At 36.3% G+C, this 72,089-nt stretch overlaps 1 protein-coding gene across 1 annotated transcript; it reads left to right on the plus strand.

Annotated features, from left to right (window-relative positions):
- Positions 1 to 1,040: 1,040 nt before the first annotated feature.
- On the plus strand, positions 1,041 to 49,857 carry LOC128989535 (brefeldin A-inhibited guanine nucleotide-exchange protein 3-like). Its single transcript, XM_054411432.1, has 47 exons — positions 1,041 to 1,182; positions 1,303 to 1,396; positions 2,261 to 2,394; positions 2,832 to 2,966; positions 3,629 to 3,794; positions 4,719 to 4,845; positions 5,008 to 5,191; positions 5,427 to 5,524; positions 7,757 to 7,889; positions 8,825 to 8,922; positions 15,827 to 16,011; positions 16,648 to 16,817; positions 17,391 to 17,501; positions 18,344 to 18,491; positions 19,389 to 19,534; positions 22,066 to 22,222; positions 23,124 to 23,231; positions 23,841 to 24,062; positions 24,169 to 24,394; positions 24,704 to 24,886; positions 26,553 to 26,714; positions 27,794 to 28,094; positions 28,792 to 28,971; positions 30,010 to 30,226; positions 30,458 to 30,611; positions 31,499 to 31,794; positions 31,832 to 31,969; positions 32,030 to 32,146; positions 32,207 to 32,323; positions 32,384 to 32,500; positions 32,561 to 32,677; positions 32,738 to 32,854; positions 32,915 to 33,031; positions 33,092 to 33,208; positions 33,269 to 33,385; positions 33,446 to 33,562; positions 33,623 to 33,739; positions 33,800 to 33,916; positions 33,977 to 34,093; positions 34,154 to 34,270; positions 34,331 to 34,447; positions 35,451 to 35,621; positions 36,399 to 36,513; positions 44,556 to 44,784; positions 45,404 to 45,630; positions 45,988 to 47,089; positions 49,102 to 49,857. The coding sequence occupies exons 2-47, from the start codon at positions 1,309 to 1,311 to the stop codon at positions 49,315 to 49,317; spliced, it is 7,965 nt and encodes a 2,654-aa protein (XP_054267407.1). The 5' UTR covers positions 1,041 to 1,182; positions 1,303 to 1,308; the 3' UTR covers positions 49,318 to 49,857.
- The last annotated feature ends 22,232 nt before the right edge of the window (positions 49,858 to 72,089 follow it).

Consider the following 72,089-nt stretch of genomic DNA (forward strand, 5'->3'; position numbering starts at 1 on the left):
GCTCATTCTTGGGTAAGTATAGTAATTGTGAAACGTGTCAGGGTTATTTCTAAATTTTAAGGTCTTGGTAGTGAATTAAAAAAGTCTCTCTGGTACTTATATCTCATAAAAACGGATGAACAAAAAACATACGTTTTTTTCTTATGTTTTCACAATTTAAAAAAAAATATATACGCTAAGCACCTGCCTCTTCGACGTCCAACTGTGAGCTTTGTGGCTGCAGCTGCACTGGTGGCTGAGCTGGTGGTCCATGCACATTTTGACCGGCCACCAGTGTCGCCACCGGTGTCGCCACCATGGTGGCCCAGTGTGAAGAGGCCTAGTCAATGGCAAAAAACTTCCTCCAGGCCACAAAAGTGGCAACGCTGCAGACCCGGTATACTGAAACAGTTGTTGCAGTAATTTATGTTGGAGCGTATATACGAAATGTTTATGTGTACAAGTTTGTTACTCCTGCATTACTATGATGGCAATAGGCATGTTAACGATACCACACACCAAAGCCATGGCTTTGTTTTAAAGGAGGCTATGATATGATATTTAAGGCATAGCGGAGAGGCCTGTAGTGGCATGTATCAGCTAAAGATAATTTTCTGTTTAAATGTGTGTGCTGCTAAAATAATTTAAAAAATGTTGTCAACAAAGCGGATAAAAAGTGTAATTGTCGGTGGTCACAATGCTACATGCTACCTCAATGGTGTGGTCCTCCCCGCAGATGAAGGTGGGAGTGGCGTTGGCGTAGCAGCGGCAGCGGCGGACCGTTTTTCGTTTACCATCCAGTTGTGATCCAGTTAGACACCATGGATAAAACATACAATACACATCGATGCAAATGTATCGATAATAAGTGTATAATATTAGCTAATCATTCTGTGTCTAGAATGATAATACTTTATTTTGATATAGTATTGAGTTTTTTACAAGTGTTCAAAGTGCATACCTCTATGGCATGGTGATGGCATTATTTTTTTGCAACCTCAAATGTTGTCTGCTGGAAAATTATAAACGAACAACGATCTGTCAAAACACTCAAAACCGAGTATGTGTAGAACCAAGTAATTGATCCATGTTTGTTGAACTGTGTTCCTCGATTAAAATCCAATTTGTCAGTTGGTAATTATGTCCTACATAATCAAATAAATTACCGGGATCTACTTCAGTATCAGACATTAAGTGAACTGGGTGAGTTTGTGTAATATATAACTTAAAGTAGGGCCTAGGACTTTCTAAACAAACACAATGCTTGTCTATATTGACGTTTTATTTACTATATTATATTTTCACCCTTAAATATTTGAATAGTTTCAGATGATGGAAGACTTACTTTTACAAATCGCTAATGAAGCAAGTGGCCAAAAGTTTACCGACTTGAAGAAAGCATCACAGGATGCATATGGTAAGGACACATCTAAAACAAAATTATGATGGTTCAATGATTTAGCCTAATATTTAAGGAGGAGTTGAGCCTTACTTAAGCTTTGATATGTTTGTAATGGATCATGATTAATCCGAGCTTATCTGATTGTCAATGGTTAATTAATTTGTACCATTTATTCATTTTACACTAGCCTAAGTTAAATAAATAACATTCTTGATTTCACTCTAACACAGCTTTTTGGATTGGCTAGGCTTACTTGACATATCTCTCAATCAGATTCTGATTGCATAACCATTTGACCAGATAAATTGACAATGTTGGCAATTCTCAAGAAGGCTACAGTTAGGGTTTACTGCTTTAGAAGCCGCAGAGAAGGACAATACCAAGAATATAGTGAGTGATAAAATGGTTTTATGCACAGCTGAAGTTGTGCGTGTACAGATTTGTTCTCAATACCAAAATCCACAATTGAAGGAATAAAAATAATATACTATACCTACTACCATTAGGCCTACATTGTTTTCACCTATAAGGGTACTTACCTAACCTCTAATCAGGCCTGCTTTTATAAACGGGCAGACTGGGCATATACCCAGGGGCGCCTGGTGGGCGCCGTACAACAACTGCCCGTCAGCACTAGGAAAAAAGGGGGGCGCTGATTTTGATTTTGCCCAGGGCTCCACTGACTCTTAACGCGGCCCTGCCTTTAATTGGCGGAATTCCATTCAGATCCATTCACCTTGCTAACGTTGCTGCCATTGAAACTCAATGGTGACAAACAATTATTCATACCTTCAGGAAATGATTTAATAGGCTAAGTAAGTTAAAAAACCAATGTTAAAATGTGATACCCTAAGTAAATGATATCAAAAACCGTTCCAGACTTTTTGGAATCCCAACAAGGACTAATTAGAGACCCAGCACATGAATTACGAGCAAAATGTCTTCATGCTTTCAAACTGGCTTTGGAAACCAAACGAAGCAAGTTTGTTGCATTTGGACTCACCGGTCTTCACGTAAGTCAAATTTCATAACTATGTACGGATGAAATTTTATTTGTAAACCAGAAGTTCTGCTGTAGGGCCTAAGTTAAATAGGCCTACTTTAGAAGAAACCATCATTTACTTGAGACTAATGATTTCAGCAGTTTTAATTAACTTAGTGAACTTCAGAAAGTTAAATTTGTTGGATAGGATAAAGTTTCCTCACTACTGTATAGTAAGTTAACCCCTTATTTTTTCCAAACATGTTTGTACCGTTACCTATAGGCCTAAGCTGTAGTCTAACTGATAAAACCCTTTGATCTTTTGATCTTTTATTTTCATATTGGCCAAGCAAACAAAAATATTTTAACTTTAAATAAGTTGACACAATAAACTTCAATCAGGCCTATTTTATTGCTGCAAAGTTATAGGTAAGCCTAGTTTGAGTGATCAAATATATATTTTTTCAGAGGTTACTACGAGATGACCGTTTCCAATCCAACTTTGAACCCGAAGATGATTCATTGTGGCTGCCATCACAACTACTTCATGCGATATCATCCTTTCCCTCCCAGTCAGATGACACCCAAGTAGATATGTTGAAGGTAATTTGCAACGTTTAATGATTTATAACAAATTTCTAGGTCTGTAGTTGTACGTTTTCCTCCAGTTTTGATGGATGAAAATTCCTCCAGGTTTTTTGGACGTGCAATAACTTGGATGGTTTCAAAGTGTAGATTAGTCGTCCGCACTTAATTTGCTCGATGTCAGTCTCTATTCTGTAGATATGTTGTCCAATTGATTTTAATTGGTGAAGCCTCCTAAAAATATAATTGTGATGCCTATAGAAGAAAAACGTAATTCAATCTAGGCCTACTATGTTGTGATTAGCAAATTACTGGTGTGTTACTATAGTGTTAGCAAAACGGGAGTGCCGATAGAGACGAGGTCAAGTTCCTTCAAACCCACGCACCCCCACAGGTCTCCATTGGCACTCCTGTTTTGCTAACACTATAGACAGGTAGCCTAAGGTTTGGTTGTGATAGGCAGGCCTACATAGGTTCGTACACAGCTATAGAATTTTACATTTTGCTTAGAACAAGAAAAAAAAAATAGTTTTAAACCATAAGGTGATACATTTTTGCTGGGATTCTGATAATATAAATTACTAATAGGCTTTGTAAATTAAAAAAAGATTTCTTCTTACTTTCAATCGGTGACTTACTGTAAGTATACATTAAAAACCATATAAAATAATTTTGTGTAGGTCCTACTCAATGTGGCTTGTTCGTCATATTGGACCATGAACGGAAGAATTATCATCCAGATATTAACCTTGTGCAGTGAAGCCTACGAGTCCGGCAACCAAGCCATCAGAACAGCGGCTCAGGCAGCCACCAGCCAGACTTTGCGCTCCTTCTGTAACATGCTGGGTTTGTAGATTAAATATTGCTCTGTAACGTGCTATAACAAGGTTTGTACATTTTACATGATCCTATAACCATCAGGATTGTCTGTAAATTAAGGTCTCCTTCTGTCGTAGCCAAGCGAGCTAGATCAAATCTGAAACCATTGTCATGTTCTTTACTTTATCCACTACTGTTCTAGCCGACTCCCACCCTCTAGGGGGATATTAGTATCACCATAATATGAAAACACAGTGAATAAAACTAACACTTCTGCCAAGTATGAATCACGTTTTGTGATTTTGCCGAACACAAAAAATAGGCTGTAATAAAGGGAAGTTTAGATCCGTGAAGTTAGCCCCCCCCCATAAAAGCACTAACAATAAAACTAGTATTAATGGTTAGTGCTTCGTTAGTGCTGGTTAGTGCTTCAACTCCCATCGTTAGTGCTCTTACGGTTCAGGAGCTATAACCAAAAAACTGTGGGTGGGGCCAACTTCACGGAAGTTAGCCCCCCCCAGTAGTAATATGTGAGCACTAACTTTCTAAACTGTACCAACGGTTAGTGCTTCGTTAGTGCTGGTTAGTGCTTCAACTCCCATCGTTAGTGCTCTTACGGTTCAGGAGCTATGACCAAAAAAAAAAAAAAACACCAAACGAGCCTACAAAATTGGAGGAAATGTCCGCTTCCTCTCTGACTACTACATCTACTGTACAAGCATTGTGCGTATACTGTATGGCCGTCATTCATCTTTACGATTAAAGTGAAGTAGCCTAGATATATGAGTCACCCGTTCAAGACGGGCTAACACCTTCTGGATTGAAAACCATTAGCCAAACGCCACTGGGCCCTTGGAAGTAAATAGTAAATTCCAACTCCCACTAAGGCAGGCAGTTAAAACAATTTATTCTCAATAGTAGTCGTCTAGTCTTATTGATTATACTTTGCAGATGAAGAATCCCAAGAAACCATTCAAAGCTCGCAGCTCAGGGAGGTTGGAAGTGGAGGCATTGACTGCTTCAATGAAGTGATTCCTATCTTACAATTCATCTGCAGCAAACTCGACGAAGCCCAGAGGTAAATAAAGTATAGGCCTACTCAAAGTCATAGTTTACATTTTTGTCTCATTGAGCCCACCAGTTCAGCTTGTTTGCTGTCTCATGGTACAGCATTGGTTGTTGTCGCACATCCTATTTCATGCTACACGGTCATTGGTTTTATGATTTGTTGTGTTGGCAGCACTGACCGCAGCAGCCACAGTGTTGTGTTCCTACTAGAATGTCTACACACGTTGGTGTCCAGTCTACCTCAGAGTATCCACTCAAATCGTCACTTCACTGCGTTTCTCTGGCAGAAGCTATGTCCAGCCTTGATAGCGTTCCTGGGATCCCCTCGTGTCGACAAGAAGATAGTCTCACGCCAAGTAAGTAGAAGTTGTTAAAATGTGAGGGTTTGATTTACAGCTAAATTCAAATACTAGATCTTATTTATTGTTTCCTTGTTTGAAAATTAAATGGGTTAAATAAATCCTGGAGCAAAATAGCTGGAAGGTGGAAGATAAAATTAGTTTTTGTTTTTAGATCTCAATAAAAATAAAATGGTTATATTTAGTATGCTGTACATCCGATGAAATAATGAGACAATGTATCTGTGTGCAGGACCGGCCAGCCGGAGGGGAAGCTGAAGTAGGCAGAGGCTCTGGTGGTCTCCCGTCTGCTCCTAGTTTTGACACTTACCAAGCCAAGACAGTCTATAGGTAAGTTATGGGCCTACTACAACAAAGTCCTCATCTAATAAAAGTTGAAAATCATTGATGTTTCCTTACCTCATGTTTTTTCATTGTTTGTAAATACACTGTTTTTAAAAATTGATTCATATCCTTTTACAAACTTTAGAACCAAAATTATGTTTTGTGAAACCAACCATAATTTAATTTACCATTAGACGTCAATTAATAAGTCTTTTCTTATTGCCATAATACAAAGAGTACAGTAAGCCCCCCCCCCCTGCCCCCAAATAACTGACTAACATTAGATATCAAATCTAATTGTAGTTTCTTGATCCTAAGTTCCACACTAATTTTGTCAGTAGTATCCTTCAGGCCTACTGTTTCATAAAAAGGTTTGATTGCCAAAATGCTCTTAAGGGTTTTTTTTTCAGAAACTTGTTTTTACATGTACATTTAAATTTTATTGCCACAGAATTATTTACTGGTACACAGTCTGCAGCTTACAATAATGGTTTTGGTTTTGTTGGATACTTCAAAGTAATAATTTTGGACTGAAAATTCTGAGGGTAATAATTACCCTCAGAATTTTCATATTATTAATTATTTATAATATCTAACTTTAGTGTTGTGGTCAATATTCTACATTGTTCATCTCATCTATAGGTCGGCCGGTTAGAAAGCGACCTCCTCGTAGCATTGGTGCGAGAGAGAGATAATGAGCTGTGGGAGTGAGACAGACTATGGCTCTTCCCCCACTCCGCTGCCGCCCCGCCCCTTAAATATTAACAGCAATTAAATGATACAGCTGATCAAAATGTAATCAATTACATTCTTCATAACGTGAGAAAAATAGGTCCTACAAAAAATATTGTATAGCCTAAATCAAATCAAATCAAATCAAATATGCTTTATTCATAAAGTACAGTTTTGTACATTGAATGGCGTCAACTCAATCCATCTTAAATTAATAATTTACAAATTTGCATATCTTGGATCATTATGTACATTAAAAACCAAGAACCAGGAAATGAAAATAATCAAAACTGAATTAATTACTAACGCTAAGAGGGGAGGTGGAAAAATACTCTTCCAGGGAATCGAACGCTTTCTCTACTAAATAAAGTTTTTGTTTTCTCATGAAATTCTTCCTGCTTTGTTCATTTCTGATTTCATTAGGAAGATGCTTAAAAAATTTTAATCCTATATAGGATGGTTTTTTTCATAGAATTTTAATTTGTGTTTACTTGAAATAAGGAATTTTTTATGCCGAGTGTTGTATCGGTGACAATTTGTCTCAGAGGTGCTCAAGCAGTTTTTTGCTGGAATAATTGTGTCGTAAATAAATTGGCCATATACCGTTACCATTTTCAGTTCTTTGAATTTGTTTTTGGTTGTTTCGTTGTGTTTTAATTTTAAAATTATACTTATTGCTATTTTTTGAAGTTTAAGTATCCTATCCAAATTTGCTATTGTAGTTGAACCATGAAAGTACTAACCATAGGATAAATGCGAATGGACATTAGCATAATATATATTTTTTAATGTTTAATGGTTACAAAAATAAGACATTCTAGAGAGTGATTATAGTCCTGAACATAATTTTGAAAGGAGTTTGAGTTTATCAACATGTTCATCCCAGTTTAAATTTTGGTCCACAATTAGACCTAGAAACTGTGTACTATGTTTATGTTCAATTTCTTCTACATTATACATGATATTTGGTTTAATTAATTTTTTGTTTTTATTTGTTTTAAAAGTTAAAAAAATAGTTTTTTTGGGATTAAGCTTCAATTTATTTTGCTCTAGAAAGTTTCCAATGTTTGCCAATTCAACAAAACTTAAAATTTCAACTTGTTGCACTGACTCAGTCGAAACTTTTGAGATTTGTATCATCTGCATAAAAACAAAGATTGTTCTGAGGCAAACATGAGAGTGCACCGCAAAATCGCATCAATATTTGAGCATCATGAAATGTTATCATATCATTGTGTAAGCAGTTCCATTTGGTAACACAGGATTCCAACTCCCACGACACCGGGTGTCGGTGTCGTTTCATGCAGTGTGAAAACGGCCATTCCATTGGCGGAGAGGGGGAACATTCCCTTCCCTCGCCGTTGCCTCCCCTACATGCGCTAAAAATTTCACGCAGGTCGTTTTCTAAACGGCCGACCTATAGAATATCTTTTGCCTTAGGACAAGTTGTTGTTGCTAAACGACTCTTTTGACTGTCCAAGATAAATGATTGATATTTTCCCCCAGTATTGGCAGTCAGTTGGTGAGACTGGTAGGATGCGTAGGATCTCTGCGACCAGTTCTGGAGTCAGTCTACTACCGTATGCTGCTCTACCCTCCTCCTCAACATAGGCTAGAGGCACTCAAAGCCTTAAGAGAAGTGAGTGAGATTAGATTTTGTGTGTACTTGGTTCCAAGTAGTTTTAAATTCTTTTACATTTTGAAACACTGTAGTTTTTTGCACCTACACTTAATGGATTCAATATTCTCAGGGATTTTCTTCCACTCATCCCAGAGGTTTTCTTGAGTAGAAACCTTCAACAAGTTGGTAGATGATTCATGACATAACTTCATCACAGCAATAGTAATAGTTTGACTAAAAACCCAAAAATTTGTAAAGATCGGTACATCATTGTTTGCTTGCTAAAATTCATCCTTAACCTGAAAAATAATTGATTCCTAAGACCTATATAAAAATAATTTCAACGGTAAATTACCCGTTATATTTGATTTTATTCTTCTTAGTATATTCTTGTCGAGGCAGTAGGCTTTCTGCATTGGAATACTCCGTCAATGCACAAGAAACACAAAAATACCATAGGCCTACACAATAACTCTAGAGCAATAATTTCCTGTCGTTCAAGTGTGACTTGGGCAACAGAAAATAGAAAAGCATTCTATTATTGTGTTTGTGTAATGTTTTTTGGGTTTATTTTGCCACAATGTACTATCCCATAAAAAAAAAAAAAAAAAAAAACAAATTCAAGGGGTAATTCACATAATTGAGAGTGTGTTTGGGTAACAAAACAAACAAATCAGGCCATGACTCACCATCTACTGGCAAACTCCACCCACATGTATGCAATCAGTAATTAGTACCTATTACTTGACTAACATTTTTGCAAAAACATGTTTATTCTTCCTCGTGGTAAAATGTGATTTTGACACATCACTTAAATTAAGAGGATTATTCATAGCCTGGAGTTCAGTTTAAGAATGAATCAAAACCATTGGCGGTCATCACAGTCATGATCCAGGTATTTTAAGTTTTTATTATTTAAACAATAATTAATTGTTTGTTGTTTTGGCTGTCAGCTTCTCCGCAGCCCTAGCAGGATGGTGGACTTTGCTGGACCAATCTTGGTGGAGGATGAGAAGGGCTGTCAACAGAGTGATATGGCATTGACTAGACTGTGAGTAAGACTACCTGTAGTAGCTTATAGGCAGGGCCGTCCAAAGGGGGGGGGCAACCGGGGCAAGCTGCCCCGGGCGCCTTGGCTAAGGGGGCGCCGCGTAGCGGCTATTTGTATTAATATAGTATTAAAATATGCGAATGCGACTATTACTGCTTGGGGTGGGAGGGGGGGCAGGGGGCGCCACAACCACGTTTGCTCTGGGCGCCGCCAACCCTAGGGACGGCCCTGCTTATAGGTTCAGAAGGGGAATGTAGCACCTTAAAATTTGATAATAGAACAAAAGCTTATAGACACTTAAATGTGTGTAACAAAATGCTTGTGTATTGGTTGCAAATTGTAAAGTTTTACCTTCCAAAAACCTTAAATATCCACTGGCTTAATATTTTGAAAACATTCCTTTCAACTTTGATTAGACGTAGTAGAAAACCCCCTTGGAATGTTTGGGTGTTTGTTAATATGGTGATACTTAATGCTCCAACTTCTGTACACAATACTTGATTACCTCGTTGTACAGGTTCGAACTTGTGTAATTTATTAAGGAAGAATAAACTTTCTGTGCCCTACTCACCTTATTTTTGTTATTGTTTCATATTATTCCGTTCAAGTTAAAGAAAACTCCTTCATTCTTTATTTAACACGCTCGCTACCACAATATTATTACATTTTTCATTCATGTTGTCCAGGAAGGCATATATGCGATGTCCGGTTTCTACCTATAGACACATTATAGACTGACGTCGCATATTTGCATCGGTGTCCTATGTTATTAAAAAGCTTTAAGCTTATATCTTCGAAACAGTCTACTTGAAGGGGTCCTGAATTCTCTGCAGCGGTCTTCAGAGATGTCTGTCGCATATGTGCGTCAATTGGTCTGTGGATTTGATGATTAGTGACGTTTTATGATAGTTGGCAAAACAGATTTTTACTTTTCTGCATCACTGGCCTGTGGTCTACGTGTGCTGTGAACCAAGGGACACCCGGTCTAGATGTGTAATATTAAAATGCATACCTCGGTCCATGGCAATGACCATAGCGTCGCATATATGTGGCGATCGGTAGCGAACATGCTAAAAGTTAACTTTATGTTTGTAAGTGTTAAGGTTATTCAAGCACCACATCTCCAACATAAAAACCTAAAAATTGGAATTTAATTTCCATCATATGTAAAATTTAAGAAGTTTTTAATTTAAATAGAGTTCAAGCTAAAATGTAATAATTGCCTAGTAAATTATTGATTAGGCCTATATGGAATTACTAAACATAAAGCAATAAATTTTCCTTATGTAAAATTTTTTAAATGTAGGCTAATTTAAACTAAATAATTTAATGGAAAAATTGAAAATCAGATTAAAAAAAAAGTTTTTAACTGTATCGTCTATCCGTCTATAGTTTCACTCTCACATTCTGAATATCTAAATAGCAATGGTGGAATGCTCGCTTAACATTTCATTGGGTTTGAAAAGAGATCAAAATTTACTAAAGTCTGCTGAATCCGTCCTTTTCAATTAGCTGATTATGAGTCATTGGTGTTTTGTTTGGGATAACAATTGAAAATGCACAACAGTATTTTCAATCCGGCCGGTGTTTTTTGTTTATCTGCAGTGACCAATCCCGAATAATCTTTCTGTGGCCGGTCATTTGTTTAGAGAACTACAGTAGTGATAATGATTCCATTGTAGAATATTTCTTTTGTTACGTTTCAACTCTTTACACTTTAAGCCATGTAGGCTAGTAAAAAAATCTAAAAAATAATTTATTATATAAAAAATTTTGAACTAATTTTAAAAACAAGTATTTTAAAATTATGCATCCTAGTTATAGCCCAGGCAAATTAGATCAAATATATGGCGTGCTCCCCAAAAAATCGTCTAAAGCTGGAAAGTGTTTTAATACCTTTTGGGGGTCCCAAATAAGACTCCTGTGAGTTTGCGACGGATTCTGACGTCTGCTTAAGTTTTGGGAGTCGAAAAACTAAGAAAATTTTGCACTTTTTACAGTATTTCGCTTATAACTCCTAAATAACGAATCCTAAGGAAAATGTTGTTCAAAGGTGTCTTTTAGGGCATTTAATTTCGCGTCGATTGGTGTTAAATACGTCAAAATCGGCCGAGCCGTTTAGCCGCTGTAGCTTTTCAAATTTGGGATATTTTCATCACCATGGCCAAAAGGTTGATTATTGACCAGTTTTCGGCTTACAACTCCTAAACGACGTATGCTATACAAAAATGCACCTGTAGTTAGTTTGGAAAACACAAAATTCTGCGTATAATGTTTTTTTATTAATCAATATTGGTAATTGATTGTTACCTACTTTGTATGGTTGCCATTTCATTAAAAAAATCGTTAAAGTTAAAGTTGGGAAATTTTACTAAAATTGGTTACAACGTAGATCCTATCCTTAAATGGATTATGAATTATTAGATAGTGGTTTATTCCAGAGGTTTATCTAATAAGGTGTGAAGAGAGTAAGACCCCCTATGTTATTTTAAGTCTAATATTGATCTATCCCTGTGTTTTCATTTTTCAGTTTTTGGCTTACATCTTCTAATGCATGCTATAGGAAAAATGTACCTGTAGTTAGTTTGAAGAGCATAAACGTCTGCGTAGAATTTTTTCCAATTCATTAAGATCGGCTTCACCGTTTAACCGCTATTGATTGTTAACACTAGATCGGATGCTTGTCAAGTTTCCGAAGCTTAAAATCTTACCTTTGAAGTCTGGCAAACAACCAGCCTAATTACCAAAAACATAGGGGATATGGCAGTGAATCTATCAATGAATCTATCCACTAGTGTGACGTCATGGATCCTGCAGCATGACCTATTTTTCTAGTGGGGCCTTGTCTGAACACGTCCTTAACTAATTGCATTGACTATTGGATTCAGAAGAAGACATCCCATCTATATGGATCAGCTGTTGCCAATTTTTTACTAAAAACTAATGTAGTTGTGTGAGCCAATCACAGATTGCTCTAGTGTCTAAAACTCTATTTTGTACCTTGTTTTATTGTTTCTGACATAGTTACTGGGTCACAACAGTTGCTATAGCTCATAATAAGTCATTCCATCAGTTTGACTTGGTAAAAACCAACGTGTAATCGGCAGAAATCAGTAATTTATATCAGAGCAATCTGTATGTGGCTCACATCAACTAAGACAAATTTGATTAAAAACCTGACGACAACTTTAACATAGGGATGGAATGTCTAAAAACCACAATCACAAAATAAATGTACTATTCATTTTTATTTTTAGAGCAACACAGGTTTAAATATCAAGTCATAAAACTAAAATTTTGACAATAGTAAACAATGAAATTTATCATCTTACTGTGGAGAGCTTTTCCGAGATAGAGGAATCAATGATGGGGATCTAGCCCGGTGGTTCGCTGGCAGGCCCATCGCAGTGAATGCTACCATGCTACCCATCAAACTAAGGGATATTGTGGGATCACCTCTTCAACATATTATCAGCAAGTTGACAATATAAACTCCAGGGATACGGTGAGATCAATAAGAAATTCATAAAATGGTTCCAGTGTCACGACCCATTTACCGAAAATAGTTCACTCATGTCAATCAGCTCAGGAGTTATCCCATATGATAGCATCAACGCGAGATATATAATGATAGCATCAACGCGAGATATATAAAACATAATGAAAAGGCACAGCTTGCAAGAAAATCGTAAATAGGCAAGCCTATGATGACCATAAACTATGCAGAATAAAAGGAAGTGGTGGCCTCAATTACGAGCTGTGATGGCAACAGCAAAGATTAAAGAAAAATCTGCCCCCTCAGTCAGCACATGATATATTCCACATTAAAGCCAAGCCTCAATTTGAATCATACTTTGGATTAAAAATAGGTCCGTACCCACTAGCGCAGTTTGATGACGAAAGCGTGATGTAGAAGAGTCTAAAATCTAACTATTCATGTAGTCTAAAACTACTCATGCTGTTTACTCCAATCAATTTGGATCTCACTGCGTTCTGACTGGTTGCAACATTTGGCGAAGTTGCAGAAGCAGGTTTTGACCCTGTACAAAGCATTATGGTGGGAGCTGTAGGGTGGGAGCAGAAAATATCCAAATCAAGTGAGGGTTGGTCTCTTCTAGAGAACACTTTCAAAATCTAATTTTGACTTTAATTCTATCAAAAGGGGCTGCTCATCCACAAAATCCTTTAGAGCTTATTTAAAAGTGTACTTAATTCAGAGAGATATGTATAGAAAATTAACGCCAATGGATTAACTCCCATCACTACGGCTAATCCAGCGTTTCGACCAAAATTGCTCAACTCCGTCTACCTATCTCGAATATCGTGTACATGTAAAAAAAGGTTTACATTATCATGCTACTTTTGAAATGCAGGGATATAATGCACTACTGTCTGAAAGACTTGCAGAGGCACGATTATCTCAATTCGAAATGTGACGAAAAAGATGGTAGCGTATACCATATGTCACCATTTGTGGCAAGACAAAAGAGCAAGGAATGAATCCTTATTCTTAAGATTCCAATGATGAGAAGAAGAGAAGTTATATGGTGAAATCTACGAAAACTCCCGATCGGTTTTTTTTATAGGCTAAATACGTAATAAGACTATGTAAATATGTCCCATTATCATCTTTCGTTTATTAAGCTAAAAAATAACATTTTTCTACATTTAATAAAATCTTTCTGGTTGTAATATCTTTTTATATATTAGAATCGCTTAACATAATTTTGGAGTGTCCAGAGATGGGTTCGTATAAATGGTAGCTAAGGACGAATCCTGGAATTGTTTTAACCTCAGATAGCAATATTAGATTTTTAAATTACATAGGGGTCTTGCTACTCTTCCCTTCACACATTCTTGGATAAACCTCTGGATGATGATAACCATGAAATAAACTATCTAGTAATTCATAATCATAATTCTAAGCCGAATTTTGTGTTTTCCAAACTAACTACAGGTGCATTTTTGTACAGCATGCGTCGTTCAGGAGTTGTAAGCCGAAAACTGGTCAAATAATCAACCTTTTGGCCATGGTGATGAAAATATACCAAATTTGAAAAGCTACAGCGGCTAAACGGCTCGGCCGATTTTGACGTATTTAACACCAATCGGCGCGAAATTAAATGCCCTAAAAGACACATTTGAACAACATTTTCCTTAGGATTCGTTATTTAGGAGTTATAAGCGAAAAACTGTAAAAAGTGCAAAATTTTCATAGTTTTTCGACTCCCAAAACTTAAGCAGACGTCAGAATCCGTCGCAAACTCACAGGAGTCTTATTTGGGATCCCCAAAAGGTATTAAAACACTTTCCAGCTTTAGACGATTTTTTGGTGAGCATATGTCTAATTTGCCTGGGCTATTAATTAGGCTATTTCATTTGTTAGTGAAATGGACAAACTAAACGTTAATTATAGTAAAATAAAATGTTTCTCCTAAATATGGGACATAGCGCATTTAAGCTATATTTAACTTTTAAATTGACTACGTGTACAATAATTGATGCATTTTATTTTTATCATTAATTAATTAAGTGTTTCTTTCTTCTTTCTCTAAAATTTGAACCTCCAGACTGTTTGATTATAGTGTCCAGCAGATCCAGTGGTCAAAAATGAGGTTTAGATTATCACATAAACACTAGTGTAGTCCCTTATAGTCACTCATATCCCCCCCCCACCCACCCCCCTCCCCAAATATGACGGCCTACATCATACAACAGCTTTTTTATGTTCCCTGTCCCGCTCTAATGGTGTCATGGAAGAGACATCTTAACTCTTAAGTAATTAAAATTACAAAGATAATATGTTGAATTTCAAATTTTAGCACGTTTACTGCGGTTGTGTGATGGCTGGCCGGGTTCGGGAATAGCTAATGTGCTGTGTGAATGAATGAAAATGTGAATGTGTCCAAAAATGTTTAAATTTAGTTTCATCCAATAGGATAGGCATAATTATACAACACACTACCCTGGTTGTGGACACAGTTTTACAAGAAGAAGCCACTAAACAAAAGTGCTAACGGGGCCTCAGTACTGCCAAATGGAATGAAAAAAGGTGTTTAGTACAATTTTGAGGTTAGGTTCTTTCACAATACTACACTACACTGCAAACTACAATCATTTTTGTTATTCTCTGCAATGTCACTAAATATAAGCCAAAATCACACACTACACTGTTCAAAAAAGCACTGCACAGTAAGGTACAATAAAGGTCAATCTGAAAACAATTAGCACCTAAATGACGTACGAAACCAGCACTAAACACAGTGACAGTACAACATTTACCGCAGAATCCAGAAAAACAATTGAAAAAAAAGATAATTGTAGTGGATGAAATTGAGGCAATGTTAGTGAGGGAAGCGCATCGCTACATTTATACTTTATAGTAGGGCGCAATGCGCATGCCGTGCTAGTGCTCAGGTGCTACAACTATAGTAGCCCGCAGCAAACGTGTCAAGTAGCCTTATGTAATTTTCAAGACCTAGGTTTGATGGATCTCAGACTTGTTACTTCTTTAATCTTTTTACCAAGACTGACTTTTCTCATTCAGGTATGCCTGATGAAAATCCACAAACTAACCTCAGTAAGGTTTGGTAAATATTGTATCCAATTTTTTTTTCAAGTTGCTCCAAGATTTTCCTCTCTCCTTTTTATGGCTTATCTTACATCAGTGATAGATTATTATTACTATTTTCATAACTTACTGAGCTTCGTTAGATTATTTTATTTTAGCCGGTTTATTCTTAAGTTCATCAACCTTTACTCGTTTTCTCAGTTTATGGATTCATAATTCTGTTTCACCTTCCAAAACAATGTTATTATATAAGTTTATTTTTTACTTTACCATGCATCAAGAGTTAACACCATGTAGAGACAATTGAACATCAACATTGACACAATGTTGCAGAGTGATGGACTCCATAGAGGAGTGTAGCCAGTGCAGTGACCCGGCCATGGTGCACACCAGCGCCTCCTGTATAGTTGCTATGTTAGCTACACTGCAGGAGCTGTCCACTGGCAAGGGAGTCACCACCAAGTACATGGACAAGATCAACGCATTGTACCCAACACTCAGACATTGCGACTACAGAGGTTTGGCCAGACATTAGTCAGAGTGATGATATTGAATGATTGATGAGTGATGATGAGAATGATTGATATTGATAGAAAATATTCATATTGTAGATTTCCAAGAGTAATTGTTATGATGTTAATAATCAACAAAGTTAAGCTTGAAGAAGTCTGTAAAATCTGAGCTGATCTTATTTTAATTCAGCCTTACCATCTTTTAAGTGGAGCTCTCCAATTTTGACTTCTTACGAACATTAATCACATAATTAATTAATCTAACGAAATTCAAATATTTTTATGGTTTACTAAGATCATTTGGCCTAATTTAGAACAACAGTGGTCAAGTAAACGATCTTTAAGTTGTAATATTGCTAGTAACATTGGAGCTTGAAGATACAACTGAGAATTTGAGTGTTCTCTTAGACATTATGAATGCACTATGGTTTGAGTGTTGACAGCAAAAAATGATTGCAATTGTTAGACAAATTGCGATAACAACCCTCAATTGATTTGCTTAAATATCAGCTGAATTTTCAACAGTGTTTTCCATCAACGACACACATTATGTAACTATAATACTATATGAGATATTTCTATGACCGCAACATCTTCCAAAGATGTCACCTAGTGACACTACACCGCTAACCTTGGTTACAGGTGCCCTGACGTATGAGAGCATGGCCAGACTGCCCCACCTGTACCTGGAGAAGGAGATGAACAAAGACAACACAGCTGATGAGCAGAGTGACAGAGAGAGCAGTAGTAGCAGTGGACACTCGTCTGGGCCTACCGAGGGGCCGGAGGAAGACTATCAGATAGACTCTGATGTAATATGATTGTATAACTTTTAATTCAGGGATTTTAATTGTTTTCACCTTTTAAATTGATGGACCTGAACATTAATTTGGGTTTTATATTTCTGAACACAGCGTCACAGCATTATAGCTTAGGTAAAGGCCATAGAGGATTGACTGATAGTTGAACCTGACCCTCCAGAGCCAGAGCGGCCAGAGTCTAGGACTGCAACCTTTCAATTATATGCTTATATTGATCTTGTAGTTGGAATATTTTTTTATTTACCATCCTAATCAATCTAATTGTAAGTAGGCATTTATCTTAAGTTTTAAGTACGAGGGCTATCCAGAAAGTGACAGATGTTTTGGCTTGGCGAAGCAGTAGGCAGGGCTAATAACAGACCAGAGATTATTTTTTGAGCGACCTTCAAATAGGGGTTTGTGGAATCAGCTTGATTAATCCATGGTAATCGGTACATATTGGATTTATTATTTACCTTTCAGCATTCCACTTCATTCACAAGTTTGTGTACAAAGCTATTCAACATTGAACATTGGGGTTTCTATCAGCACTCAGTGGTCCTGTAGTTGTAGTGGATGTTTCAGATGGATGAGCTGGAAGCTGAGGCAGAGAGGAGAAGAGAGGAAAGAGAAGCGCAGAGGTTGGAGAAGCTACAAGAGGCAAAGACAATGCAAGATGAGGACACTCAGTTTTTGGTGAGCTGCTACTCTCAACAACACTGTGAAACTCGTTTCCCGTCCTAGAGTATGTTTGGATGTTTGGTAATATTAATAATGCTTTTGTAGTAAGTTAAAAAAAAAAATACAATAGGGAAATGGGTCATTCACTTTCAGGGATTAAATCTATTTACCTTGTTGTGTAGGACTCTCACTAAAAAATACCTATCAGTCAATAGAAGCTCTCTCGGAAACACTGTAACGGTACTTCAGGAGTATAGGCGACAGATTTTCATGATGGTCCATCGGTTTAGCTCTGCTGCACCACAGCTATTCAGTTCTATGTTTCATTTTCGTATGTGACATTAAATTTTACAAATAGTACTCACTAGTTTATTATAACATAAGAAACCATAGCCCGGTCAATTATTCTATCTGGTCGTAAACCTTCTACCTGTAAAGTTGGTTAGATAACTAAACATAATTAGTCAACATCAGCCCATTCCAATTGTTACCCGACATGAAACATCCGATAAATTGTGCTCAGTCAGTATTATAAATCTACAAAAATATATGATTACCTTGTGTAAGGACTTGGTCACTACATCTTAAGGAATTGTTCTAAAGATCTTGGATTCGAGTATTTTGGATATACAATTTGAAAACTTGACAAGGTTTAAATTACCGATTCAACCTTTTTTTTCAAACAATGGTTACATTTTATTTTAGTGTTTAGTCCTAATTACTGTAGCAAACTGTAGTACTATTCCAACTCAACTTTTAACAATTTCTCAGGTACTCCTAAAGAAGTAATTACTTAAAGAAAACAAAAATACACTTTTCATAATAGCAAGTGTTTTCTGAATTCACTTTTTATGTAGATGCCAGCAGAGTCAATGGATGGGGAGCGCCACAACGCCAGATACTTCATGAGTACCCTGGTCAACCTGGTTCCTTCCTTACTGCCTCTGAGGTCATCCATCCAGGTGGACGAAGCACTTCAGGAGTTTGCTTCTAAATATTGTCAAGGTTTGTTTTCAAGCTTGTGATACGTAACTGAGCTCTTAGGTTGATTGCATCACCTATTCACCCCTAACACTGTCAGGATTAGTAGTAATATTCAGGAATGAATCCAATTTGAAAATATTTTCCGTATGCTTTTTTCATATTTAAATGTAACTAATCTTGCAATCATCGAATCACCTGAGCGGTGTTTGTTAGTAATGTATGCAGTTGTACTAATTGTACTCTAAAGAATTTTGACAGATCTAATAAACATAAGAAATATCTTACCAAAAGTTCCTGTCCAGGATTTGTGAGAAGAACTGCCCAGGATATTTTTGTTAAGGTAATTTCAGTTCAACATGTCCCATGGAGAATCTGAACCTTAAACCTCATTATCTTACCTTGATGTGATCTTTTAAATTTACTTTTCCCAAGAGCAAAAGGTTTTGTCTGCCAATACTGCTTAGTGCTCTCTAAATGATTTGTTTTTGATTGTGATTCTTTGGTTGATATAATATTTTCTCTCGTGTCATTACGTTAATAAAAAGTCCAAAGGAAATGTGTGTTAAAATTACAACAAAATCATGTGTTCTGTTCTAGATGGAAAACGAGAACCTTACAAGGATAATATATGTTTTCTACTAAATGGATTGAACCTGTTTGGATTCATAGCTTTTTTAACCATCAATCAGTCTAGGTGTACCATTTTCTTAGCATTCACAACTACACCTAGCTGCTATGAAGGTGCTATGTTGTTTACTACTGGGCAATGACAGTTTTAACTTTTAAACTGGCGTGGCAGAAAAGAGATGTGATGAGCTTTACTTCAAAAAATTGAATAACTAACCGCAACACTTGACATCAACCATCTTACAGTGTCAGTTTTCAGCTACATAAGTGGTTTACGTCTAAATTTTTCAGAACAATACGCAAGAAAAGACTTTAATGGTACCATCATGAACGCTGATGGCATCTACCTCGCAACCTACGCCGCTCTTCTGCTTAACTTGAAGTTAATACAACAAGGATACTACGACAATGACACAAAGAACATTCCCTTGAATGAGGTGAGTCATTTAGAGTTCTATACTTTTGTTCACTGATTACATTTTTAAATCTATAGTAAGGACTAAGATGATTGCTATGAAAATATTCTGAATTAGCTGTTGTATCAACAACTCACTATTTACTAACACAATACTTCACACTATATAGAAGAACACTTACAATCTTTGACTATTGGTAGAACCAGACATTACATCCCCATGTATAAGTTATTGCCAGTTTTTTAGTTCAAAATTGTCCAACAGATTGCGCTGATGTAAATTGCCGATTTCTGTTGATTCTTTTAACAAAGTCAAACTAATAGGGTGACTTTTTGAAAGCTATAGCATTCTCTATATTGCCTAAACTATATCAGTTATAAAAAATAAGGTAGAAAATAGAATTTTAGACAGCAGCACAACCTGTGACTGGTTCATTCAAATTGATTAAATTAGACAAATTGGCAACATCTGCTACATATAGATTGAATGACTATTTCAGGATTCCAAAAGTCAATGCATACTGACTATTGGATAAATAGTCAAATATACAACATGAACAATTATGAAATTAGTAAATAAACCAATACTAAAACAGCTGTAATTTTTCTTTAAATTAATTCAATAACAACAAACTTTACACTCATACACTTAACACAAACACACAAGAACATATTATTATTTTTCAAGCAAGAAAATTACCTGTGAAAATCTTAACCCACGACATAGTAACAATATCATACAATGGATCATACAATCTACCCACTTTGTGCTTACTGCAAAGGACCCATACACGATGTCGTCGTAAACGCATTAGGGCAAACTTATCATGAGCATCACTTTTTGTGTGCTGAATGTGCAAATCCAATCAAAGGAGGAACATTTAAATTGCACAATAATCAACCATTCTGCATTGAAGACTATGATAAACTCTTTGCTAAAAGATGCACTGCCTGCCAGGGAATCATCAAAGATTTTGTTTTGACCGCCAATAATAAATCATACCACAGAAACTGTTTTGTTTGCACAAATTGCAAGATATCGCTTCATAAAGGGTTTTATGAAAAGGACGACAACCCTTACTGCCAAGATTGTGCAGTTTCTATGTTTAGTAATCACTGTAAGTTCTGCAACCTGCCTATTCAGGGATTGGCCTTGAACGTCATGGGGGGAAAATTCCACCCAAGTTGTTTCAGATGCCACAAATGTGAAGAGCCTATCAAAGGAGACACTTTCAAGTTGGAAAATGGCCAGCCTGTTTGTGTTGGCTGTTCTTCTTGATTATTAGACAGAAGCAAAAACAAATTTAACAGAAGAACATGGCAATAGTATGTAAATTTTAAAATTACAAATATTTCTATTATAAAACTGTTGTGCTTATTTGGAAGTAGCAGATCTATTTGCAGATTTATATGATTTTTCACATTTTGAATAGATTATAAATATATCAAAATATAACAAATGGCGTGTATATATTGAAGCCGTTCTGAGTAGCTTATAAAATATATTAAACTATTTTTATTTTAAAAATATTGTAACTTAGTGATTGTCACAGTTTCCAATGAACCATTTCTCAGATAGGTAAGCTATATTCAAAAATACATTAACGGGTTTTCTCATATTTACCTCCTCTACAAAGAAGTAAGATGAAGAGGAAACATGCTTATAGATCAACCGTGCCCTTTTAGCTCTGGAATGGTGGGGTGGAAATATACTAGTACCGAGCAAGGAAGAGCCCAACAGCTATTGTTTACAACAGCATTTGTAGCGCACAGGCTCTTCCTACAGCGTGAGAACTGTAGTACGTGATGGCGTGGGGGAAGAGAACGGAAGGGAATATGCACTAGACACGAGGGACTGTGTACCATTGAATGTATCCTCTGTATCTTAATTCTATGTGCCTTCTCACATTATAATGCTTAAGCTAATGCACAGTGGAATAACTTACCCTTTGCCATTGTAAGCTGGGGATGGATGTAGCCCAGGTGGTGGTTGGTGAGGCCTCTAACCTTACCTAATAAGGGATGGAGCTCCCTCTCCCACCCTCCTAAACAATCTTCTGCATGCCTACACCTTGGAAAGGATTAAATAGGATCCTTGTTTTTACCGTTTCCTCGTGGAGTGTCTCCGAAAGCTTAACAATGTTGTTGTTGAGTATTTTTGAGTTGTAACCTGACTTTGGTTCAAAGTTTCTTTTTCTAGCATTTCGGTTTAGTTTAAGTTTAACTGATAACTCGCTTAACAAAAACAAGAATCTATAATTTTGTAATTGTTTACCGATCAGACACAAAAAAGAGACAAAAGCCTGTTTTGTGTTGAATTGTGAGTTGTTGAAGTTAGCGCCAATTTTAGTGCAAACCTTGTTTGACATTAACATCAAGTTAATCATAACCCAACCTAACCTAACCTAACCTAACCAGCCTAAGGGAGAGAGAGTTGATGAAATTCAGTACACCACTACTAATTAAAGTTTTTAGTGTGTATAACAATTTTAAAAACTAACATAAGTAAAGCCTGACCTGAGTTAACCAACCTAATCGCATGTGCCTTGCTAGATGGAGTTTGTACAAGAAGTCCATGACAGCGGAGTGTTGGTCTACCTTAGTGCTACATGGCTGTCAGAGTTGTATCAGCTGGTACTCACTGTCTCTCCTCTACAGAACTACAGTCCAGAGAGTTCCGACACTCCGGCGCTTATAAACTTGTTAACAGGTTGATCCTACAGTCTGGTTGTCACTTTCTGTTCCGCTTATCCATATTGTTTTGCTTTTGTCATCCACAACATCTTCACTTTGTTTTTGGTTTGCTTTTGTTATCTGTAAAGACTCCACTTGTTTTGTTTTGCTTCTATCATCTGCAAAATCTCTCCACTTTTGTTTTTGTTTTGCTTCTGTCATCCTCAAAGCCTCTGCACATTGTTTTAGTTTTGCTTTTGTTGTTCCCAAAAATTTCCTCTTTTGTTTTAATTTAATTCAGATCCCACACTATACTCACTTATTCACTGGTAAGAATTTGTATCCCTCCACAGGTGATTTTGATTTTAAAACTTGAGATGATTCGTAGTATATGAGTGACTCATTTCTTGATAAGGAATACTTAGGCAACAAGTGTATGTATAAATGTATATATATACATACAGTGTAGATTAATGAGGTAAATATACCTGAAACAGTTACTAGCCTAAAAAAAGTACACAAAATAATAACAGAAAACAAAACACAGATCTGAACTCTAGCGGAATTTAGCGGCGCAAGAGGTCATACACAGTTTCGTTGTCTGTATTACACGACCTTTAACATTCCAACTGAGTGAAAGAATTAGTGGGGAAGTAGCTACAAAAAAAACTGGTTCTGGTCTTCAAGAACAATGAACTGACGTCCAACTGTGACACTGTTGGGAAAAAAGGTTTGTAAATTAATGGTTAAAACACAATAGACCTTGGTTGGTATCCTTTAGTCTAGGGTTTTATAGCCTGAAACTATTTTTACTTCTCAACCATAAACCTCCACAGATGCAATATGAATAGTTCCTTTTCTCTCAATCTGGTTGCCATAGACCAACTTTTTCTGTTGTGATTATGCCAAAGGCTAAGAGTTATCTTGACATGTTACAGACCTGGACGGCCTAGGCAGCAGTCAGCAAGGTGGACAAATGCTATCAGACTTCCAGAAGCTAGAGAGAGCAACAACGAGAGTGGAGGTCAGCCCAGAGGTTGAGGCAGGTGAGTCCACCAATGTGGGTGTAATTAATTGTACATATATCTAAACATTTGAATACCCAAAGATGCCATCTTGCAAATTAATTACAAAAAAAGGTTAAACTAGATGGTAAGCATCTATGTCCAAAGTAGACTATTGAAGCTTGAGTCATTGAGTTTGTAAAACACACGCTTTACAGGAAACCATCTTTCGACAAATCTATAATTCATGCTAAAAGAACGGAAACAGTTACTAAATAATGGTGTAAATACCTGCATCTATGTGATCAATGTGTTGCTAAAATGCAACCGTTTCGACTCACAAAGGAGTCATCGTCGGGCCAGTACAGATGTCTTCTTCAGGGGGCTAAAACTCAATATAATGGAGGAAACAGTTACATAGACACTGATAGAGAGATTCCACAATACAACTTGTGGTTTCAATTGAAAATGAATGGAAAAAATAATAAAAAGTATAAGTTAAGTTTTTTTACAAGCCTTGAAATAGTTCACTTTTGATTTTCTAACTAGACCTTGTATGCACATTAATCCATTCTTTTTGTACTGTAGTACTCTTAGACTTAAGTTTTCTTGCACGGGTATCTTATATCTGTATGTATCACATTTGTTCAGGTGTGAAGTTGTGTCGACGAGTTCTTACGTGCAGTTGGGACTCGATGTTGACTGTGTTGTCTGCACCGCTGAAGGAGCCCTCTCTGTCCACCAAGGGCTCTCGCAAGGTTTCTGCAATGCTGCTGCTCAGCAATGAAGCAGCCAAAGATGCGCTGCGTAGAGACGCAGTTGTCTGCAGCCTCGATGCGTTGCAGCGTGCGGCAACTCTCAGTAACGTTCTCGGTCAGTAATGGGGAATGTTGAATCAATTTTACCATTATGTACATATCTAAGAGTAAATATTACATTACTGGCAAACAGTTGCTCAAACAGTTGCGGCTTTTAACAGGAATGCAGAGCAGGTGTGGAGGGATATTCTCTCTACTGGCGTCTGCCTCATGTCCTGACGATGGTGATGTTACGCTGTTTCCCCAGCAGAGTTCTCCACTAGCTTTGGCTCTCTTGCAGAGACAAAAGAAGCTGCACGCCTCTCACGCTCTCAGCATGGACGTTATACTGTCCCGAGGTTTGGAGCTCGGCAGTCACGCTCCGGACTGCTGGAAGCATGTTTTCAGGTGATAGTAGGCTACTGTGTAACTCTTAGAGTTCTATGTTTGTTATGGTCTACTTACTTCTTGTGTAATGATCCTGGTGATTAATACCTTAACTTTCTTTAAATGAACTGCTTCTTTTGTATCTTCGACTAATTGATGGTATTCATCTCATTCCCACATGAAAGTTTTTGCTAGTTTTAGAATAAAGATGAACCTTTTGTTGAATTAATACACCGACAGAGTCATCAGCTATCAATTACTGTTTTTGGTAGAATACAGGATCTCAGGATCCCCTGCAGCATGTTGTCAATGATTTGTCTTATGTCCCAGATGCTGCCTCCATATTAGTCAGTTGGAACACAGATTCTTCTCCCAGTCCAGTCAGCCCCCTGGCCTCTCTATGACCAAGATGACCTCCAACGCCAAGCCTCCCTCCACTTCCAGCCTAGACAAGATGTCTGCCGCGGACAGACTCCAGTTCAGCTTCACTCCGGACGACGACGATGAAGTGTGGTGAGATCTTACCATGGTTTTCCTTGTTTTAGTTATAAACTCTCTGTTTAGCTCTAGTATTTTAGATTTTAGTTTTTTTAGTAAACAATTCCTATATTTTACATCAGTGTTAGTTTTAAGTATAACACAAAATTTAAAAAATGTTGATCAAAATTACCATACTATCTACTGAGTTGGGTCATTTGGCAGAAGTAGTATTTGTCAACCATAAGAACCCTGAGTTTAAACCTAAATCAAGATTTAATAATCCATCGAAACGATGCCTTGTAAAAATGTTGAAGCAATACCGTACAAGTGCAAAAAGGGAAATGTTAAGCTAAAGAAAACAGATTCGCTTTTTTTCAGGAGATTCATAGTTGTTGACCAGTTAATGTATTAGTTTTTCAATTACAAAAAATAAATATTTTCTAGCTTATGCTCTGTTGGTGATTCAAAATTTTGAGAAGTGTAATTTAGTTGGATTAGAAGGTAGGCAAACATGGGTAAAGTATCTTGGCTGTCGAATCTCGTTTTTCAGGAGATGATAGCATCGTTGGATACTGGTCAATTCATTTTAACTTTATGAAAAGTATAGTGACTCTTTTTCCAGTCAAATTCCATCTTGCCTCTTGAAGAGCTACACAACATTATTTATGCTTTTTTTACCCTCGAGTGCCTCAGCTATCTATTGCACCAGTCACAGCCATGCCTTGATCATTCCATGTCCTAAATTAAAAATAATTCGTACTAAGGTGGGTCTTTTTCATTAGAATCCGACCCTATTCCCAGGCATTTTGCTGGTGATTTGCGACATGGTGTTTTTAAGGGGCAGGTTGATTGCCTTCTGCTCAGCCCCCTTTGTCTGTCTCCAACCTCTCAAAGTCCTATCCACAAGGGAGGTCCTACTGGAGGTTATTAGAGCATAACAATTGCCATTGCAAGGTAAGGATACCATCAAGGGAATCTCCATGTCAATGAAGAAGACCCATAGGACTAAAAGAAGTAGTGGAAGTTAGTTAGTGAAGCCAAATACCTTCTTAGACACAAATTACCATAAGAGGAACTAGTGAGATACCTTCACTATGATGCTGGCTTCAACTTGTTTCTAGCTTTTAACTTTTATTCTTGTTTATGTACAGCTCGTGACATGTAGGCTGGCACTTGACCGATTGCTACTAAACTATTTAAAAAACATTAAGTGGCGTCACGCGGGTTGAGTTTTCTGTCCTTGCGATTGCGATCCATGGGAAGGCGCTCAAGTACACGAAACACGTAGCGTGCACCCCGTGAGTCAGGGGAAATGTTTGCAGTCCGGTCTTTTCATTACCTCCACCTTCCCTCCGCCTACACTGCCGGCGCAAGGCCCAAGTGCCAGCTTACATGAGCTAGCATGAGCTGTAGCTGTAGCAATATATTATTGTTCCTTCATTATAGTTTTTAGCTCCTGAATGCCCAAACAATATTATTATGGCACATTTACTCAACGGTTCTAAAGTACGTACAACAACAGGTAGTTTCAGCAACAAATTTGAAGTTGTTTTCAAGCTGTCATTAAACAGGGGAGAACGGCCGACAGGTAAACAAAGATTACCGAAAAAACACAACATAACACTAACAAACAATTTCATGGCAATTATTTTATTCATAGCAGATGCACAAATGTTTGATGAGTTCTATGACTTTGCAGGGTAGATGTATACAGTTTCTTGGCTACCAGCAACACAGCAATCACCACACAGACTGTAGCAGAGCTGATTTGTGAGAGCAAGGTAGACAGCACATCTCATGGCATTCTCAGTCAGGACTATGCAGCCAGGATCATATGTGTCCTCTCTCAGGCTGTGGACAAGTAAGTAAATTAAATAACGCCTACTTATAAACCTATTTTTTCAATATCTTTGCCTTTTTGTTATTTATTTTTGTAGCTGTTAGATGTTGCAAGCATGCGTGAGTAATAAGTAAATCATGCTTTGCTGAAATTACCGGGAAAAAATTAAAATCTTATAAAAAAATATAAAAATCTTTTTACATTATTAGGGATAGCCAATGAATGAATGAACTGTTAATTTATCAAAGCTGTGTAAAGACTAAATAATTATCAGACCTTTGGTCCGATCCTGCACTCACTGCTATTCAAACCTCCCTATGGGCAATCGAGTACCATGCGATTGTATGCTGTTTCTCCGTGTGGTGTGACTTTACATGAAGAAGCAAGAGAAAACTTTTATATTGTTTTAGCTTTAAGCTTTTAGCACTTGGTTAGTCAATTCCTCATACCTGCATATCTTTCTGCTCCCCCTCATGTCCTGGCTCTGTAAGTAAACCAAGAAGAGTGGCTGAGTGGACTAGCATCGCTTTATTACATACATCTTATATTTTAGATTAACAGCTGTGGTGTTATTCCTTTGTCAGTTTTATTTCTACATCTTACATTGGCGCTCCTCTTCGCAGTCGTGGAGACCGGAGAGTTGTCAATTTCTTGGAGGGGGTTTGTTGTATTTATGTGTGTGTGTTGAGTGTGTGTGTTTTATTTGTTTTAGAGGTGTGTTACATTGTTGTGGTCTTTGTAGGAATTCCTTCAAATTGTAGTATGGCCTGTTCAGGAGGTATTTTTTAAGGCTAGTGATGAATTTTTTTGTTTCGTTTATCGATTTTATGTTTTGAGGAAGAGAGTTATAGAGAGTTGTTCCCATGTATGTAGGGGTTTTACTTGTTCTGTGTAGTCTGCGTTGGTTTTGGTTGAGATTTGTAGCCACTATCTGCGATGATGGATTCAAAGTGGAAGTTAGGAGTTTTAATGGACGACCCTTTTCAATATTCCAACCTTGTTACGGCCCTTTCAAGTTGGATAATCAAGACTCTACTGTAAAATAAAAATAGAATTTTGTTTTTAAAGCTTTTTAATTCATTAAATTTACTCGTTTTCAGACTGTTTGAAGAAGCAGCACTAAAGCTGAATCTGCAGGCCCTGACGAGCTTCATGCAGGCGTTGTGTAAGGCATCTCAAGGCCAACTGTTCTCCCGCCACCCTCTAGCCCGTGTAGGGCCCCAGGGGCCCCGCAAGTGGTGGGCCCCAGTGCGGCTGCCTCGGCCGTGGGCCCCTCACGATGCAGACACCTCCCTGCTGCTCACACGAGTGGGGCAAGTCATGTTGAAGACTGTGCGTAGTGGCAGACCATTGGTTCACATCATGAGAGTCTGGTCCATGGTAGGACCTCACCTGATGGAGGTTTGTACATTGTCTTGACTTGGTTTATGTTTTAATTTAGTGTGATGATTCATGATGTAAGTAAGTAGCCTTTTCTGTATGCTACATCAACTAGAGTAGAATTAATTCTCTTAAAAATGAGTGTGAAAATACCTCACACAAAAGCCTGTTTTTCTGTCAAGATGTGGTTTACAAAATAGATTTTTCACTGACAGCAGAGGTCTAATAGTAGTCCTCGCTTTACACAATTTCACTCTGCTCTGCACATTGTTAGAAGCTATCTACCAAGTATAGTGAAGACTAAATTAGTTTTATTTCTCTTTTCTATAAAATCAGCCATCATTTTTAGTATCCCTTTCATTGAATAAGTAATATATATATTGTTTTATAGGATTTGGGTGTCAATTAGTTTAGTTTTGAGACTCAAAACAGTATTCAAATTGTTCACAAACCATCACCTTAAAAAATTAGCAAGACAAGAAAATAAATAAAAAATTATAGGTACAGAATCTTCCACAACCATGGATCGAAGTCTTGTTTTACCTAGGACAGATTAATTTAATATTGTCAATAAAGTTTTCCTCCAATCCAAAAACTAGTCAAGTAGTCAATGCCAATTTGTATATCATTGTTCAACTCACGTCTCCTCTGAGATCTTTATAATGTTCCTCTTATGTGTTAATTCCTTATCATATAACTTAGTTATCTTTTTCTCCAGGCTGCCTGTCACAAGGAGAGAGTGATATCCAAGATCGCAGTGTCTTCTATCCACGACACAGTCACAGCTCTTCTGAATGAGCAGAATGAGCTTCCATACTTCCACTTCAATGAAGCTCTCTTCAAACCATTTGAGAATCTCCTCTGCCTTGAGCTGTGTGACGCTGATGTTCAGGACCAGGTCAGTAGTAGTCGTATTAATCAACTGTTCTAGTTTTCACCACACTACACTGTTCTAATAGACATTCCAGGTATGAAATTAGTCCCTAAAACAGCTGTTTACTGCCTGCTTAATCAAATAGGGTTTTATTACGTGCTACTGTACCGTAGTTAATTTTTACCGGACTCCAGCTGATTTTAATTATTGGCAATAAGACAACGAATCAACGAAGTTATGAATAGTGAGTGATTGTTAAGTTATTTAGTCTGTGGGAATATTTAACATATTTGTACAGTCATTTTTATTTTTAGGTTAGTTTAGGCTTAGATTAGTATGTCAAAAAATATTGTACTCCATTGTATGGTTGTTTGTATATAGTAAAATATCGTGAGGTTGTTCCAAACATACTCGTCCGGTAAACATATATTTTCCGTACTGGTAATATAGTATACTATTAGATGTACTATGTGTAAATTTTGTGTTTGATGGTAACCTTTTAATTGCAGGAAAATGTAAATGAACCACTTGTCTGATGTATATTACATGTTTTCTTCATTAGAAACCGACACTAAGAAATGTAATACCATGGAGGTTCTGAAACCGAAGGTTCAGTTGCTGAAATGTTTCAAATAAAAGGTTTCGTTAGACTGCTTGGTTGAATTTTTTAGATGGATGAATACAGAAATTAATTTTGTCTACAGGGACTACACCTTAGTTTTTAGGACCGTTGTTGGGATAGCAGGCGTACCTAAAAAGAAAAGAGTTAACGCTCGCACAAGTAACTCAAAACTACACTACACAATTGATTAATTACCTCATTTTTAATATTTCACAGTTGCACCTTCCTTGTTCCTTCTAGACCATCCTAAAAAAATGCTTCTCTTCACTTTAATCTTTGAAGAATCCCTATATTTGGACGAAATATCAGGTTTTTCATGAATTTTTACTGTGTATCCGTTATCCCGTGGACTGTTAGTTTTCTCACGTAAGCCTCCTGAATTCTACCTAAAAAAAAACCCAACTTGGATTTTCCTAAAAACATAATGTTACCAATGGCAGATTGTAAGCTGCATCTGTGAGTTTGTGGAGGCCAACCAGAACGAGATCAGATCAGGCTGGAGGCCACTGTTTGGTGCGCTGCGTGTTGTCAGCAGCAGTCATCTCGGCTCTCTACTGGATGTGTTCAGAGTGTTCCTAGACACAAACAACACGCTGGTGTTCTCAAACGCTGCTGTAGACTGCATCCTGTGTCTGCTCAAACATGTCAAGGGCAATGGTGAGTATTACCTTCTAGACGTTCCATTCCCATATATCAAGTCTTTGCCCTTTAAAGTGGATGTGGTTGAATCGAGTCTCAAACAAATTTGGCTGATGTAAATTACTGATTTATGTAGGTCCTACTTGTAGTACCTCAGTTTCTAGAAGTCATGCACTGCTGTTGTACTTAGTAATGCAGGTTTCCCGTTTCTACTCATGCTTGCTAAACGACATCCGTACACATTTCCAGACAACATGTCAGATGAACTGTCAGAGGAAGGCTGTAAGGATGACAAGTCCCTGGAACTGTGTAAGGCAGCTCTTAAGTATCTGCACCAGTGTAGCGGCATTCTGGGCTCCATGTACAACATGCCTGCCTGCCCCATGTTCCACACATCTCACAGGTGGGTGGTGAATCTAGACACTAAAATGTTTAATCGTGAAATATCACAGTTGATTTTGATAGTTTGAAACTGTACCTGTTGTTGATCACTGGGCTTTTGAATTTGATGTAAGCTCCTGGCTAAAGTAACACCTGATCATAGTAAGTCATCAAACAGGGAAAGTGTTTAAGGGGTTTTGAGCAGAGTTTCTAGTCTCACAATTACCAAAAGTGTTAATAATGAAGTCTCCGCTGTGGCCAAAGATTTGGCTATTTTATTGGGTACACAGCTAAAGTCTTTCACCAGCGCTCCGCAATCTCAGAGGAAGCTCGTGATTTTATTTTGACCGAGGACAATGTTTATGAAATTGTCGTGGTTGCAGAAGTTGTTCAAAACTGATTGTGGTGCAAGGACTAGTTTTGTTTTAATCAATACTTTCCAAAAGAACGTGATTTTTACCAAACCCAATTTTTGCCGAGAACCAAAAAACAATATTTGTGGCCTGACCTGAAATAAAAAATCTGCTACTTAGATCACTTATTAATAAAAAATAAAATCAAATTATATTATCATATCTTGTTATCGGACTATAATAGTTGGTCTATAAATTCCCCAATCAGATCATAGAAAATAAAGGGTTGAGTTCATCAAGTTTAAGCAATCTCACATGTTTCTAAATGGCCTAAGCTTCAGTCCCTGAAAAATCTGAATAGAGGGTCATCTGTACAGCGTGCCACCTGGGGCTACATAGATTAGAAATAAGACTCTGAATCAAGGCATCTCACCCCATTCGAAACTTGTCCTTCTCTCGTACTCAAGTTAAAATATGTAAAATTATGTCTGCTATCCTCAATTCAACACATTAGCTATTCACAATTCCCTCTTTAAAAAATGATCCCCACTCGCAGGACCCAGATGACCCTGTCGCCGCAGAGAGTGGACCCGATCATCCCACAGATGGAGCTCATGAGGCTAGACCCCGAGGTGGAGGTCGGCCCTACGGGGGAGCTGAGCTACTCTGCCCTAAGTGTGGGGGGAGAGTGTCACGACGTGAGTGCCATGGACCGGCCCAGCGGAGTACTACGAGTGTGGGTGTTGCTGCTAGATGGACTGTGTGGAGCCACTGTGGCTGCTTGTCCTCAGTACCAGAGTCACATACTGGACACTCTGTTCACATTGCTGAGAGAACTGCTGGTACACCCTGGTAGGTACTGGTGATATGTTGTAGCTTTGACTGACAGTGAGTATCCAGGTGTTGCGAGTGTGGGTGTTGCTGCTAGATGGACTGTGTGGAGCCACTGTGGCTGCTTGTCCTCAGTACCAGAGTCACATACTGGACACTCTGTTCACACTGCTGAGAGAACTGCTGGTACACCCTGGTAGGTACTGGTGATATGTTGTAGCTTTGACTGACAGTGAGTATCCAGGTGTGTTGTGAGTGTGGGTGTTGCTGCTAGAGGGACTGTGGGGAGTCACTGTGGCTGCTTGTCCTCAGTACCAGAGTCACATACTGGACATTCTGTTCACACTGCTGAGAGAACTGCTGGTACACCCTGGTAGGTACTGGTGATATGTTGTAGCTTTGACTGACAGTGAGTATCCAGGTGTGTTGTGAGTGTGGGTGTTGCTGCTAGAGGGACTGTGTGGAGCCACTGTGGCTGCTTGCCCTCAGTACCAGAGTCACATACTGGACACTCTGTTCACACTGCTGAGAGAACTGCTGGTACACCCTGGTAGGTACTGGTGATATGTTGTAGCTTTGACTGACAGTGAGTATCCAGGTGTATTGTGAGTGTGGGTGTTGCTGCTAGAGGGACTGTGTGGAGCCACTGTGGCTGCTTGTCCTCAGTACCAGAGTCACATACTGGACACTCTGTTCACACTGCTGAGAGAACTGCTGGTACACCCTGGTAGGTACTGGTGATATGTTGTAGCTTTGACTGACAGTGAGTATCCAGGTGTGTTGTGAGTGTGGGTGTTGCTGCTAGATGGACTGTGTGGAGCCACTGTGGCTGCTTGTCCTCAGTACCAGAGTCACATACTGGACACTCTGTTCACACTGTTGAGAGAACTGCTGGTACATCCTGGTAGGTACTGGTGATATGTTGTAGCTTTGACTGACAGTGAGTATCCAGGTGTGTTGTGAGTGTGGGTGTTGCTGCTAGAGGGACTGTGGGGAGCCACTGTGGCTGCTTGCCCTCAGTACCAGAGTCACATACTGGACACTCTGTTCACACTGCTGAGAGAACTGCTGGTACACCCTGGTAGGTATTGGTGATATGTTGTAGCTTTGACTGACAGTGAGTATCCAGGTGTGTTGTGAGTGTGGGTGTTGCTGCTAGATGGACTGTGTGGAGCCACTGTGGCTGCTTGTCCTCAGTACCAGAGTCACATACTGGACACTCTGTTCACACTGCTGAGAGATCTGCTGGTACACCCTAGTAGGTACTGGTGATATGTTGTAGCTTTGACTGACAGTGAGTATCCAGGTGTGTTGTGAGTGTGGGTGTTGCTGCTAGATGGACTGTGTGGAGCCACTGTGGCTGCTTGTCCTCAGTACCAGAGTCACATACGGGACACTCTGTTCACACTGCTGAGAGAACTGCTGGTACATCCTGGTAGGTACTGGTGATATGTTGTAGCTTTGACTGACAGTGAGTATCCAGGTGTGTTGTGAGTGTGGGTGTTGCTGCTAGAGGGACTGTGTAGAGCCACTGTGGCTGCTTGTCCTCAGTACCAGAGTCACATACTGGACACTCTGTTCACACTGCTGAGAGAACTGCTGGTACACCCTGGTAGGTACTGGTGATATGTTGTAGCTTTGACTGACAGTGAGTATCCAGGTGTGTTGTGAGTGTGGGTGTTGCTGCTAGAGGGACTGTGTGGAGCCACTGTGGCTGCTTGCCCTCAGTACCAGAGTCACATACTGGACACTCTGTTCACACTGCTGAGAGAACTGCTGGTACACCCTAGTAGGTACTGGTGATATGTTGTAGCTTTGACTGACAGTGAGTATCCAGGTGTGTTGTGAGTGTGGGTGTTGCTGCTAGAGGGACTGTGTAGAACCACTGTGGCTGCTTGTCCTCAGTACCAGAGTCACATACTGGACACTCTGTTCACACTGCTGAGAGAACTGCTGGTACACCCTGGTAGGTACTGGTGATATGTTGTAGCTTTGACTGACAGTGAGTATCCAGGTGTGTTGTGAGTGTGGGTGTTGCTGCTAGAGGGACTGTGTAGAGCCACTGTGGCTGCTTGTCCTCAGTACCAGAGTCACATACTGGACACTCTGTTCACACTGCTGAGAGAACTGCTGGTACACCCTGGTAGGTACTGGTGATATGTTGTAGCTTTGACTGACAGTGAGTATCCAGGTGTGTTGTGAGTGTGGGTGTTGCTGCTAGAGGGACTGTGTAGAACCACTGTGGCTGCTTGTCCTCAGTACCAGAGTCACATATTGGACATTCTGTTCACACTGCTGAGAGAACTGCTGGTACACCCTGGTAGGTACTGGTGATATGTTGTAGCTTTGACTGACAGTGAGTATCCAGGTGTGTTGTGAGTGTGGGTGTTGCTGCTAGAGGGACTGTGGGGAGCCACTCTGGCTGCTTGCCCTCAGTACCAGAGTCACATACTGGACACTCTGTTCACACTGCTGAGAGAACTGCTGGTACACCCTAGTAGGTACTGGTGATATGTTGTAGCTTTGACTGACAGTGAGTATCCAGGTGTGTTGTGAGTGTGGGTGTTGCTGCTAGAAGGACTGTGTGGAGCCACTGTGGCTGCTTGTCCTCAGTACCAGAGTCACATACTGGACACTCTGTTCACACTGCTGAGAGAACTGCTGGTACACCCTGGTAGGTACTGGTGATATGTTGTAGCTTTGACTGACAGTGAGTATCCAGGTGTGTTGTGAGTGTGGGTGTTGCTGCTAGAGGGACTGTGTGGAGCCACTGTGGCTGCTTGTCCTCAGTACCAGAGTCACATACTGGACACTCTGTTCACACTGCTGAGAGAACTGCTGGTACACCCTAGTAGGTACTGGTGATATGTTGTAGCTTTGACTGACAGTGAGTATCCAGGTGTGTTGTGAGTATGGATGTTGCTGCTAGATGGACTGTGTGGAGCCACTGTGGCTGCTTGTCCTCAGTACCAGAGTCACATACTGGACACTCTGTTCACACTGCTGATAGAACTGCTGGTACACCCGGGTAGGTACTGGTGATATGTTGTCCTTTTTACTGCCATAAGTAGTAAGAGGCTATAAGTAGTAGGGAAATGTCAAGAACACTGCGAGAAATTCCACCTAAGGCCTTCAAGGTCAAACAAAGTCACACCCACAAATTCATGTGCTAAAACTACCCTAAAATGAACTATGAATTTCTTAACCACCTAAGCAAGTATTGTAGTACAAAAGTAGCTAAGAGAGATACTTTCCCTGAAAGATGAGGTTGCATTTTAGTTTTTTTGTCTAGGTGGCTGAATGGTTATAGTGCTTGCCTCAAAAACTGGAGGTTGCAAGTTTTATCCCAAGCAAGATAGACTGTAGACCCAAATGCCATTTATTTATCAGCTATCAAATAATAAAGGTACCAAAAGGTTTACAGTTTAGATGGACAAAAACTCATTAAAAATATTAAATATTCTAATGGCATAAAAAAGCATAAAAAACATCTTTTTGTGATAAGTGTATAATAATTACACAATCAAAAATACTACTCCCTTTTTCACTCGGGGAAGTTTTTCCAAGCAAACAGCACTTACTTCTCTATATTCTATTACCATATACTCTAATGTAAATTATGCAATCAATGAATTTATCCACTAGTTAATAACTATTGTGTTTCTCTTTCTCTCTAGGTTTTGAGTTTGGACTGTATTGCATCAACCATCTGCTGTTGCCGATGGTACAGAACTGGCTACGCAAGACCAGTAGACAGTTCCGGGGATGGGATATCTACAGTGGCAACTTCAAGCAATGCTGCGGCCTAACTACTGACTTGGTGGTCAAATACCTCATCCACCTACATGGTGAGTGAATCAGTACTTACTGGGTATTCAAGTGCTCATTTTTGGTTGAATCCTTTTTTTTTGTAAAGTAATAAAAGTTTAACAAAAACCCTTCAGATTGGTTAATAGGAGAAAACAAGGTTGTTAGAGTTTGGAATGGAGTTAGAGTTGGAGTTTGGAATGGGAAGATCAGAAGAGTTGTCTTGAGAGGGAGAGAGTAGAAAAAGCAAGTCTAAAAAGTGAACTCTGAGGAATGTGAAAGTGATAGTGAAAAGGTTGACCAGAGGAAGATCTAAAGGAAGTGGATAAATGAGGTGAATAGTATGAGAAGAATAGACGAGTGGGATGGCAGATAGTGTATGAGGGGTTTAGTAGTTTAACGATTTTGTCAAGTTTTAGTAAAGTAAAACCAAAATGAAAACAATGTGGGACTTTTCTTACAAAGATTCTCTAACAGAATTATTTCAGAAAGGCCGAACAAAACAGATTTCAGGAACAGATCAGCTAAAACTTCCATGTGCGCAACCAGAACTGGTTGGGTATAAGCGAAAGGGTTGGAGGAGATACTTTTTTTAAAACATCCGTGCCTTCACCTTGCTACCCTGCATGACTTACTCACCCTAGCACTGCCAATTTTACTGGTAGTGGTACCCCTATGTTTTCACTGTTTTCAGTTTGGCTAGCAGCAAACCATTTGCGGGCACAGAAGTTTTGGCCAATCTAAAATCATAAACATTTTCCCTATATATGAATCAAATAAGTAGAGCATTGAGACAATTTTTCTTTTCTTCATTGCAGAAGCAGACAAGAGCGAGTATGGCAATTTGATGCTGAAGCAACTTGTCTTGTTGATGGTGGAGTGTGTAGTACAACCTGTGGAAAGTATAGCAAGACTCGGCTGTGCCTGTCTAAGGTAAACATTACTTTATGGTTCATAAATAATTTCACTTTTTGTAAAATATTTTCATACAGATTGACGCTTTTGAATTTGTCTGATAGATCTTTCTGTTGAATGGAAGATGTGTGAAGAACAGGTAAAGTTAATTTAGATTGAACTCGTGTTATTGTTGTTTAATGGATTATTGCAGACATTTTCTATCAATTTTTTGTCCTAGGATGCTAGGCACAAGTCTGGAATTGGTTTTTACATTACTTCAGGCTAGACCTAGGGGTTACGGCATTATCACTTAGATAAAATCCATTGGTGATTTGGCAGGATTTGAACCCGGGACCTCAGGAACCGGAGTCCCACGCTCTAACCACTAGACCAGCTCGCTCCCCCTATCAATGATTGGTAATACGTTAAAAAAAAGTTGCAGAACGTTCCAGAATCTGATTGCCCCTATAGATGGGAAGGGTTGGACACAGTGAGTTTGTTGACAAACCGGGAAATGCTGGAAAACACAGGATGTGAAAACAACTAATGCTTAGAGCAGGCAAATTAAAAAAAGAAGATAAGAAAAAAGTAGAAAAGCCTCATCAAACCACCTTTTTTCTAGTGTTATAAGTATCTGGTCTCCTCCATCTAGGACTTATTTAATTATGTTATCCATCCGTTTATCTGAGAGCCCAGGTTATTTTAACCATAAGCTATCTTAGCTCTTTTATCCACTTGTTTATGGTTTTTACTTCCTCTACATTAACGTGTTTATCAAGTTTTTTTTTCTAGTGTTCTGAAAGGAGACAGGAACTTTATGTATTTAATGACCATCAAGAATTGAATTCATTCTTGCACCTGAATCATCCAACTACTGTTTTGCATATCATTGCTGCATGTGTCCACCAAAAACTGATAAGATTGGGTTGATTTAGTTAATGAATATCCCTATGTCTTGTAGGGTTAAAGACAAGCAATTGTTAGTTTTTATTCTCAAACCCCTATTGAACAGTTGAGAGCTTTTCCTGTTCAGCCATTTTAAATATTATAACCTTTGTCTATAATTCAATCTCTGTTGTCTCTTGTTGTAATAAAACTTTGAATCCTTGTATTAAAACGATATTACGCATCCAAAATAAATGGAAATCTTAAAACGTTTGAAATTGATCACACAACAAGCTACGATGGTTTTTCCACATATCCAGTCATAAGTATCAAGCTCCATTTCAGGAGCAGGTATGAAATAAAAACATGGGTGATAAAATATGCATGAAATGCTGGTAGAAGTTGATATACTGGTCGGGCAAGAAGGCGAGCAGACTGCACGAGTGGTGTCCCTTACTGTCATTTGATCTCAACAAAACAATGTGTATTCTACCTTTGATAGGCGGACATTTGAGACAAATTTATATATCTTGTGTAACACGGCCATATCTCTTACACTATGACATACTTCAACTTCCTTGCGTTTAAGGTCATCTTCTTAGGCTGTTGAGAGATAGTTTTGGGTGTAGTCTTTGAGATACTTCATGTTGTATTTTCATAAGTTTTAAAATAAACCAGCATAGTAATATGTGCTTCTGTCCAAATTATATGTTGTGAAAACTTTTTCAAGAAAAAAAAAACTTGTAGGGAATTTAGATTTTCATTTTGTAGGCTATATGAATGTTTTCATTTTACTTACAATCCATAAATTTGAAGACCTAAAACCAGAATTTACGCATAGCCTATTTAGATATTTTTATCAGAATTATTTTTAACTTTAGGTTTGGATTTAGTTTCTATCTCTTTCTGAAAAAATCTCTTATTTGGCTATCTGTTATGTTTTTCTTTAAACTGTTTAACCGCAAACACTATGTTTGTAGCTAAACCCTAGTTTAGTCATTTTATGAAGAACTGGTCCATAAGAATATATGTAAATAATCCTAAGGTTTAAACTATACCCCTGTTATAGAAAATTAAACACATTTGCAGTTGATTTGCTTTTAAGAGTTTCATGCACTAATCTTTATACCGGTCATTTTTCAATATTGTGAGCTGTATGCAATTTTACGTACGAATAATAGCACCTCAATTGCACAAAACACATTTTGAAATCCGTTTTTTATATCCCTCCGCCGATGAACGACTCCACCTAAGAGAAAAACTTAGTATGACACTTTTTAAGAAATATTGTTTCCCAATTTATTCCTACTTGGATGTTAAATCTACTGGCCAGGCATGGTCAACCAAATTTAAGTCATCCATTTGTTTAGACTGTTTAGAGACACACTTAAATTCTATCAGTAATATAATGGTTTCTATAACATCATTTTACACTATTTTGATTTTACATTATTTTTGTTATTTTTTTGTCTTGAAAAAAAAAAACACATTTTGATTAAAACAAGATACTCTACTCTGGTGTACAACCAAGTTTTAAGTTTGAATTTTTGTTTCTATTGGACTCGTAAATGTGTGAATGATGAGCACACTATTTATAGCTTTTTTCTAACTACTGTACTCAAATTTAAAAAAAAAAATTCACCAGTTGCAGTTGCAGTTGCAGTTGGTTTAATTATGCAACTTTTCCACAAATACTTTGGATTTATATTCTATTGTTTGTACTCGCAAAGCCCTTCATGAGTGGAATGCATATAATTAATATCTATATAGCTTGCATCTCGGCCTGGGTCAGACTGACATATCAACTTGCAAGCTTGGAGTTAATATTTCAACAGCTGGTCATCAACTGGCCACTCTAAGACCGTTGTGGCTACTTAATATAATTAACGCTGGCTGATGCTATTGTTAGTTTATGTATTCCCCTGGTCCTATTAGGTACCACTCACTAATACATTACTTATAGTTTAAGAGATGTGCTTTACATTTAGTTGTACATAAAATGGCATTTAAATTTGTTTTGTAACCAAGACTTTTTCCAATAAAATATAACTTGAATATACATTATCTAATCCACTTAAATGTAGATCAACTTAAATTTAAAATATCAAATAACAAACGTAATAAAATCAAAGGGAGTTAATTTATTGGTTAAGTTAATTTCTATAAAAATATCCTGAGAGTTTTGTACAAACTAAATAAGGCTCAAACATATGAGAAGTGTGAAGTGTGGCAAGATGGCATACAATCTTGTTTTGTGTGTGAGTAAATGTGCGTGAGACCAAAAACAAACAAAACATATTTCATTTTTTCTTAAGGTATACATTTTTTTTATTTTGCAGTTGCAAGTACACTAAGTTCCATGTTTATGGCCAGTGGATTACTATTTATTTATTTTTATTTTTTTTATTTATTTTTTGTTTTTTAAGAGGTAGGCGGCCTCTTTTAACCATGCATTTGCCCGTCCACATAGACTACAGATCTGTGTGTGGAACGTATTTAAGGACTAATAACCATGCACAATATGACCTCGTCATGTAATCCGAATTCGGATTAAATGACAAGGTAAATTGTAGTATAATTATTAGTCAGTAATTATTCAAGTAGGTTTGTTTCAGTTTAGGTACCAATAGTATGCATTATGTTCCGACTGTCAGTTCTGAGTATAAGATAACTGGTATCGTAACAGTGATATTCCAAACCTTTGGAAATCCTAAGAAAACATTTGAAAAGCTAGAAACTTAAACAAAAGATCATGTAAAAAAAAATCATAGACCACTGTAGTAGAATCAGTCTTGAAAAGTTGACAAACAAATTTAAATTCTAAGGTCTGATTTAAATCAACCGTGTAATTATTTTTCAATATCTGCCCATCTCTTTTCCAAAAGCCAGGTTTTCCACAACAGCTGATTCAGGGGCAGTAGTTGTTGAAAGAGGACACCCCAGAACGGCCAATGAGAAGTGACAGCTGTCACATTTCATTAGCCCAAGACTGGGTCTGACCGGGTATCGCTTTCCCGTTGAACCAGAAGCAACTACTTGGTCCCCTCCGTCACTGGGGCCTTCCATTAACAACCATGTACGGCCTTCGGTCCATATCAGGCTGCTTGGCTTCAATGAGTTCCACGGTGTTGATAATTAAAATGGAGTTGTCTGGTTGTAGCGTTTGTTTTACGTCTTAAATTGTTAAGTTTGAACACACTCTGAGAGATTGAATCGCTGAAAGCATACAATATCTGGTATTGCCTTCAGAGAAAAAAGTACTTAAACCATAACAGACAACATATAATATAATAACAGATTCCTTGTCCAAAATGTTGCTAAAGTTTTTTTACAGATTGTGATAGGAAATTAGATAACCACAATAATCCCTCAATTAACTTAAATTAATTAACTAGAAACAAATCAGTCAAAACATTGCAAATAATTTTCTTAATGTATTCCACAAGACAAAGACAAACAGGCTGTAAACTGTTCAGCCCAACAACTTGTAGAGCTGAAAATTAGACTCATTGCTAAACGAGATAAATTAGTTAACGCATCAGGTATTGTAAGAAAAATGTTAACCGTACCGATGTATAATGAACCAAATTGATCATTCTAAATCTAACCGTTTAAACATTGGATTTTGTTGGCAAGAATTGAATACTTTCAGTTTTTATGAGCATTACTAACTACAGTAGACCCCCTCTTAACCGACCTCGTATTAACCGATAATCGGATTATCCGCCTTCGATCGTAAAATAATACAGTTTGTTTTAACCGACTTTGCTTTGAGAGCAGCTCGGTTTAACCGCCGCTTTCTAGGAATCTTGGCATTTCCGCTCCCACGCTGGGCGATGAGAACTGAACCATACGCTTATCTCCACAGGATATGACTAACAATAAGTTATTTTGTGTTGATCACAAAAGATATAGCATAGCCTATTGTCAGTTTGTCATCATCGTTCGTAGCTCGAGCACATCTGATCTGATTTGTTATCTGTGCGGCAAACTTATAACATCATAAACTGCGTTACGATTTTGAGAACTGATTATCTTATCGCTGGAGTAAACAAACAATGCAACTTGTAGGGAAGGCAGGGAAGGGGGGTTAACAACTCCAAGGTCAAGATAGTTTTTGTGCTTGAGCCTCCAGTGAGAGGCTATAAATAAACGTCCTGTCTTGTAACAAAATGGTCGCTTGTATCTTTAATGTCGACAAAAGGTTCTGTACTGTATTACGATGTATTTAGAAAGCATCAATTAATACATTACAGTACTAAAGTTATTAAAATAGGAATTTTATTGACTCTTGCCTAGTATTATAATATATTCCACTGAAAGTAGGCCTATTTGACTTAACCGTGCTTTGTGTTTATTTGTGACTTTTCTATAAAACGAAAAAGGAGATAAGAGTAGTTTATTTTATAAATAATGCAAGTATGATTTCAAAATAATGATTATATAATTCCAAATGAATAGCACTTCATTATGTTATGATTTTAGGGATTGCCCGTTTTATCCGACCTTTTGAGTTATCCGACCTAGGTTCGGTCCCATTAGGGTCGGTTAAGAGGGGGTCTACTGTACCAACAAACTTATTTGTTTGAAGTTCATTTTTGGTGGGGTGACATTTGAAGAATTATTTTCTTGAAACACTAATGGTATGGGGATTTCCCTTTCTTGCCTAAGAACAAGATCAGATATCAGATCCCAAAACACTCAAACAAAACATTTTTCCTACCACTGCATGGAAATGATCACATTTCCACACCTGTAAACAGTACACAAAATAGCTCATATGCACTTTATTCATTCCCGCTCGCAAAATCAGCTGATTTTACTTTTGGCATTTCTATAAAACAATAACATCCACCAAGCAAATAACATAACCTAAATACCCCCCGCTGCAGCAAACCTGCAGACTAAGCGAATTTCCATTTGACTGATTGGATTTACACTGAAATGTGTACTTAAAAATATAAAATTTATTCCCTATTTAAATAGAATTAGTTTAACAAGTACTTAGGTTTGCTGCATCAGGGAGGGTAAAACTGTTTTTTTTTTTGTAAAATGTTAATAGTTAGTAAGAAATAAAAACATTTTCCAAATTTGATCAAAATATGTTCATAAACAAGCAAACTACAACAGTTGACTTATTCTCCATAAGAATAACATGGGAATTTTAAATTTACAATTTTTGGAATTTTCTCCGTAACCATTAGGCACATAATAACACTTCAATATACTAAATTATTTGTTTTTTAGAGCTCTACAAAATGGTTTGGAAAGAAAATGCTAAATTTTATGTTTTTTTGGTCAAAAATGGGAAAAACCTATTTTTACCCCATAAAACCCCCCGTAAACCCCTGTTCCCATGGTCCAATCATGCTGGATCGCGAACTCGTTCGAATAAACGTAGGTTTACACGTTCGTACCAAATTTCATCAAAATCGGATCATTTTTGCTCGAGTTATCGTGCTAACGGACACACATATATATATATATATATATATATATAAATATATAAATATATATATCCCGCGTCCAGGTCTTACCATGAGTACTACGGTAATAGCTTATTCCCTATATGGGAAATTCGCTAAAAAGCTAACATAACCTATTTATACGCAACTAAAAAGTTAATCTGTGTATCATGATAAGTTAATTATGGTGGTAGAAAAAAATAGTTAATTATGAGCATAAACAGTCATTGCCGCTCTCAAAATGTATGGCCACACTCAGCTCAACCTTCAAGTAGCCTACAGTTCTCAAGTGGCAGTGATGTTATACTCCCTAAGACATTCTACCAATAGTCTGTGGGTTTTAATCGATTGTATATAATTTGACACCTTTTGGAAATTTATTAATTACCTCGGAGACAACCTTATGCTGAGATCATTTATGTAGCCTACATGCACTCAAAACTAAATTTAAGAAAAATGTTTTTCTTTGATGACACTTCAGATCTTTAAGTAGTGTAAATAAATCATAGTTTCTTGCTGCAAATTTTAAATTCATTATCCTTTAGTGGTAGTCAGGTAGTGTGCATAAATCCCAATCATTTTAATGATATTGCTATTTATTCACATGAACTCAAATTCAAAACATGTTCTAACAAAATAACTTCTTTCTTCAAAAATAAAATACTTTAAATAACAGTTGGCTATATACTACTCCAAAACAAAATTAATGGGCGGATCTTACTTTTACAAAACTGCAATTCAATTACTGGTTAGGCAGACCTGGGCTGTTCTTACTGCTACTCATACTAATTAACACCTCGATATGGCAGTACATAATGCAATTATTACACCTTGAATCTTGTCTGAAACATTACCCAATATACAAATAAAATGTATTCTATACAAGCTCTAGCCTGAAAATATCACATGACTACTAAATATTGACTCTTTAAACATTATTAAACATAAGTAAAACATTATTTGTTTGTAATACATTAAGACATCAAGTAATTACACGTGATTCAAGAATTAATATAGCCACTTATTTAAATATTTCTCAAAAAGATAAAATAAGCAAAATTTAGAGTAAAATCACATGAGGACTCAACTGGTTATTACGTTATAACCCATTCATTGATAACTAAAACTAAAATCTTTCTTTGACAGAACATAGTGGACCTGTAAAACATAATCACAAAACATAATTTTCAGTAATACTTAAATCTAAAATTAATTAAAATAATTTCGTACCTTGTCGACGAGTCCTCAACAAACTTAGCCCAGTGTTGACCTTCCACTGACCTATCTAACGGCTAATTGGCTAATTTTTAAATTATCACATGGCTCAATCACGTCCTGGTTAAAGTTTGTTCGCTACGCTCACTCACCTTTAGGTTGGAGCTCGTTCGCTACGCTCACTCACCTTTAGGTTGGAGCTCGTTCGCTGCGCTCACTTGCCTTCAGGTTAGCTCGTTCGCTAAGCTAACTCGCCTCCAGGTTAAAGTTCGTTCGCTACGCTCACTCACCTTTTGGTTGCAAATTAGCTGTTGTCAAAAATGTACCTAAAGTTGAGTGAGCGTAGCGAACGAACTTCAACCAGGACAAGATTGAGCCATGCAAACGAGATCATCTTGAAAATTAAGAAGTTAAACGGGGTAAAGCCCGCGGGTTACAGCTAGTTAATACATATTTTTACTAATCATGATTGGAAATGCCCACAGTTAACTATGTACCACATGTATGTTACAGACACATTGTCCTGAGTGCAGCTCCGATCCTCAGCACTTGTCAGTGGGAAGTGATGTGTCTAGGGTTACACAGAGCTTGTTCTCTCTCCCTGTTCTCTCTACATCAGCTGATGGCTGCCTTCCGCCCGGGGTCTCACAGCTTCTACGGGGACGGAGCTCATGTCAAGGTGGCCGCTCGCAGGGACTCGACCCCTCAGGAGTCCGAGAGGCTGAAACAACTAGCACAACAGGTAAATCATGTGTAGTTGGGTTCTTTAGTTAATTCTTCTTTAGTTAATCTCAATCACCTTGATTTTTGGTAGGATTGTTTTATGTGTTGCATTCTCTATAGTATTTCAGTTGGGTTTTATTAAATGCAAACGATTAAGTAAATATATTTTAGACGAGGGGGCCTTTTTTAGCCACCATTTGTCCCTCTGCTAGGTTTTAAAATAACACTTAAATTATTCAAATTGGTTAAATAGGATGGGTAATAATAGATTTACAGAGGTTACGGAGAAACCCCTTTCCGTTTCAGGTATATATTTTGTAAATATGATACGGTTCCCTGTCAATTTCCTTCTTTGTCCTTTGTAATAGTGCTGAAATCAGTGACATGTCCCTCATGTCCACTAAAATTTCCATGTAAGATTTAGCTTCTTGTAATAACTGTCTTTAGCCTATCCTTTTGATCATGTGGAAACGGAAAAATTTCTTACAGAGAATATCTTTATGGATACCACATTCTTTTATGCAATGTGTACAGTTTAGTGGATAGACTCTTCTATAAGATCTGTGCTTATATAAAGCAAGAAGTAAAGAAGCAAGAAGTATCCATGCGTTTTTTCACTATATCCATGATCTTGGTAGGTTTTCTTGCTGGAAGGCCAGAGAGGAGACTGGGCTGACGAAGGCTCTGATGATCGCAGCTACTATCTCCTGCTCTACCCTCAGGACCTGGCTCCCTCAGCCAACCCGGAGCATTACGTGGTCCGGGTCCCCTTCAGGAACCTCCTCGTGGGACTCCTCTCTCACCAGATGCTGCTGCAGACTGTAGGCTGCCTGCTGATACAGGGAACACCTCACGTCATTCCTAGGTGAGGAATTAAAACTATTTGTTTGGATAAAATGATCATTATGTAATGAAATACAGTCCAATACAAAAAATCCAAAAAAAAAGTGAAATACAAGTATTTGTTTCTTGTTGTTGTATCTATTTGTTGGTAATCTACCTGCGCCTACTGTTGTGACCAGCTGTAAACGTAATTCTAGCTTTTATGATAGTATATCAGATTTTGATTCTTTGGCTTAGTTAGGGTCTTTGACTTGAAAATTGGGAGTCACAAATCTCTATCCAAACATTGAATTACCGGTAACGTGAAAAAGTCTTGTATAGAAAATATATTGATAGAAAGTGTCAGTTGTAGATGTAACATAAAAAATTGTTGTTGCAGCCTAGCCAATGTTCTGCTGCAATCCCCATCAGGCACCCCACATGACAAGAGTAACAACGTGGATCACACTTTACCAGGCATGATGCCTTACATGAGTCAACACCACATTCAAACCCTCCTGGCATGTCTGGATCTTTCATACGACGCTGCCATCCAGTTTGACACAAGACCCGGCTTGAAGTTCTTGATCCAGAAAGTAGCTGGAATGGAAAGAGCAGCAAACTTGTACCGTCAAGCCGGAGCTGCTTGGATATTGAAGGTCGTAACACTCTTTGACCTGAGCCTTCATGAAGTGAAGAAGTCTGGAGCTACGCTAGACTGTGTGAAGAAAATCATAGAGGAGGAAGATTCCAAACTGAAGCAAGAACTTGAAAAGGTCAAATCAAGCCCTTCGAGCGAAAGAGGGGACAAGATTATGGAAACACCACCATCTGGGAATTCAGAGAGTGACTGTAACGACATGACAACATTCCTGCTCAGATTGAGGCAGAGCTTTGACAAACTGTGTGACACGTACATCGACGTTGTACTGGACAAAGATGGCACACACTCTGCGGTCGATCGAATTTCTGATCAACCCATATTTTTCCTGATCGCGCAAACTGACGATTTTCCCGATATAAAATGGAAGGATTTATCCGACGAGTTGGTAAGTAATTTTGAAGAGGCTAAATTAGACGATCAGGATTCGGGTGATGATGACTCGGATAGTGATAAAGAAGACGAAGAAGAAAAAGCTGTACCTGAAAAAGGGAAAGATTTGACTACTGATCAAGACTCAAAAGTTCATGACAATGTGAAGAAACCTTTTAAATTTGCTGATCTGGCTCAGCAATACAATGACTCAGCGAGTGAGGGTGAAACAGACACTCATCCGCAGAAGGAGGAGAGTGTCTACAACGTGGCTGGTGGAAGTGATGTTGAGGGCCTCATGGAAGAGTACAAACGTAGAAAACAACTCTGTGCACTGCCGTTGTCAGCTAACGCGGAAAAACGTAAAAACCCTTTCAACCAAAGGAAAACCTCAATTGATCCTCCTCTAGTCCCAACTGATCCTCTTCCACCCGAGATTGAGCAACAGAGGAAGAACAGCATTTATAAGGTATGTACTGTTAAATCTATGAAAATAGCTTCTGTTCTAGCCTATAATAGAATTGCAAATGTTGTGAAACCCAGTTCAAACGACAAAAAAACTCAAGTAAGCTTTCTTTGAAAATAAGTTTAAATACTAAAGATCTAATACAATTTTTTGCCGAATTGACAATAATGCTTTTTATATTTTTGTATAATCAACGTTGCTTAGATTTTAGTTGAACATACTTTGAAATATTAGGTCAATAATTGGCACTTTTGCATGAATTAGCAATTTTAGAATACTTATTGTTACAACATATCCCTGTACATTTTCTACCCTAAGTAACTTCTTAATTATAGTACCTTTTCAAAAGTTTTTATGCAATAATCGTCAAAAAACACCTTAATTAATTACTTTATTTTTATCTATTGCATTTTGATTTTCTTACTCAGCATGGCAAACTTTTTGTTATTTCACTATACAAGTGCTGATTAAAGTTTTTTTTAAGTAGGATGTTTAGTCCTTCGTATAGGCCACCAAATGTGCAAACTTGTCTGATTTCAGTAGGCCATCCTGTTCCATTGCCGTCAGTCTGACAAACATTCTTGCCATATAGGCACAAGTTAGACAACCGGCACTGTAGTTGTCCTAAAGTAAAGTTGGTTTTAATATATTAGAGGTTACCAAGGGAAATTTATAAAAACGGTATGATATAGAGTATTGTTTCTGCCAGTCACGGGCACTGAGCCAGTTATGATAGGGTCAGTCAGCTGTGAAGGTGTGAGCCTTGACTGATGACTGATGATCAGTCTGATGAACAATGGCCCACACCCAACATCTCTATCAGTCTAATGTATTCTCATCAGAGACAAATTGGGGATTATGATGGAACAGTTAGTTTCATTGGCAGTTTAATGCAGTTTTTTATACAGACTTACGCATAAATGCATAAAAACGAGTAGAGAACTTTTTTTGTATAATTTACGTTTGCTCAAAGTCACAGCTTCAGAGTTTCAAATCATCAGTTTTTGCTTTTGTCTGGGGAAAAATATGATTAGGAAATTTACCATAATAAACAATATAGTTGAAGTAGGGCACTTATTTTGAAGGTGAAATTTTTAGTTGTGTACCTACCCAATGCTAAATTTTAGTTTTAATTTTTCAATTTTTTGATCAGCATTGTGAAAACATGTAAAGATTTGTGGTGATTTTTAAACTCAGTACCATGGATAAACAATGTAGAAATTTCTCCTATTATAAAAAACAACACAGATACATGGCAATATTTTACAATATAGACAAAAAGAGAGGAAGTAAATAGATATTTCAACTAAACAAGGCCTAGAGAACATAAAAAAATATAGTTTATTTTATATTTCAAAAGATAAAATATTTTATTTAAAAATCACAGGAAACTGCAGTTGCATCATTCTTAACACAAAACATGTCCTTAATTTACACAAAACTGTTCTTTAAAATGTACAATCAATACATTAGAAAGTGTTTAGTCGTAGTGATTCATGAATAAGTTTTTTTAGGTAAATTAAAACTAAATCAGAGAAGTAACCTATATTAAAAAAAAAATAATAACACAATAGTGATAGGGTTTGTTGGGTATCTGTAGAGGACCCGTTGGTACTGACTATTTGTTTCTTGTAATTTCATTAATTATTTTTGATGAATATAACATACAACAATCTCCATACCATTACCACATGTCTTCTGGTATTTTATTTTAAGGGTAAAACAAAAATCTTAAAATCTACCCCAAAATAAGATCAACCATTTAGTCCCGTGCACCCTCAAACGTTTCCAAACACATCAAAACAGGCTTCCGCTCTTAATAGGTTGAAAAGTCAACTTGCACTAAGTTTAAAGTCAATAGTTCCCAAGCCTTTCTATTATTTTATTTCTACATTGCTTAGCACTCAAAACGTATGGATACAGAGATAATTTCAAACTCAGTAGGTTCAAGTAGTTTTTAACACCTCTGGCATTGCTTGCGCACTGACACACTGCATTGACCCCTGTCACTGCAGGACAGTGAGGCTCACATGGCCGTGTGGGCGGAGATGTTGGTGTCGGTGTTTGACCTGTTGTCACAACTGGACGACTCCAGGTTCCGCACACTGCTGCCGCTGCTGTTCCACGGCGTGCGCTCCCTGACTCAGCACGCCACACACCCCACGCTCAAACACGCCATCGCCTCGTTCTTCCACAGGGTAGCGCTGCTGTACGGGTTCAGTCCCGAGTAAAAGCTTTACGAGATGAAGGCTCTTGCAACGGTTCGTATTTGTTTGTGAGCGAGTTGGGATGAAAATGTAGTTTCAGGTGAGTTGGAGTTTTACAACGTTTTTAAAAGTAGCTATTCAACTTTTTGTGTCAAAGTTTAATTCTGTGAAAATGTGAGGATAAAGGATAATTGTGTTTTGAAACCAAACTGTTTAAAACAAGGGCTAAAATTTGAATAACCAATTTTATTGCTACTCTGAGTATTTGATTATCTTTTAATTCATAAGTAAGTCATCATTTGCTACCTATTTTAGTGACAAAATAAGATTTAGGATGGTCTCCTATAAAAAAAGTAAAAAAGGCAGTGGCGTTAAAAAAAAATTAATTAAACTGGATGCAAATTACTTTTTTAACTATCCAAACATGTAGTTTTAGAGACTATTGCGGCATTTTCCATTATAATTAGTAAAATACCCCTGCTGCAGCAAACCTGCAGACTTAGCGAATTTCCATTTGCCTGATTGGATTTAAACTAAAACTAGTGAACCTGTGCGGCTCAATGCCCCGCAAAATAACATATGAATTTAGAAAAGAAATTCATCGTATTATATATTGACTCGACGACGAAAATTAAACAGTAATAATGGAGCCTTGAAAGGGAAGCAGTCCAGCCATTTTCTAGCTGTATGTGTATTACTTTTAGTAAATTAATAGGTAAGTGTTCAAGTTCAAGTATGTTATAGGCAGCAAGCAAGGTTATAGGGTAGTTATTTTTAAAGATTTTTAAAACACATTTAACACAACATTTTATCATATCAAACCAATCAAACCAAGGCCTATGTAGCATATTTTGAGGGTCATAAAAATGCTGCTTAAGGAAAACACACTTTTAAAAACAAACACTAAAAAACAATATTTTTATAACAAAAGCACTTCCATGAATACTACGATTTTAGCCTTAAAGTTACCTTCAGGAAGATTACCCTGCTCAGAGTTTTCCGTAACGAATATGCGTATCCTATTAAAAGCCTTACTTAAAACAACATATATAATATATTTGCTCATGACTAAAATTGGTCTGGGTAAGAACAGCGCTGCAAATGCCAAAGGTAACAGAAATTAGCATCTTTCCATTTCAAAAGGTAAGTTTGTTTCAGACGGGTAAATTTTTTTCCTCGAAATCAAAATACGTCCCCACTCACTTGTTTCAGTTAAGACTTTACATTCTATTAAGTTGTTAACCATTCTGATCACGTGAAGCCTTGTGCCATTAATGAGGCCCTTTTTGATGTATTAATATTCCTCATCAATAAAACCACTGCCCCCTTTTATTAGTCTAATCTGTGTCTTGGCAATCCACTGACCTCTATATTTTAAAACTCAGTTGGATTTTCTAGATGGTTGTCTCCGCCTTCGTCTGTTTTCATGGACCAACTCTTCTTCCCCTTGGTATACTATACTGACAATTAATTACCTGACTTGTCAAGTTCATGTAGTAATTCATTAATACTATTAGTTTATAAAGAAAATTAGATAAAAGTTACTTGGCTTGGTGCTTTCATAACTGCAAACTCAAAATACACCCACAAGTAAAAAAGAATCATGATATTGGTTAAAAAACTATGTTTGTGTAGTAACATTATTCACATGAAGTAGATGATTTGTTTGATTTGTCGATCAGCTGTTTAGTTTCAAATGAATTAATAATGTCAAAGAGTTGTGATTTAAATACATAAATCTTTATAGTAAAGTTTTCTAAATCATGGTAACTTATTCTCCACTAAATTTTACTATTCCCAGCATTAAAATAAAGTAGTAAGATCCATTATGGGTAAACTTTAAGGTACACAATCCTTGATTGAAATGTAGTAGGTATACATTAAGAGTCATAATACACAGCAATTATTATGTAGTAGACTTTGACTATTTTCAAGTAACAAACATATGTTTCTGTAAATAAAAACTATCTCCCATGTTATCCTAATGGAGAAATACGAAACTTTAAAGGGCTCCAGGACCTCAATCTCTCATTATTTCCTTAAAAAGAAAGTTTCCTGCACAACTTCACGTTAGGCTCTTTCCAATGACACCAAAAACATGCCAATCGGATCAGTAGTTTCGGAGGAGTAATTGTCACAAAAAATCTGCTTGCGTATTAAATAAGTACTAGTGTACATGTTGCTCGAAATCGAGCAATTTCAAATAAGTACAGGAGTTGAGGAGTTACAAATAAACAAATGACTTGTTTAAAAACTAATAACAGTCATAATTTCCGATGATTTTAAAAGAGTCAACTAAAAGGTTAACTGATAAAAATACTCACAATTTACATAACAGTCCTATTCCAGTTTAAAGGGTTAATGTTTAACTATCAAACTGTCCATGGACGGGAAAAGGTAAGCTTACAATTTAAGTCAAAGTAAAAAGGCTGTCAGCTTTTATAATGTTAGGCCTACCTAAGTTATTTAGCCAATTTGTAGGTGAGGGTGTAGGCTACTTTAAACTCTACAGAACAGAGTTAGGCAAAAACTGGCAGAACTCTGAAATGGAGTTATTTATCATAGACATACTCATATGCCAAATCCTTAAAATAACAATTCAATAATTAATAACGTATATCGTTAAACACAAACCAACATCCAAAACTATACACATTTTTAATACAACATAGTTAATTTACACATTGACTGTTTACAATTAACAACATATGTTCTTCTTCAGGCATTTGATAGTTCTGGTTGTTCACATTTAAATGTCAAAGCAAAATGTAATATTTAATTTCTGACAACAGCTGGAGTTTCAAAACAATGTTTGTTTCCCATGTTAATCTTATGGAGAAATACGAAACTTTAAAGGGCCCCAGGGACTCACTCTCTAATTATTTACCTAAAAAGAAAGTTTTCCTGCACAACTTCACGTTACGCTCTTTCCAATGACACCAAAAACATGTCAATCGGTTCAGTAGTTTCGGAGGAGTAATTGTCACAAAAATCCTGCTTGCGTATTAAATAAGTACTAGTGGTCGTCCTGTGGTCGAAACTCGACCAAAAATAATTAATGTACAGACTTCTCTATTTTCTCCCCACACTGTAAATAAAACATGTGATTGGGATTTCTTCCATTTGTTTTGATTTTCTGTTTACATTTTGTTGTTATTTCGTCACCATCATGGCAACCCAGTTGGTCCATGTTAATTTTTTGAAGTTTTCAAATTCGTTTTTGTGCTTATTTTTTAGCCTATTTTAATTTATAAAGGGATTCTGCACATCTACAGGCAAATATCTTTCTAACAGTATGCGTAGATTTCCCCTGCGATGCACACGAGCTGAGAAAAAAGGTTTTAAAGAAACATGCTTGCCTATTAATATATAGATAGATAGATAGATGTCTCCTTAAAAATATCACATTTATTTCCTATTTAAACAGAATTAGTTTAATGAGTACTTAGGTTTGCTGCAACAGGGAGGGTAAAAAGTTTTTTTTTATATAAAATGTTAAAAGGTGCTGTGGTTTAGTAAGAAATTAATGTATTTTCCAAATTTGATCAAAATATGTTCATAAACAAGCAAACTACAACAGTTGACTTATTCTCCATAAGAATAACATGGGAATTTTAAAATTACAATTTTTTTTAATTTTCTCCGTAACAATTAGGCGCATAATAACGCTTCAATATACTAAATTATTTGTTTTTTTAAGCTCTACAAAATGGTTTAAAAAGAAATGATGAAATTTTGTGTTTTTAGGGTCAAAAATAGGAAAAACCCATTTTTACCCCATAAAACCCCCCATAAACCCCTGTTCCCATGGTCCGATTATGCTGGATTGCGAACTCGTTCGAATAAATGTAGGTTTACATGTTTGTACCAAATTTCATCAAAATCGGATCATTTTTGCTCGAGTTATCGCGCTAACGGACACATATATATATATATAAAAATATATATATATAAATATATATATATATAAATATATATATATATAAATATATATATAAATATATATATATATATATATGAATTTGAACTTATGGTGTTTTTGGCCTCTAGGGACTTCAAAACGAAAAAAAAAATCGGTCCCGCGTCCAGGTCTTACCATGAGTACTACGGTAATAGCTTATTCCCTATATGGGAAATTCGCTAATATTCCCTATATGGGAAATTCGCTAATATTCCCTATATGGGAAATTCGCTAATATTTCCTATATGGGAAATTCGCTAAAACCACAATCTTCACAATGTTTCGGGATCTGGAATATGATCTTGTCCTTTTAAAATGAGAAAGTACTTAGAAGACAACCAGCTTAGATTAGTCTAGATTTGTTTTATCTAAGGGGTTTTAATGTTCTTGTTTGACTACTATATACGTTCATATTTTTTCACACATATTGATGATTCCTCAGCTTTAGTTGGGTTATGCTTGATCTTAATATGTAGTAGGCCTGATGACAGGGTATAACTCCAAATCCCAAAAGATCGTTAAAATGTTACTATTCCCAATCAAAATGTCTGCAATAATGTCTTAAATAGCATGAGTTCACCACTCGCCAAATATAACCTTTAAACTTGTCCAAACTTTCAAATAATACCAAAAACCTTATCCTCAAATTCCAAGCAAGTTATCTTTGGAAGTTAAACCTTTGCAAGAGCCTTAACTTAACAGCACTAACGCAAGACTTGTTGTCTAGTCAATATCTCTCTCTTGCTTCTATTTTATACAGAAGACTACTAAATAATTCAAACCATCTTTACAACTGCAGTTTTAAGTGTTGTTGGTTGTCGGTTTGGAACTTAACAATAATGGTTGAAAGAATAATTTAGCAGTCTTAAATATCTTGCAACTCTCAATTATTAGTTTTAAGTTATAAGTATTTTTCTTAGGTACGAATGATAAGTCTGGTATGGCCTATAAAGTATTGCAACATTCCAATTTTGTTTTTGTTTTCACTTCTACACACTGTACTAGCACATTCTAGTCAATTATTTGTTTCCTTTATATAATACACTTAACCCACCAAATAGCCAATCCTAGTCAATCCTTGACGACTAAATAATTTGTAAGCACTCTACTAAGACATTAGTATTATTTTAGTTTTATCACAACACAATTTCTTTATTTTATATTTTTTAAGGGTTTTTTGTTTTATTTTCTTTATGTTGAATTTTTAGTTTAATCACTACTTACATTATACTATAATTATACTATATTCTAAAGCTAATCTATTTTCACCTAAGTGCTGAATACTGATTAACAATTTTTATGCAAATTTTGATATGTTGATATACATAACATTTACTTCTCGTCTTATATTTTTAATTGTTAAAATCCTGTGGATGTTTGCTTGAATTCCGTTAATTTATTTAACACAGCTTAAACATTCTAACGTTATTTTTGTATTCAAATACCAAAATATTAAGATTACAATATTCTAACTTATTTTTTAATTTCCTCATACTTATATCCTGTGCATTTTTTATTTTATATGATAAAACATAACACAAGATTATTGTGGAACACCGAGATTATTGTTTTTCATAAAGTACAAATTTTAATGTGCAAATATTTTTCTATATATTTATTTCATTAATGTTACGTTATTATACAATTATTTAGGATGAACTATTGTATGTTTTAAGGTTTGTATTTATTATTACAAATCTCAATACGACCAATAATTCATTCTGTATTAATTTATTATTAAAAATTGGATTGATAAGTTATATTCCTTTTCAAATAAACTAGTAAAATAACTACACATTACCTATGGTCTGTTCAAAAAATGTAGGCGGTTTGAGGGGAATTTCCCCCACCACTTTTTTCTGCTTAATGTATTTTGCAGCTGATTGACTTTTTTACAAATCTCAGCTGTGATCTGAGCAATTTTTTTATTAGTAGGACCAAGATGTAGAGGAGTTAGATTTATTCCCCTAAAACCGCCTAAATTTTGTGAACGAAGTATTACAACACTTCCTATTATTAATTATTTTTAACTATTTTTTTTTCTTTTTCCTGGAAATATTTTGTTTAAGTGTCCATAATGTTTTGTAATATCCTGGAATTTTAGTTATTTTTAATTGCAGTTTATGATAGGGAATATAAATTTAAGTATGTGATATGTAGCCATGACAGAAATAAATACAAATGTTTATTTGTACAAGATTAAACTGAATTGATTGATGGTGTAACTATTCTAGATGCTTCCAAGGTGTATGTTGTAGTATTGGTTCAAAGTATAAACTGCCTGAAAACAGAGTATCTCCAATATGATCCATATTTTTGTGAATGTATAAATGTAAAATGATTTGTAGTTTAAATTGATTGTAGTAGTATTCAATTATTAGTCATTTATGTAAAATACAATTACTGCAAACTTAAATTATTGCTTTTTATTCCAAGACACTAATTCTCTTTAGGGAAATGTGAGTTTTTGACAGATTGTATAAAAATAAGATTTATAATGAATGCATTTAATGTCCTTGTTATGACAATTTTAAAATTAGTCAAAACGTTGATCAAGAAACGCTTTCTGAAATCTTCAATGTGGTTGCTTAGTCCAGCAACCAAATAAGTATCTCTAATCAATTGTTCAGGTTATTTAAAAATGGGGTTTTAGTATAAATGCTCACAATGGCAGTCTAAGTCAAAGCTTTAAGAACAGACAAATGATAATAACTGACACATTTCCTGTTTTAGTAATCTCAATAGTTTAGATACGAACAAAAAAATAATGATATTATCTGGTTGGTTTACTCACAAACACTCTTATGGTCTAGGCGTCTAGGGGAAATCTATAATGAGAAACATGTTTTATTATGAAGTTTGTGCAAAAAGCATGGCATTTTGAGAAAGATTTCCTCTAAGCAATCCTGACATTTTTTTTTATAAACCTCTGAACTAAATTTAACACGACAAAATACTAAAGGAATTTAGCAATATGGGCAAAGTAAATTATAAAACCCATTTACTGTACATGTAGAACTCATTCTAGACATTTGTACCTAAAACTTAATAAATTATGGACATACAAAATCTAAACATATCGGACAATTACAGTTTTGACTAATCAAAAATCCATTTTACTATTTAATCCCGAGGTACTTTCAGCTTCGAGCCTAGCACAGATACCAACATTCAAGTTCTTTTTACTGCATATGGTCCTATTTTTTTCATAACTCAATTTTGTTTACAACGTTTCAATTATGTAAAAAAATGTTGGATAGGTGTTCACAAAATCCGCCGTGGTCTGGTATAATTGAATAGACCAGAGGCGGTCAGTGGTTTCACGGTGTTGAAGCTAGCACTTCCTTGTGGCTATGAACATGTTATTTGGGCTACTTTCCGTCTCTTGTGAACTAGGATAAGAAAATCCAGCAGGAGGAAGTGTGGGAAAATAAGTACACTAAAGCCAAAGCGGGAATATTAGAAGAGTTATGTTGGTGCTAAATCCATATTTGGATCCTTTACTTTAGTTTTAGGTGTGAGGACGAAGTGATATTGATCATATCGTGTTGTTTAGTATTAATTAAATCTGATATTATTGAGCAGATTTCCAGATTCATCATGTCGTGTTGATTCCAAAATGTTTAACCCAACATTCTTACCACACTGTTTTCTTATCTGTTGTGTTCAATATTATTCCACATCAGTTTCCTATTTGTTTCATCTAATATAATATTTCTTGCTGTTTTATTGTAAAAGCCTATATGATTCTACGTGTTCTGGAATATTCAACAGTAGTATTATTCAGTGTTATTTCCTGATTGTTTGACCCAATATAATAAAGTTTACAACACTAATTGAAATATTCTGCTCGACACAAATACCTGATTGAACAATAGTAATTGATTACTGTTGGTTTCAATTTTAAACACTACAAAATCGATGGTTGAGGCACAAGGCTCTTCCAGATTGTTTTGCTTATCATCTCTATAGTATTTTCCCGTTGAGTCTAATATCTGGAATGTCTTGAGAAAAACTACTTTTTTCAAAGAGTACACTCACCCTCTATCCACCTTTTCTCTACTCTTTATCGACTACTTTGCATCCCGGTATAACAGTGTTTAATCTTATTTGTTTCATAGTGCAATTGAAATAACAGTACTATATTATCTCAAAGTCGAGCAGTGGTGGTCCCAGGATTTCATTTCGGGGGAGATGACCACCAGGGGTTCCGTTGTTCCCCCCCTGAAAAAAGTGGAATTTAAAGCCTAAAAACGTATTTTTATACGTATTTGAGCTCTAAAATATGCTCAAGCTAATAGTATTTATGTTACCTAATAAAATATAAAATATTTCATGGGGGATATATCCTTCCCATCCCCCCTAGGACCGCCACTGGCCGAGACAACTTTAATAGTACTAGTGATCTTGACTGTATCATTGAAACTTACCATTAGATTTACCTCAATTCAACCCAATAATCAACAGAGACTGTGGAAACAAGAGGACTCAAGAACAAAGGAGATTCAGCATGAGGACTGAGTGGTCCTTTAGTCCTCTAGTCCTTTGGTGTCTGTATCACTTAATTTACAGGGTCAGCCATGCAAGACTCAGCACTGCACACTTGCACATTAGTTATTAACTCACTGCTAATCAGCAAATGTACCATGAATAAAACAGGACCTTATGGGGCTGAGGAGACTTAAGATAATTACCAAGCTGAGGTGACCAAGGGAAGGCGGTGGTCAGAGGAATAATTCATATGTCTTTGTTGTATTCAGGAATTAATTGCAGTGTGTGGTAAAGAAATTCACATTTAAAATACTTTTTATTTTTCACAAGTTTAAAATTTTTTTTGAAATTTATGAAATATTAATTTTACATTTTATTTTGGGATTCTGTGGCTTTTTTACTTGTATCGCAAAAAAGATTATTTACACTAAAATGTTTAGACATTTTTGAAATTTAAAAAGAAGATACAGTATACAACAATGTGTAAATGTTTTATAGAAATTAGTGACGTTAAAATCAAACTTACTTGATGTTTGATACAATAATTCTCTAAGAGTCACATTGCATTCCTGTGAGTTCTTAAATTACCTCAAATTAAATATTTTTTTACTGGTTTTATTAAATAAAAAGTTTACAAAATGAAAGGATCAAGTCCACTACTTTTCCAAGTGTCATTTATCATTTTTGACAACCCAATTAACAAATAATATACTTATCAAATGCTATCAATGTAAAGTAGGTTTCTTTGGCATCTGTGGGAATTAAACCCATCGGAACTTCCTGAAGGAAACTGAGGTCTCGAAAGGAAGTTGAGGTATATTGATAACATGGGACAGGAACTAATGAAAGTGCAAGAATTGATAACAGCTGATATTTATATCTAGAACTGTATTGAATGGAATTTTCCTTATACAATACTATAATCAAAACATTATAGTGCTGCACAGTCATTGAAGGAAGATCTCAGAATACAATTCCAACAAAACGATACATTAATCTTGTAAAATACTGTTTTAAACAGTTTGATACTTATATTGGATTGTATTTTGAACAACATTACTGTTACAAGAATTATAATCATCATTTAGTTATTGCAGTGTGAAATCAACCAATACTAATGAGAAAATCCAGCAGTGTTATTTTAATCCAACCCAAATTAAAATAACTGCGAGGCACATATAACCATAGACAAAAAGAATTTTTTGTCTATGATATAACGAAAAAGAAGCATATATGTTGGTATTCTTGTTTTCTTTACTTCATTTCCGATCAGCTGTTTTGCGTAGATATCTATGATGGTTAGTTTTATTAGGAATTTTTTGTAAGACTAGACCTGATGCTTTTCCAAGCTCGAAGAGTTAAGTAAATCATTGATTTATGCCCAAAAATGATTTGAATTTAAGTCTTGAGCTGAGATTTCCGTATCTAATAAATAAAGTATTATTGATGTGTACAAATTTAAGGAAACCGAATCCGTAGTTAACAAAAAATCGTAGATTTACAATACATAGGCCTACTCTATTGAAGCTTGTGAGAACACCGTGTTGAGTATTATCTATATATTAATTTGAAACTGTTTTTCTTTGTGACAGCTAATTTGAGAGAACTGGCGTAGAAACTTGGTAGAGGTGTCTAAAGAAAGGGCTTGGTCTGTAGATGAGCCATCAAAAGAGAAATGTGGTAAATTCCCTTGGGGCTCTGCCCCATGTGGCCTTTAAATTCCCATCCCATGTTATTCTTATGGGGGGAAAACGGGTTTTTGTCACAGCTAATGTCAAAGACCGGCTGGGCGTAGAAACTTGGTAGGGGTCTCTAAAGAAAGGTCTTTGTCTGTAGATGAGCAATCAAAAGAGAAACAAGGTAAATTACCTCGCGGCTCTGCCTCAGAGGCCTTTAAAGTCCCCTCAGCAGATTTGTTTACATTATGACCATATGTATAATTTTACACTACTTTTTAATGAAACAGCTGTTAATATTTAAATTGTGATTTACTAAATTTGTCTATATATTAATTTGAAACTGTTTTTCTTTGTGACAGCTAATTTGAGAGAACGGCTGGGCGTAGAAACTCGGTAGAGGTGTCTAAAGAAAGAGCTTGGTCTGTAGATGAGCCATCAAAAGAGAAACATGGTAAATTCCCTTGGGGCTCTGCCCCAGTGGCCCTTAAATTCCCATCCCATGTTATTCTTATGGGGGGAAAACGGGTTTTTGTCACAGCTAATTTCAGAGAACGGCTGGGCGTAGAAACTTAGTAGGGGTCTCTAAAGAAAGGTTTTGGTCTGTAGATGAGCCATCAAAAGAGAAACGAGGTAAATTCCCTTGGGGCTCTGCCCCAGAGGCTTTTAAAGTCCCCTCAGCAGATTTGTTTACATTATGACCATATGTATAATTTTACACTACTTTTTAATGATACAGCTGTTAATATTAAGTGAAGTATTTGCAATTGTTTTTTTTTTTAATTTTAAAATCGATTTTCTTCTGCATCGTGTCATGTTTTGCAATATAATGTTCTATTGCCAAATCAGTGGAAAATCCTAATATCACAGTAACTCTTAAAATTATTTTTTATTAAGTCAACTTATGTCTATTGTCAGGGTTAGTTTCTGCCTTTTTTACTACTTCTTGGAGATTGTATGTAGGCATGTTGCACGTAGATGATATTCTTTGGCGTATTGCATCTGTAGACGATTGGGTTGGTGTACAATGGAAAAAAACGAGAAATCCTGGACAATTTGATATAGGCCTACTAAAAATAAAACTGAATTAACACTGTGCTACATTTCTTGAGTAATCATTGGAAACAAAGTTAATTTTTTTTTGCAAACAATGGAAACATAAGAAAGTCATAGAACACAACCAAGTAGAAGAAATAGAAATAATGTTTTTTTTTTCTTCATTTATAATCGTTCTTATAGTGAACCTAATGCGGCTATGAGTGGGAAACATTTTGTAGAAAACTCTAAAAAACGAGATCAGCTTTTGAAAATAGATAAGATATTTACAAACAATTTTTAATAATCTAACTGTTGTGTACATTGTGAGTATTTCCATAATCTTTGAGTCGACTTTTATAAAGTCTTCGGAAATTATGACCGTTATTCGTTTTAAAATAACACCTGTAATGCTTCGCAATTGCTCGAATTCGAGCAACAGGTACACTAGTTTACAATTAATTAATTCCCAACAACACTACACCTCATCGATAACTATGCAACAATGCATACGATATCAGCTGACTGGAAATGAATTAGAGAAAACAGGAATTGTTTTGTCGTTAAACACAGCCTCACAATACTTGTAATATTTAGGTTGCATTAAAAGAAAACACCTTGTAATAAACGTAGTTTATCTCTGCAAAAAGTCAATGGTAGTCAATTTAAAAAAAATACATGTATATCTCTTTTCTTTTTATCATGCATAGCCTAAACCATTCTTCCAAATCATCTGAACATATTCAGAAAAAACAACGACTTAATCAAAAAAGTAATATAGCCATATATTGCCATTTTAATAATAACATTATTGTTATGTTCACTTAGGGCTTTGGGCTTTCAAAGTTTTAAGTTAGGACTTTGGGAACTAAACATAAAAAAATACTAACTATGTAACTGTTGTCACAGCCCATCAGTGTCGGGTATAGCTGTACGAGGCAAATTATAACAATGAGGAATCTTAATGTGTTGGTGTTTGCATTTCCACACCACGTATAAACTTTTGGAGCAAAAAATCAGAAATATTCTACAAAGATATATGTTATGTACCTAGAATTGCTTTAGGCTTATTTCCGTTTTGTCCTAACGATCTGTTTTCCAGACTTTCAAACTTCTGATGAAGTTGGTTCTCTGATTTGGGAAGTAAATACTGTAATAAAGATTTAAAATATCGAATTAGATTTTTACATTTTTGCCATTGTTTCGTTTCTTAAAGTTTACGTACAGATAATTAAACACTGTTATGCAATGATGCAGTTAATTGGGATTTTATAATCAATGGTAGTATTGTACTACAAATTATGTTTTACTACAGTTACCTGACAAAGCGGGCTTTCTGGTATTGATTACATCACGGAAAATAGCTAATTATTGCTGTATTTACTTACTTTTGCCACAATCCAGTATTCCAACCAAACAACACAAAACAGGATATTTTTTAGGCAAGTAATACGTGTACGCTTGAAAATAAGTTGGCAACACGATAGTCAAAGCTTATATCGTATGGTCGGATTCAAGATACCACGACTACGATTAGCTGGTGCAGTGTATCCCAGTTTTTAACCTAACCTAAAACGTGTTGTTTATAGTGTTTGAAAGGCTAATTATTTATATGCTTTATAATTGTAGGACAAATATACTGTGTAACACGAGGCAAAGTGTCTTTGCTGCACTCGAGAAACTATCCTTACCCTCAAGGATTTTATCTGTATTCTTTACATTCTCATCTTGTTGAGAGTTATGGTTCTAGTTCCTCACAAAGTATCGCCAGTTTCCGATGATTGCAAGTTCTCACTTTTTCTCCAGAGTTGCAAAAGCTTTGTCAAAAGAGGGCTCGCGGTCGGCGGCTGCGGTTTCTCCTCGTAAAACTGTCCAATAGCAAAAGGTTTAGAGCTTGCAGCGACTGAATGACGCACTAACTGTGTTTATGGTCGTTTCAATGACACGGGGAAGTCAGTTAACATTCGCAGACTCATAAAGCGTGTCAACTGTCAAAAATATCGCTACTAACTCCCCGGTCAGACGGTGACTTGGCCAGTCGTAGTCTTAAAAAGATAGGCTGTGGTCCAGTTTTAAATACTGTATTATTTATGGCTAGAAAAGTGTTTTGTGGAAATATATATCAAACCTTAACTGTTCACGTGAATAAGCCAAACGCTTGGTTTTCAATGTCATCAATGACAAAGTCTGCACTCTAACAACAAGCGAGCATCACCCTTTCTTGTGTTAGAAAATTCAATCATCTATTTATGTAGACAACTATCTTAGTTGGAAATACAAATTAACTTGATACGAGTCACCCCATGGTAAACAAATTTGAAGCAATGACTTTGGATATTGAGAGTTTGGTGTGTTGTTTGTCTATGTTTTAGTTATATGTGCATGCATTATTTATTTTCTATGACGTCACTTTTACACCGACGTATTTAGTGTATGTTAGAACTCGTGTGAAATAAAGAACTTTACAAAATATTATCTAATAAAGAACTGATTTAATTCTGATAAAGAACAAATATTTTATAACATTTCTCTTTAACTAAATTGTTCTTCATCACTTTAAAATTCTTACAACTCTTCCCAATTGTTTAAAATAAATTAAAATAAACCATCTGTTCATAAAAACAAAGACTAATAAATTATTATATTTGATGTTGATTAATATTGAATTTGTCTATACTATTATAAAAAAGAGGTGGTGTCTGTGTGTGTGTATGGGAAAAGTAAACGCGAAAACTACTGGTCGGATCGGGCTGAAATTTGGCATGATGATAGCTCACATTCCCGATTAACATATAGGCATATTTTTATCCCAAAAATCCTTTCGGGCTCCGCCCCAGTGGCTCTGGAGTTTCCCATGTTAACCTTATGAGAAATGAAATTATTGAATCTTAACAGCTGTTTCAATTAAACAAGTTGGTTCTGTTCTGTGATGTTCAATAGCATTAAAGTTACAAGGATTACCAACAGGGTGTAGCACTAGCACTATTATTTCTTTTACATTTATGACAACAGCAAAAGGTGAGTGAGCGTAGCGAACGAACTTCAACCTGGAGGCGAGTGAGCGTAGCGAACGAGCTAACCTGAAGGCAAGTGAGCGTAGCGAAATAGCTAACCTGAAGGAAAGTGAGCGAAGCGAACGAGCTCCAACCTAAAGGTGAGTGAGCGTAGCGAACGAACTTCAAAAAGAACCGAAATATCTTAAACCATGTCCTCACTCATAACTGCTATAAGCATTTGATACTTATATGCCAACCCCGTACGAAGGACGGGTACTCTGCTAGTACTATATAAAAATAACTCAATTTCCAACATCCTCCCCACCTTGGAATTTTGCTTTACGTCATCAAAATTTCAAACAAAACTATTTACATATTTCTTTTAAGTTTACAAGTCCATTTTCCTAGGAATTTTTATCTTACTCCCTCTTCTTATTTCTGTAGGAGTTGATGAATTATCTTCTGTTTCAATATATACAAGCATTGCATCATACTCTCTCTTAAATCTTGATCTCTTCGACGATGTTTCCATCCTGTTCACAAGTTGTTTCCACATATCTCCCCACCATAGGACACTCGGAGGATGGAACTTCCAAGTTACTTGATGGATTTCAAATTTCTGTTTCGTGGTTTTCCAATCCAACTGCTTCCTGCATTTAATTATACCAGATGGAATTAAATTTACCAAATTTGGTCCTGGAGCAAAACATTCGTTTACAGACTTACATCTTCTGTTCTTTGTAGACGCATCAAACACTCGTTTTATTTTTGTAGTTAGGCTACTGTCTTTTGTCACTGGGTGATGCAGCAATTGATGAACCGTTGTCGACTCTGCTGGATCTGAAACATTTTCTCTAACACAGTCACTTAATTTGTTGGAAGTATTTAGTCTTTTGCTTGATGACAAATTGACTTCATATCTGTTTTCAACGTTCACTGCTACATTTTCTTTAAACTGTTGAAACACTTCCGCATCAATGGAGTCTCTCTGTTTCACTCTAATAGGATCCCTTCTTCTGATTGTCTCCCAGCTCCCTAGATCTCTGAATTCTGGTTTACTCTGGCAAAATAAAGTTAGAAGAGACGTATTACGACTTCCACTGCGTGGTTGTTTCCCCATCACGGTCCATCCAAGGTACGTTTCAATTGCAACTAATTTGTCGTCAATCCTCTGGATAGTTCCTGTATACAAATCCACTAATACATCTGCACCAAGTAACATTTTTACATCTGGTACATTTTCACCTACATCAGTTAAAATAATGTTCTTTTCTTTCAAGATGTCGAAATACTCTTCACTCTTAAGCCTAGGTACATGGTTGCAAATTGTTTCTTGATCTGTCACAGGAATAGAGATCTTAAAAGAGTTATTTACATTCTGAAGAGTCACTAGGTAATTTTTATGAGATTTTTGTTTTAGATTTACCCCACCAAACAAACTATGATTAATGACTTCACTACCTGTTTCTTTTAGACCCAATTTAGTGACACAGTCCTTAGTAATGTAGGACCTCTGTGAACCTGGATCTAAAAGTACTCTTCCAAAATACTCTTTACCTTTCTCATCTGCAACCTTGACTAATAGAGTCTGCAATAGAGTTTCTCCTGTACCGTTTCCAAAATTACTGAGAACCTCTGACTTAGGCTCAGTTATACTTTGCTGCAGTAAGTCTGGTTTGTCAACATCAATTTTACATCGAGGCCTACTTTCATATAAGTCCCTACACATGATTCCATAATGTCTTTTACAACAGAAGAGACATTTGACAAATACCTTGCACTTTTTTGCTGTGTGACCTTGCTTCAAGCACACAAAGCAGCAATTTTTCTTTTTCAGATGCTCCTTTCTTCCATCTAAAGTTAATTTTTGAAAATAGGAACAATCTTGAGCATTGTGCCCTCCTTTAGAACAATAAGTACAGTTACTCACCAACCTTCTAGGACCCTCTGTACCAGTTGTCAATAGAGCTGCTACCGTAGGTTCATTCTGACGAGTTTCATGTACAGTTGACATTTTCTTTTGGCTGCTGCATTTGCTGTTGTTGTCTCCTGGAGTGGCAGATTTAAAACTCGAACGAGCAAGAGCCAGCCTCTCTTCACTCTCCACCTCAGCCTTTAGAAAATCAAGAAGTTCTTGTAAAAAATTACTTGATTTATCATCTGACAATGCAGAAGTCGAGAGTGTGTGTGGTAACTTACTTGAACGATGCCGCTCCCAGGCTCGTAATGTTTCTTCGGGCAAAGCAGATTCTACCAGAGGATACAGCATTGAAGCGTCCTTGTCTGAAGTGACTCCCTAAAGTTTCAAGTGCCCTTAACTGTGTTTCTAGTTTGTCATACAGTCGGCACAGTTTAGTATTAGGACCTAGCGTTACTTGTTGGAGCACTAAACTGAGCAGTTCCCTCACATATACTTCTATTAAAAAGTCGTCCCTACCAAATCTTGCTTTTAATTGTTCTAGGGCCTTTACATAATTAGTTCTGGATGGGGGGAAACTTTCTACTAATTCCCTAGGGGATGATACTGGTTTTAAAGATTGGATGAGGTATTGGAACTTATCCTCAGGTTCTAGATCAGGATCCTCATGGACCTTCTTAAACTGCCCCCAGAACCCTATCCAATTTTTTACATCTCCATCAAACTGGTTTAATTGTAATTTAGGTAGACTTAACCCCTTCTTAGATACTAATTTAAGACTGTGAACGGTATCCCCGACTTCACTTCTTGACTGTTGGCTTAGGCCAACCTGAATAATGAAATGGTCATACTTAGCTCTCATTGAAGATAACATGTCTCTGTAAGATTCTGCGGTATCAAACTCATCTTCTAAGTCCTCTTCTTTTGTTGCAGGATCTTCAAACAAGGCTTCCTTGATGTCTTCATCTAGCTTAAAAAGCCTATCAGCTTTATCTTGCAGCTTGTTTAAATTACTTTTAATTATTACTTCATCTTTACTATCTTCATTTAGTAATTTGTCCATTTCATTTCTGCACTTTGTAAAAGTTCTTCTTAGTTGAGTCCTTTCAGTCTTTAATGACTTCAGCTTATCCATTGTATGTAAAATATAAGCTTGGTCCTACTCTGAATTTTAACTATAAATGTCCTGTCACGGTCGCCACTATGTTAGAACTCGTGTGAAATAAAGAACTTTACAAAATATTATCTAATAAAGAACTGATTTAATTCTGATAAAGAACAAATATTTTATAACATTTCTCTTTAACTAAATTGTTATGTTCTTCATCACTTTAAAATTCTTACAACTCTTCCCAATTGTTTAAAATAAATTAAAATAAACCATCTGTTCATAAAAACAAAGACTAATAAATTATTATATTTGATGTTGATTAATATTGAATTTGTACTATATAAAAATAACTCAATTTCCAACAGTGTACAGTATATATTTCAACTGAATACTGATTCAGAGTTGAAGAATGGAGTGTATTATTTAGTGCAGCTTTATTACTGAGTAAGATCAGCTGTTTCTCTAGTGTGGATTTAAATGCTAAGTAATCAAGGTCGACTGTGCCCAGTTTCAAACCATCGAATAACTTCTGATTTTCTTCTCAAGATACTAGGCGAGGACTCCCCGACCTAAGTTGTTGTCAATAAGCTAATTGTAAAATCTAAAGCTCGTCTGTGTGTTTCATATGTCTACAGTTGCCCTTGTAAACAGTGTTTTCCATTATCATGCTACATGTACACAGGCTGTGACCTCTAAGGTCGCAAGGTCACGTAGACACGCGCCGTGACGTCGGCCCTCAAGCTCTGTTATTGATGTCTGTACAAGCCTCGGCCGCTATTTGCCTAATAGTTGTAATTGCTAATCACAGCCTAGTGGGTCTGCCGCTCGGCCGGCGCCGCTCCGACTCCTCTGCCCTCGCCTTCGTCTAGCGGGTGACGCGGGTGCGCTCCGTAGAGTCGTAGACCAGGATGTTTAAATACAAGTCAGAAGTCGAACACGAAGTCTAAAGTCTTGCGGACTTCGGGCCCAAGGCAGCGACGTCGTGGGTTTGGATCCTGGTCACTGCCCGGTCACTGCCACTAAAACTTATCAGTACAGTTCACCTTTGTACTGTACCGGCTCACTCCTTGCTGTAAACGTTCCACGCACGGGCGGATAGTCTATGTGGACGGGCAAATGCGAGGCCGCCAACCTCTAAAAAAAAGAGTGTAACGTCAACAAGTTGAAATACTCTGTGCATGTTTGAGTTAGTTACAATTCATGTAAAATTGTAGGGATGTCATATTTTGGCTGAATTAAAGCGCGACATACAGGAATTGGTGTGTACAGGGGGGTGATGTGTACAGGAATTGGTGTCTGGGATCCTTTAGGTTTCTTAATTAATTTATTTTAATTTTAACGTCCTATTGCTATAAAATATTGATATGTTTACAGATTGAATGTAAAGTACTCTGTTACTGGTGTAAGTCACCTAGAGAAACCAGCGGTGACCGCAGAGTTCAGGTGCCTGCGGCCAGGTTAGAATCAGCAATTTTTGCATTATCAGCTTAAGTCGCCAACGCACAGAGGGGAAATAATCCTAAAACTAAATAGCTTTCAATCCAACACGATTTTATAAATTTTCATTTTTTCTCGTTGTAGCAATATAAAGCCTGGTTATTTATGGTTGTGTATTATTATTCATGCAACTTAACAATGTATTTCCAGAACTTTAGAGTAATTTAAGCATCTTTTGGTACAATTTAATACAATTATAGCTCTAATAGGAACACTGGAATATTATCAAATAAGCTGATTACTGCGTCGATAAAGATCTACGTACGGAAATTCTAAACATTGGGGACAATATAATAAAATATTTCTAATTTGTTTAGCAAATTGTGTGTAGCTTATATACGAGGCTGTCAAATTTATGGAGTTACAACCCAAACTGCTTTGTCCTGATTTAATAATAAAACCTCGTCTATAATCGATGAGCGTATGTACATCTTAGATAGATACAGTAATATATAATTATTTGAGAAATGTTTGGAATTCAAACAGTAAAACCAATTGTATGGCGAGTTATCTGAAAAATAAGAAAAATATTTCTTTATAAAATCTATTTTAGTACAAACTAATTCGACCTTATTTATTAATTTGTCAATTAGTGATTATATAACAAAAGGCAAATATTGGATTATAATAAAACATTATTATAACGTTATTTGAACAAAAAACTGTTCTGATGGTGAAGAAGACACACAAATTAAATACGACTGGGATTTTCATAATTAATATACTACGTATTATTTGCACGTGATAAACATTCTTATTTCAACTTCTGATCAGTTTGCAAAACACATTCAGCGTTTTCCGTAAAAGGTTTATGTTTACAAAACCAATTTTCTGCCTCAACTTAACTTTGATTCATTATAGAGTGGAGGCATTTACACGGCTCAACCTCGGGCTAACGCGTGGCATATTGGATTGTGTGTTGCCATCCCAATATAGGGAATAGGTTATTAACGGATTTCCCATGTTATCATGGTGCAAAACGGGATTCGATAGAAACACCAGGAATTACTGTGTCTCCCAGCGGACAGATTTGGTGATTGGTTTTCTAAAATATGTCCCCTAGAAGGAAAGAGTAAAAATGAATTTGGGTTTTATAACTGCATTTATTTGTCTATATCTATATTATTAATTCGCTACATGAAACTTTGTGAACAATGAGGCTTTTTTGTGGATTTAACCCCACATATATTACCAAAATGTCCGTCTATGTGTGTAGATTTGCAAACTGACCTTAATTTTTTTTTAAGTCTCCTGGGCTCTGCCCCAGAGGTTTATAAAGTTCCCATGTTATCCTTATGAAGAACATATTTGTTTAAATTATGATCAGCTGGATAATTTAATTGCTGTTAATATTTTAGTTGCAATTAAAGGAAACGTGAGCTACAAACATTTACTGACTTGGTTGAAATTAAATATTTTTCACCACACTATGATGTTTTTGGCTGTATTACACACGTTACATACGTTAATTGGTGGCTGAAAGTTACGTTTTGCTGGCCATGCCAGCTGTCATCGTAAATTGGGGACCGAGCAGGTTTTTACAGGCCGGGCCCGCAAAATCAGCTGTCCGCTTACTTACTTAAAACATGAATGCATTTTAAATACACAATCAAAATCCATAGCATTGCAATAGAATTGTGTTATTATCACCGTTGCCTAGCAACTATTTATTTTTATTTTTGCAGATTCCTCAAATTATTTCTTCACATAACCTTAAAGTTGTAGTTGTGTTGACTATCAGTGTGCATTATTATACAGTAGTGGTGAATAGTGATAATAGGGTATAGTGTGGTGAAAAATAGCGTTCGTACCACGGACATTACAATAGAAAAAAGAGAGAAAGCCTGGAAAATAAATTTTACATACAGTAATAAAAAGAAAACTGAATTTACACTGTGCTGCATTTCTTGAGCAATCATTGAAAGAACTGGAAACATAGGAAAGTCATAGAACACCACAAAGTAGAAGAAATGGAACTAATGGTTTTTTTTAAAATTTATAATCGTTATTATGGACAACGTAATGCGGCTATGAGTGTGAAACATTTGTAGAAAAATTAGAACACTAAAAAATAAGATCAGCTTTTGAAAAATGGTCAGATATTTACAAGAAATGTCGATTGTATAGAACCGTTATGTACATCGTGAGTATTTCCATAATTTGTAAATCGACTATTTTAAAGTCATCGGAAATTATGACTGTTATTCGTTTTAAAATAATGCCTGTAATACTTTGCAATTGCTAGAATCCGAGTAACAGGTACACTATTAATATTTTTGTGTTAACTATACAGAAAAGGTACGTTGGATGAAATGCACATATTACTTGTATTGTCAGTTAAAAGTTGTTGTGCCATGCTAACAGAATTAGTCAAAGAATTTTGGTTTCCTATGTATAAATAACTCATAGTTGATTAAGGCATATCCTTAGTGCGTAGTTTTCATGCAACATAATCAGTGTTCAAAATTTAACCTAAACACAAAATTAATTTACTGATCAATAACGAAGCACATACATCAAAATGGCAATTAATAAAAATACCAGTAGTGAGGCTGAAATATTTAACTTTTTTAGGCAGTAAACAGATTTTTTAAAAACAAAACTGAATCATTACTCTCTACGCGTTTCTTTTTTAGATGTGAGTCTTTGATACTTAATCGCTTAAGTTATTAATTTCATGTATTTGTACACTGTTACGCAACTGAAATATGTAACTAAGTAAGGTTATACTTAAACCAGGTTATTACAAAATTGCTCTTGATACCTAAATATACGAGAGCAATTGGAAATTAAACACAAATTTTGTTTTAAATAGTGTATTTTGAAGTATACATAAATGCGTATTTACAAACAAGAACATTAAAAACTAGTAATAGAAATGTACAATAATACTATATTTACAAAATAATTTACAATTTAAATCGTTTTGTCTGGCCTAAAATATAAATTCTTACAGAAAATACATAAAAGTTGTTTCATATTAAACATGTTTAATGTCGTAGATATGATGAAAAAAGTTTCAAATGTTAATTTTTATTACAACTGATTCTTCGCCATCATTTTCTTTGTATGTGTGGAAAATCAAGTAAAATTACATGTAATTGTTGTCTCAGTTTTAAGATTGTAATAGTGCTATTTAAAACAATTAAATAAACATTACTTTTTTGGATATATCTTTATGCAGAGGTTAAGAAGGCTAACACATAACATTTGATACTTAGTACAAAAAGATGGGATGCTACCTAAGAGAATATATATTTTTTTTATACTTACACAGAAAGGTACTAAAAGTAGGTATACAGCTTAAGTCGGGCCGTAATAATCACCACTTGCCATTGATTTTTTATCGTCATTTAAAAGTTTGCTAGTTTTTCATTACCTAAGATTGTTTTAATTATTGTTTTTTGCTTCGGTGATCTAATAAGTTATTTTATTTAGCTAGTAATATTTAATTTTGTTAATGCATAGGGTACCTATTTTTTTAAATAAAAATATACTATATGCATATTTTTATTATAATTTGTTTGCCAAAGGGAACCATGACATTTTTAAACATACGATTTCTTGGTGCCAATATTACCTTATTGAAATGTTTCTCTATTTAGCACCTTTATGTGGGCTACTAATATAATCTTTATTCGACAATCCCACACAAAATGTCCAAGTAGCATTCAGGTTGCAGAAGCTATTGTACAAGGTCCCTTGCATAATGCAAGCTCGTTGCACTATTGACCTATCAATAATTAGTGATCAATTATGCGCATGTAGGAGCCGAAGGGCGGCGCCCCCCAGGGACCACAGGTCCTCAGGGGGTCGAGACCCTTAGCCCTTAGTCCGGTATTAACCCTTCATTTGGTAATTGTCTTCACCGTCTGAAACTGTGACAGAATTGGAAATTTTCAAAAAGTATTTTCTGGAATAGAATTGTTTTGCTTCAATTCCAAGATTAATACATTTTGAATTTCAATCAAAGAAATTTTGATTGTTGCATTTTTTTAAAGTCAGGTTTGAGAAGCAATCGATTAACTAGCGTTAACTACTTTAGTTTTGGAGTAAGATTTGTTTTTGACTCTTTCATCATTGAACGACACTTAAAAGCATTTATTTTCAT

This window comes from Macrosteles quadrilineatus, unplaced genomic scaffold (assembly GCF_028750875.1).
Source record: "Macrosteles quadrilineatus isolate MER2022 unplaced genomic scaffold, UCM_ALF_1.0 Scaffold_3__2_contigs__length_128488019, whole genome shotgun sequence".
Taxonomy (NCBI): Eukaryota; Metazoa; Arthropoda; class Insecta; order Hemiptera; family Cicadellidae; genus Macrosteles; species Macrosteles quadrilineatus.

Bases quoted from the DNA above. Each gene is read 5' to 3' on its own strand.
- LOC128989535 (XM_054411432.1), top strand. From the start codon at position 1,309: ATGATGGAAGACTTACTTTTACAAATCGCTAATGAAGCAAGTGGCCAA. The intron at 5,192-5,426 runs GTAAGTAGAAGT...ATCTGTGTGCAG, and splicing joins AGAAGATAGTCTCACGCCAA to GACCGGCCAGCCGGAGGGGA. The intron at 33,740-33,799 runs GTAGGTACTGGT...GTGTGTTGTGAG, and splicing joins AGAACTGCTGGTACACCCTG to TGTGGGTGTTGCTGCTAGAG.